We start from the raw sequence: 72,089 nt of genomic DNA, 5'->3' as shown, positions 1-72,089 counted from the left end.
TAAATGTCTATTTCTCTCTATAGACTATAACATAATTGACTAATACATATAATGAATTTTTTTCAATTGTTATACTTACCCAACAAATATGCTAATATTTTGGTTAGGATATGAAAAGTGAGTAAAATGTCTCAGGACATAAAACACCCAAAAATGTATCAGAGGAAAGGGAACTGATTACCACATTTTGTTGGGAGAGAAAGACAATGAAAGGAGACTTAATAAGTTTGAAGCTTATAATGTGTATTAGGGTTTTCTAGTCCTTGTACCATACAATCTTCTGTTATATTAATGTTCATTTCTTTCTATTCTGCTTTTAAAGATTGTGACTTGGGACTGAGGATGTTTCAAATGCTAACACAATCATCTCTTTTAAAAGTAAGTGGAAATTACACAGAAAAACATCTAATATAGTTTTTTATCACTTTACATTATTCTAATTTAAGATGAAAAAAATTCAGAATTGGTATTTTCTAAAGCAATAATTTCACCACATGTTCTGGTCTTTGAAAGGAATTTTTATTTAATTTTGAGAACCTGAGAGTATATTAAATATTAATAAATCAAAGGAATTCCTTAAGGGAATTTTACTATAAAATGTGAAAGTCATTTGTGTCAATTTGTCAACTGGTGAAAGTTTACAGAGCTTATACAAATTAGTTTTTCATTAAAAAATTTATACACATTTTGTGAAGTTACATTGGTTGCAATTCTCTTAATGTAACAGCTCTTACCTCTTACTCCCTGGGCTCCCCATTTCTATTGTCCTTTCCTGCTTTCCAGCCTCTGTTTTGGACACATGCTGCTCTTTCGGTTTCTTTAGGTTAACTCTGCTGAGAAGTATGCTATTTCTTGGTGTTTTCACTTTATAGACCTATTGCACAGCCTTAAACGATGTCTGTGTCACAGGTGTTATTTGTTTATTTATTGTGGGATTGTTGATATTCCCAGCTATCTCTGTTAACCAGTTGTTGTTATGTAGCATTGAGCTGGAAGCGACCCATAGCTAACCTGACAGGTTTTTAGAACCAGAAGAGAGGAGATTGCCCATTCCTTTCCTGCTGAGCATCTGGTGGATTTGAACCCCATGCCTTTGGCCTTGCAGCACAGCTTCTTACTATTAGGCAACTGGAGCTCCCTATTAACTATAGGCCTGGTATTTTTTATTTTTTATTTCTTTTTTTTTTAAATTTTTTTGTGAGTGTACCGTCAAATCAGATCTGACTGGTACAGGAGGAGATTGTCCCTCCTTTCCCAGCAGAGCATCTGGTGGATTCGAACCGTGAGCTTCTGGGATTGTAGTTGCAGCTCCTTGCCACTAGGCCACCAGAGCTCCCGTATTTTTTATTTTTTGAAATTCATTAAACAGTTTTCTCTCTATTTCTGTCCAGACCTTTCTCTGTGATCCCGATTAGAGTAGTTGGTAGTGATGCCTGGGCACCATCTTGTCCTGGTTTCATGGTAGTGGAGATTGTGTTTCGCATAGTCCTTTAGTTCTTGGACTGTTCCCCTGAATTTCTTTATTTTCTTCACTCTTCTCCAGAGTGGGAGACCAGAAGCAGTGTCTTAGAGGCTGCTTGCAAAATTTTTATTATTATTTTTAATTTATTATTATTAATTTTAATGAAAATTTACAGAGATTTTGGATTTCCATTCATTCATTGTTGCACTTTTCTCCATGCCCACCCCTCCCCTCTAGTTCGTTCTTCTCTTTGCAAAGTAAAATTCTTTCATTGTTATACAATCCCTCCCCGCAAGTTCACTCTACTATGCGGCCTTCCTTCTGGACTTCTGTCATGACAATAATACCTAATTACATATCCCTTTTAAACAGTTCTCTCTCTTATTTGCTCGCAAACTTTTAAGATTGCAGTTGCAAAAAAAAAAAAAAAAAAAGGATTGCGGTTGCTTTTTACCAAAGAATGATACGGAAGAACATGGTCCCTGAACACTAATTGACCTAGATATCCATCGAGACATTTTTAATCAACTTGTTTTGTAGGGTAGGGTAATCATACGTCTCCTAATCATATGTCAAAATACTTTCTGCTTATTGTTCAGTTAATGTTGAAAACATTCCCCCTCCAACCCAGGCTTAATCTATTTTAAATACCTCTCTTTCCATTATATCTAACTCAATAGCAAGTTGTAATTTTTGTTCCCAAAATATGATGCGTATCCATTTACTCCCACTAGTCTCCATTGTTTTGTTCAATTCTGACCTGTCATCCTCTCTTTCCCTGGAATCCTGCAGTAGTAGAAGCAGAATTTCTGCTTTCCATTCTTGTCCCTCTACAATCCCTTTGCATGCAGCAGCAGAGTTCACTTTGCTGAAAGACAGGTATACGTTTGAATAAAACTATTCCTTTTGAGAGCAACCAATTCTGTAAGTGAAAGTGTTACAAAATGCTCTAGAAAACAAATAAACAAAAAACCCTATAAAAAGAATTCTAGGACAACCAGTATCTTATGGTCAATCTAACAAAATTAATCTGGGTGTATCATATATTGTTCAACTCATTGCTGTCCAAACATCATGCATCTTTTATTACTTGACTCCTACATATAGAAAAGAACTATAGTGTTTAATTGCCACAAATCTGAGCTGCAATTGCCAAATAATGGGCTAATAGATTAGCTCTCAGTTATCTGCAGAAGGGGCAGTTACTATGAGTATAACCATGGAAATACTGTGCTTATGTGCTTAGGTTGCTTGACTAAGTTAATTACCAATAACCTCTACTACTACCCCACCCCACCCTCACCCCCACCTCTGGAAATGTTGTTGTTGTTATGTACCATCGAGTCACTTGTGACTCATAGCGACCCTATGTACAAGAGCTCTAAATGCTGTTCTATCCTGTGCCAACCTAGCCATCTCAAATGCACTTATTCCCACTGCTCCAGTCACAGAATCGATCCATCTCACCAAAGGTCTTCCTCTCCTTCGCCTCCCCTCCACTCTGCCAAACATGATGTCCCTCTCCAAGTACCAGTCCCTCCATGCAACATGCCCAAAATATGTCAGATGAAGCTTCAGAATCCTTGACTCCAGGGAACACTCTGGCTTCACTCTCTCCAGGACAAAACTGTTTGTTCTCCTAGCAGTCCATGGTATATTCAACACTCTTCTCCAGCACCACAGTTCAAAGGCATCAATCCTCTTTCTATCAACCCTATTCACTGTCCAACTTTCTGATGCATAGCACATAATTGCAAAGACTATAGCCTGGATCAGGCGCACCTTAGTCTCCAGCCTGACATCATTGCTCTTCAGTACTCTTGAGTGGTCCCTCAGAGCCAGCTTTCCCAATGCAATTCGTCTCCTGATTTCCTGGCTGCTGTTACCAAGAGTGTTGACTGTGGAGCCAAGTACATGGAAAATGTTAACTTTCTCAATCCCTTCACCATCCATGCTGATGCTGCCAATTGGCCCAGTGGTTAGAATCTTTGTTTTCTTGACATTTAGCTTCAGTCCATATAGGAGGCTGTAGTCCTTGATCTTCTGCAGCAAGAGCCTCAGGTACTCCTTAGTTTCAACAAGCAGGGTTGTGTCATCTGCATCATGCAGGTTGTTTAATAAGTTTGTTTAATTTTATGCTAGTTCCAGAAAAGTTGACACAGACAATGAGTGTTTCAGATCCCATGCCATATACAATATGAGAGAAAGAAATTATTCTGATGTTTTAATTTCCCTGAAAAACTGGTCCTTAAAGGCCCCAGTAAAGTAGAAGTCTGTATTTTCAATTGTTATTCCAATTCAGAGACACAGAGCAACCTAACTCTCTGCTTTCTCTAGTTTTCATAGTTTCCAGGAGGGGATGCCAGATTTGATCCAATGTTTGAATACAATGTTTCTGGAAATAATTTCCTAGTTTGGAATCAGTGGGATGTAACAGGAAGAAAGCCAAAAACACCCCACCCAGCTTACTTTAAAATTAAGAGCTTCTCCACAATAGTCTCCGTGGTTCCTATTGCCAAAGGGTCCCTTTAGTGAGAGAAGATCTTCACCCTGAAACCCACAGCGTCCCTTTTCAGCAGGAAGTTGCTAAGAGAATACGCCATCCCCTTTTCCTTATGAATCAGCGTGAAGTCTCTCTCAGGGAGGAGTGATAGGGAATGGCAAAGGACACACCGAAAAAGGAGATTAATCAGAACTGGCTTTGACAAGCACTGTGGCAACTGGACAATTAAAACAGACTTTCAAGGAGGGGAAAAAAAAGAAGAACGAACTGGGGGGGAGGGTAGAGAAAATAGTGTAACAATGAATGAATGGAAACCCAAAATCTCTGTAAATGTTCATTAAAATTAACAAAATTTAATTAAAAAAGTACATATGCAAAAAGATTTAAAAGCTGTCTTTTCTTATCATAGGGAATTCATATATATATTGTAAAATTTCTTAATTATAAAATGCACATAATTATACTTCTTCAAAAAGCTGTTACAAAGATTGTGAATAAATAATGATTGTAGAGGTACCTTGACCAGGATCTGACTAGTAAGAATTTGGGAAATAGTAATTATAATGTGTATAATGTAGTGAAGACAGTTGTGAGTAAACCTGGTAGGTTGTGCAACTGTATTGTAATTTGCAGTTTAAACACTACACCGTCTTATTATTACCTGGTTCATGAAGTGGAATCCCAAAAGGAAACTTCTCAGACAATTTCCTTTTTATTTGCTTGGAGAGAAGAGACCACCTTCTTGGCAATAACTAGAGCAGAGTGAAGAGGTGGAAATCATTGTGATGAAGGTCCTTGATTGTGTTTGCTGGAAGATGAGAGGGGTTATAAGCAAAGACTGGCAAGGGATAAGTACTGTTTTTCTTAATATTTGAAACTAATTTACTGTGTCCCTTCAAGGAAAACAGTATCAAGAGACAGAGCCTTGCTTGTTCACTTCCCTTGGGGCCTGCCTCAATTTATATTTTTATTTTTTCCTTTATAACTTGAAATAATGCATTTTTGTAAGGTCAAAGTTCTCAAAGGTGGCAAGAAATATTAAAAGTAGGTTTATTGAGACTTTGATTAATTTATTAATAAATGATTCAATTTTAAAATCCTCTACTGCAATCTCATAGTGTCTACCTATATGGCCAATGACACAGCTTACAAACCTAGAAGAGAAAAATAGTAAGCATTTGGAATTTATCTGATCTTCACAACTAGACCTTACTGTTGTCACAAGCTGGTTTAACCACAGCTAAGCATACTGTGTTGGCTTAGTGGTAAGGAATTGCACTGCCCACCGAAAGGTATGCAGTTCTAGTGCACCAGCTGCTCTGTGGGAGAAAGATGGACAGTATCCTCTTGTGAAATTTACTGCCTCTGAAAACCTGCTGGAGGGTCAGTTACAGGTTAGTTCTCACTTAACAATACATAACAAGCTTTGTTATAATTCTTTTGTATATATACTATCTCATAGAATATCAAGCTCAATCAATGTTACTCTAAGAACAAAGAACTTCCTGTTATGTATGTATGTATGTACGTACATACATATGTATTTATTTTTTTTTTTAAAGAACAGCCAAAAGCAAGGTCACCATGCTACCCATAGAAAATCAAATATCTCTCATGTTTAAAATATTAAAATGAATGACTTTTTAAAAAATGAATTCCAAATGTCTATTAAAATGAATAAAAACAAAACAGAACAAAAAAAACACAAACAAATTCCAGGTCAATACTCATTGTAAGCTGGTTTCTCTGTAGCTAGGATTGGTTGAGTTACTCAAATATAGTCATTCTCCCTTCCCATTTTGACAGCATTCCATCTGGAGCAACCTCTGCTTCCTGAGCTGCTTAGTGTCGTCCAGTGCTGTCATGGTGACTCTATTGTGCAGAGGAGACTCGTTTCATTAAATTTTCAAGGCTGTGAACTTTTAGAAGTAGATCATCAGGTCTATCTTCCGAGGCAACTCTGGATGATTTCATCTGCCACACCTTTGTCTTGAAGTCAGGTGATTAATCATTTGCATTACACAAGGACCCAGTGCTTCCCAAATCACCCAACTAAAACCCAAATCCTGTAAATAGATATCTTCTATGGTATCTTCTTACTATGTTATCTTCCTTACTCAAAACAAACTTAACACACTGCTGTCAAGTTGGAACTGACTCACCAGATCTTTTTTCAGAGGCTGTACATCCCTTGGCAGGTAATTTTGTATTATTCTACCATAGAGCAGGAGCAGGAGAATGAGGATTCAAACCTTCTGCCTTTGCAAGTGCATGTCCTTACCTTCTAGGCCTCCAGAGCTCTCCTCTTTTCACTACTAGTAAATTCAACTGACTATAGTCTTGTATTTGGCTAAAGGATATGAACGAACATGATACTAATTTTGGTGGCTGGGACAACTGAAGTTTTTCCAAGGTGACTTCACTTACTGAACTCTAAGATAAAAGTGCCCTCTGGAGATACTTCCCAGGCCCAGTGGTATTTCTAGCTAAGGTCAATAAGAGTAGACTCATTCTGTAACTTCTCTCTGACCAACTTTAAGTGGTAGGTGGTCTCCAATGTGTATTTTTCTTCAACAGAAGGACAGACCTTTGAGTACAACTCATCTTCTATTATGTGAGTCGAAAAAGACGGTCCAACAGATTGTGGAAATTATCAAACAATATCACTAATAAATTGAGAAGGGTGTATGCCAGGAATGTGTCCTATCTCCATACCCTTTCAACCTGTATGCAGAGCAGATTATCCGAGAGGCTGGGCTCTATGAGGAGAAGCGTGGCGTTAGGATTGGTGGGAGATCTATCAAAAATGTGCGTTATGCAGATGACACAACCCTGCTTACTGAAACTGAGGAGGACCTCATGCACTTGCTGCGAAGGGTCAAGGACTGCAGCCTTCAGTATGGACTGAGGCTCAATGTCAAGAAGACAAAGATTCTCACCACTGGACCAATTGGTAGCATCAGGATGGATGGCGAAGAGATTGAGATTGTTCACAGCTTCCGTTTGCTCGGCTCCGCAGTCAACACTCTTGGCACCAGCAGTCAGGGAATGAAAAAGCTTATCGGGTTGGGAAAGTCTGCTGTTTGGGACCTCTCTAAAGTACTCAAGAGCAACACTGTGTCTCTGGAGACTAAGGTGCGCCTGATACAGGCCATGGTCTTTGCAATCACTTGTTATGCATCAGAGAGTTGGACAAGGACTAGGGAGGATAGAAGGAGAATTGATGACTTTGAGGTGTGGTGCTGGAGAAGAGTAGTGAATATACCATGGACTGCCAGGAAAACAAACAGATTCATCCTGGAGAGGGTTAAACTAGGCTACTCCTTGGAGGCAAGGATTCTGGGGCTTCGTCTGACATACTTTGGACATGTTGTAAGGAGAGACAGGTCCTTGGAGAGGGACATCTTGCTTGGGAGGGTGGAGAGACAGCACAGGAGGGGAAGGCCCTCTCTGAGGTGGATTGATTCAGTGACTGGGATAATCGGGATGGGAGAGTCAGAGACAGTGCAATTGGCACAGGACAGAACAGAGTTTAGGGCTGTTGTACATAGGGTCACTATGAGTCGCAAATGACTCGACGGCACATAACAACAGCAACATCACTAATATTATATGAAAGTAAAATCTTGCTGAAGATTGTAAAAAGCAGTTAGAATAGTACATCAACAGAGACATGCCAGAAATTCAAGCTGAATTTAGAAGAGTCTGTGGCACCAGGGATATCATTGCTGATGCCAGAAGGATCTTGGCTAAAAGCAGAGAATAATACCAGGAGCATGTCTATTTTGTGTGGGTTTTTTTTTATACTATAAATACATATGACTGTGTGAGTCAAAACAAATTATGGTTAAAGTTGAGAAGAATGTGAATCCCAGAGCACTTAAGTATGCTTATTTGAAATCTATGGATGGCACAAGAAGCTATTGTCTGAACAGAGCAAGGGAACACTGCATGGTGTAACATTTTCTATACCTATTTAAGTCAGTATGCTGAGCAAATAATTTAAGAAGCCAGACTTTATGAGAAAGACTCTGGCATCAGGGTTAGAGGAAGACTCATCAAGAACCTATGTTATACAGATGACACAACTTTGCTTGCTCAAAGTGAGAAGACTTGAAGTGTTTGCTGCAGAAGATCAAAGACTATAGCATTCAATATGGATTACATCTAAACATCAAGAAAACAAAAATCATCATCACTGGGCAACATCATGATAGATGGAGAAAAGATTGACATTTTCAGTGATTTAATCTTCCTAAAATTAGCAATCAACACGCATGACAATAGCAGTCAGGAAACCATAATATGTGTTGCATTGGGAAAATCTGCTTTCAAGAATCTTTGCAAGCTGATGAGAAGCAACAATGCCAGCTTAAAGACCAAGGTGCACCTGATTCAAATAATGATTTTTTAATTTTTTAAATTTAATTTTATTTTTTAATATATTTTAATGAAAGTTTATAAAGAACTTGGATTTCCATTTATTCATTGTTGCACATTTTCCTCCCTGTCCCCTTTTCTCCCAGTTCACTTTCTTCCTGGGGAAAAAGTTCTTTCATTTCTATACAGTTCCTGCCCTCCTAGACCACTTTACCAATTACTTGTTGTGTATCTGAAAGTTGCATAATGAATAAGGATGGCAGAAGAAGAATCAACGTCTCTGAGTTGTGTTTAGAAAAGAGCAATGAATATTCCATGAACTGTTAAGCAAAAACACAAATGTCTTGGAGAAAATACAACTAGTTTACTCCTTGCAAATCAGGATGATATAACACTTTGTCTCACATATTTTAAGCATGCTTTTAGGAGAGCCAGTCTTTGGAAAAAGTCATCATGCTTGGGAAGGTTTAAGGTTAGCAATGGAAAGAAATACTCTCAACAAGATAGATTGACACCATGATTGTAACAATGGGCTATAGTTTATCAGAGAGGAGGATGACACAGAATAGGGCATTTTCAATTCATTGTCTATTGGGTTTTAATGAGTTATAGTTGACACAATGACACTTAACCATAAGATCAACGTCTCACTTTATCAACCCTTCTAATTATGGCAGATGCTTTAGTCTAAAATGACTATTAAACGCATTCTTCTATTTCAGCACCATAAATAGTCTGTCCTTTGATTTCTTGACTGCTGGTATCGATGATGTTGATTGTGGATCCAAGGAAAAGGAAATCATTGACTAACTACTTCAATCTTTTCTCCATCTATTGTGATGCTGCCTATCAGCCCACAGGTGAGGATCTGTGTGTTTTTGATGAGATGTAACCCATATTGCAAGCTTTGATCTGCAACAAATATTCCTAGCCCTCCTGGCTTTCAAGAAACAAGATTGTATCTTCTGCGTAACACAGATTTTGAAGACGAGTGCTGAGTATACCATGGACTGCTAAAAGAACAAACATATATGTCTTGGAGAAAGTGCAGTGAGGGTGCTTATTGGAGGCAAGATGATATAGCTTTATCTCATAAACTTTGGGCATATTGTTAGGAGAGGCTGTATCTTGGAAAAGGTCATCATGTTTGGAAAGGTGGAGGGTCACTTAAACAGTGGAAGACCACAACAAACTGGATTGACATAGTGTCTACAGCGATGAGGTCAAGTATATCAGAGATTATAAGGATGGTACAGCATAGGACAAGGTTCAGATCTCTTGTTCATAGGGTCTCTGTGAGTCATACTCATATTAACAGCAGTTAACTACAACAACAACAGTCTGTTATTAGCATAAAATTCAAAGTGCTGGGCCTTGCAAATGAGGTGCTCTGTAATGCAGCCTCAGTTACTTTAATGCCTTCTCTGAAAATTTCTTCCATATGCTTCTATGTCTTAGTAGCACCCAACCACTTAGGTACATAATAAGAATTAAAAAACCTATATGTTAAAGGAAATAAGAATTTAAAAACCTATATGTTAAAGGAATAATTTAATTCTTTAGAAAAGTAAGAGCTCCCACTGTGAATGGCTTGCAATGTCAATCCACTGCAAGTGAAGAAATTGACCTGTAAAAGCAAATGGTGACAGTGATAGGAAAACAGTGCTCAGGAGTATCCATACAGCTCTGCTTTTATTTCTTTTTCTGTCCTTTTTTATCCTTTCCCCATCTCTAGGACTAGCCTGAGAATGCATTTTAGAACAGGCTCATTGAGGTATAATTGTCACACAATTAAATGGTATGCATTTCAAGTGTGTATTTTGCTACTTGGGGAACTATCACTATAATCAGTTTAGTGAACATAACCTTTCTTGTGCTCATCTTTAATTCCTTCCTTCTTCCTTTTTGTTCCTACTTCCCAGAAAAACACTGATATCACTTTCAATGTATTTTCTGCTGTTTATAGAAATAGAATTGTTGTTAGGTCCCGTTGAGTTGAGTATGACTCATCATGACCCAATGAATAACGGATCTGAACCCTGTCCGAGCCTGAGCCATCCTCACACTTCCTGACATACTAGAGCCTGCAGAAGTCACCATGTCAATCCACCTAGTTGAGGGTCTTCCTCTCCTTTGCCGTCCCTCTATCTTTCCAAGCATCATGTCCCTCTCCAAGGAATAGCCCTCATAGCAACATGCTTGAAGTATGTGAGGCGAAGCCTCATCATCTTTGTCTCTAAAAAGCACGCTGGCTGCACCCTTTTCAAGACATTTGCTCTTTTGGCTGTTGCTGGGGTCTGTTCAGTGCTCTTCTCCAACACCACAGCTCAAAGGCATACATTCTTCTGTCATCCCTGTTCGTTGTTTAGCTTTCAGATGCATAGCAAATGATTGAAAAGACCATGGCCTGAATCAGATGTACTTTACTCTTCGAACTGAAATAATTACTCCTCAATTGTTTGGAGATGTTCCTAACTGCAGGCTTTCCACTTGCAATTGTCCCCTTATTTATTTCTTGACTGTGGTTACCAAAGGTGTTAATTGTGGATCCAAGCAAGATGAAGTTGTTGACAATTTCAATCTCTTCTCCAGCCATCACGATGTTGCCTATCAGTCCAGTGGTTGAGAGTGTTTGTTTTCTTAACATTGAAATGCAATCCATATTGAAGGCTGCATTCCTTGGTTTTATGCAACAAGTGCTTCAAGTCCTCCTTACTTTTAGGTTGTGTCATCTGAATAATGCAGGTTTTTGATGTATCTCCTTCCAATTCTGATGACACATTTCTCTTCACAGAGTGAAACTTCTCAAATAATTTACTCAGCATACAAATTGAATAGGCATGGAGAAAGAATACAATCTTGACACTCTCCCTTCTTAATTTTAAACTATGCAGTGTTCCCCTGCTCTGTTTGCACAACAACCTTCTGGTCTAGGTACAGGTTTTGCATTAGCACTATTAAGTGCTCTGGGTTCCAGTTCTTCTCAATGTCAGCCACATCTTGTCATGATCCACACAGTCAAATGTCTTTGCATAGTCAATAAAACACAAATAGACATTCTGGTGTTATTCTTTGTTTTCAGCCAGGATCAATCTGACAGCAGCAATGATATCCCTAGTGCCACGGCCTCTTCTAAATTCTGCTTGAACTTCTGACACTTCCCTATTTATGCACTGTTCCAGCTGTTTTTGAATGATATTCAGCAGTATTTTGCTTATATGTGATATTAATGATACTGTTTGATAATTTCTACATTCTATTGGATCACCTTTCTTGGGAATGGAAATGAATAGACCTCTTTCAATCCATTGGCCATAGAACTGTCCTCCAAATTTCCTGGCATAGACTGATGAGTGCATCCAAGCTTACATTTGTTAACTGAAATCTCTTTGATTCCTGAGACCTTATTTTTTGCCAGTGCTTTCAATGCAGCTTCCATTTCCTCCTTCATTACCTGCACATATGGTGCTTCCTGAAATTATACAGTGTCCCCCCCCCCCCCGATTTTATTTAGTGCTCAGGCTGTTCGTTCATAGGGTCGCTATGAGTCGTCTACAACTCGACGGCATTAAACAACAATAACAAAGACGACGACCAAGAGAGAGCTATGTTGGTCTAGTGGAAGGAAGCTGTGCTATCAAGCCAAAGGTGGGTGATTGTCATCTGTGGCCCTCGGCCAGGTTCAAATTGTCTTCCTGTCAAACATTCTTCTAGGTGGTATAGCACTGGTCTGTGCATTGCTTTACAGAGGTAACTCGTGGTTGCTGTGATGCTGAAGCCTGTGACAGTGATGTGCCAATCGTGGTAATGGGCACCCATGGTGGACAGTGTTGGCTGGAGCTTCCCGACTAAATCAAGCCTGGAAGCAGGAGCGGCATCCACTTCCAAAATGGCTTGCCTCCGGAAACTTTATGTACAAACAGTGCTCAGGCTGTTCGTTCATAGGGTCGCTATGAGTCGTCTATGACTCTATGGCATTAAACAACAACAACAACAAATTTTATTATTTTTTGTGTGTACAGTCAAATAGGATCTGACTGGTACAGGAGGAGATTGTCCCTCCTTTCCTAACATAGCATCTGGTGGATTTGAAACGCGCACCTTCTTGCCACTTAGCCACCAGAGCTCCCTTTAGACAGTGTTTTTCTCTCTCACTCAGCATAAATATTTAGAGGTTCATGTATGTTGTTGCATGCAGCAACAGGTTACTCCAGGTTATGGATATTCTTATGAATATTGAGCTTCATATACGTGCTTGTATGTGCTATGTAATTGTATTTATCAATATATTAGAATGTGTTTATATATTTACTTTTTAATGGATATTATGGTTGTTTGCACTTTCGATTATAATCAATAAACTTGTCATGGACATTCATGGGTAAGTTTTCACATGGTATATTTTTCTCTCTTTTGTTCTTATCTTGGAACATCTTTATTAAATTAGGTTTCATGGCGGCAGGAACTTAGTTCAGAATAAATGTTTATTGAGTTAATGAGTGAAATGTATCACTTTCAGATGCCAACAGATAAACTTATTTTTTGACTAAATAGACCAAATCAGCTGATTTAAATGTTCTTTAAAATGTTTCCCAAATAATTATGAAGTCAATAGGCTTGGGAGCTAGTTCTTTAAGTTATTATTAATAACAAGCATGTCAATGAAATATCAATTTTGACTTAATTGTTTTATCAAGCACCATAATTTCTTTTTATGTGAGGCACAGTGATGTAAATTCTTTAATCCTTCGCTAAAGGTACAGTATAGACATTAGGCCAGAATGAAAATGACCATTAGAATGCAGCATACACTTATTAGAAGTAAAACAAAAATAAGGCTCCAAAGTAGGTCAATAACCCCACATAAAAGGTGGAGAAGAATTGTTAGAAAGAGATGTAAAGTCCAGACATTAAGGTCATTTAATTCAAGATACTAACTACCAAGTCCGTGGGAGAAAGACGGAAATCTCCTAGAATGCAATTTACTGCCTCTGAAAGCCTGCTGCAGGGTCAGTGTCTGTCAATTCTGACTCAGTGGCACACAACAATAACAACAGCTACCAAGTCCTGATTTCTAGTCAATATCTGGTATGACTGGTATGCTCTTACTCATTCTCCTGTTATTGTTATGATATTAAGTGCTGTTGAATTGATTGTGCTTTTTAGTGACCCTATGAGCAATAGATCATAATTTTGTCTTATTGTTCATCGTCCTTATGATTTGTGTCATGCTCCTGTCCACTGTTACAGTCAACATGCTGATCCACCTCATTGAGGGCCTACGTTTCAGCTGGCTCTGTACTTCTTCTAAGGATTGGAACCTCCTGACATGTCCAAAGTTTGTGAGACAAAGTTTCACTATCCTGCATTCTTTTACTAGGCAGTGATTGATGACTTTGTGTATGTGGACAGTTGAAATGAATTCGTTTACCTTTTACCCAGGAAAATAGTCTAATTGTGGCTCACTCCTTTGCTTTCATTCATTTTGATAATTTTTTAATACATATCTAATTTGTTGTTGTAGCTTTCTGTATATTTAACCTGATTTAAAAGAAATTTAAGTAAAGGGAACCCATACACTCTTGAAACATTAAAACTTACAATGTAATACAAAAAAATCTCAGGTGGCAATTGGTTAGTTAAATATTAAAGACTGTAACATTAAAAGTGTTGTAAGCATTCAATTAAAACAATAAAACTCCAAATTATAAGATCATCTGTAGTTTATTTAAAGTAGCTATGTCTTCTAACTGATGCTGATTCTTATATTATTAGTGAGCTAGACCTTTAAAATCACTTGGGAAGACAGTTTTGTTGCTTGTTAATTAGCCTCCATATTTTAAAGCTGTTTTTATTTGACTTTGTTGAAAATTAATCAATAAACTAATGATCAAAGCCTAAATTAAAGGTTTGTGTTTTTTTTTTTAATTTTATGATTTTTAAAATTTTTTTAGGTTTGTGGTTTTTAATACAAAAGTATTAAGTTAGAGTTCATTTTCAGTATTATCTATACATTTTAAATATGTAAACATTATTTTGAAAGAAGCTGGGTATAAAGAGAATAACTGAGTAGATGTGAAGCTTTTCAAATATCTGAAGATCTATTTAGTTTTTCCATATTATGTGAAAACGGCTTTAAAATGTGGAGGCTAGTTAACATAGCTTAATTTTTTTCAAGGCAACCTTCATGTCTTTGTTCCGAAGACTATAGATCAGAGGGTTTATCATTGGGGTCACTGATGAATAGAACAAGGTAACAATCTTCTGTATTCCAGCAGGATTTCCAGAGGTTGGGCTGACATACATTAGCATGATGGACCCATAGAACAGGGAAACCACAACCAGCTGGGAACCACAGGTGGAGAAAGCCTTACGCCTGCCAGCTGCTGCAATACTGCTCTGAGAACCAGAGTGTAAGACCCAATGATGAAGAAGAAGCTGGCAAAGATAATAAGAGAACTCAATATAGAACAGGAAAGCTCAATTCCAGGGGCAGGGGTACAAGACAGCGCCAGAAGAGGACCTGGATCACAGACAAAGTGGTCAATGGTATTGGGACCACAAAAAGGGAGTTGGGTCATAAAATAGATAGGGATTGGGTAGCAGAGGAAGGCTGTCACCCAGCAGATGGCCACCAAGTTCATGCAGAGATGATTGGTCATGATGACTGGATAGTGGAGAGGCCTGCAGATGGCCAGGTACCGATCAAAAGCCATGAGAGGCAATAAGAAGGTCTCCGTGATTCCCATAGAGAAGAAGAAGTAGAACTGGAGAAAGCAAGCAGTGAATGAGAGGGCTTTGGTCTCGGATATGAAGTTCCCTAACATATTGGGAACAGTAGTGTTTATGTAACAAATCTCTAGGAAGGAAAAGTTGGCCAGGAGTATATACATGGGAGTGTGAAGGTGACGATCCAGTTTCACTGCACAGACAATGGCTCCATTGCCCATCAGAGTCAGGACGTAGGTCACAGAGAACAGGATGAACAGGAAGACCTGGACCTCTCTGGAGCAAGGAAAACTCAATATTATGAATTCAGTCACTGTGTTGACTTCTGACACATTCATGGCTTCTTAAGGCATAGAAAGAAAAAGAGGCAATTACTCAGATGGCCTAGTCATTCTCAAGAGTCTTTCTTGGTTTCTCCCCCTCTTTCTTCCTGCCTTTCTTCCTCCCTCTCTTTCCTCTTCTCCTTCTAAATAAATCCACACATTCCTTAGAATATATTATTTTATGAAAGAAGGAATAATCATACTCTATATGATCTGATACTTTGAATCTTTGACCTTTGACTCTGTTCTTCTTCCCCTTTCAGAGTTGTCTCAAAGTAAAAGATAGGACCTCATGCAACAAGCATCTCAGAGAAGTTAGTAACAATACTTACCCACACGTGTAAGGAAATGTGCAAATTGTTTCTAGAATAAGGTACAAAAATATTTTATGTTGATCATACAAGTTAAATTACTTGAATCTTTGGATTCAGAGGCAGCCATGCTATACAATGAGGATCCTATGGAGAAGAGTAATGAGCAAATTTATATGCATATGCATTTTGCTTTCATTTTGCAGCAATACTATTATTCTAGAGTCATCTGATATCCCATACCCGCCCCCCCCCCAAAAGCCAAATGTACTCTCTTCAATATTCATCAAACCTTGTTAATGGAGGAAATCTTTGAATATACAGAACTGAGTTGCCATGAATTGACTCCGACTCATGATGATGTCATGTGCTACAGAGCAGAGCTGTTCTGGAGGGTTTTCAAGGCTGTGACCTCTTGAAGCAGAACACCATGACTTTCTTCTCAAGGGCTAAACTTTCCATTAGTGGCCAGGAGTGCCCCACTTTGCACCCTGTAGGAACCATGTTTATGAACATTCTACATAATGGCTTTTTATTAGAGTCCAAATGCACTTGTTAATCCTTGGACCCAGCTACGACTAAGTAGTGTCTAGAATATTAAGATTTTCCTATTAAGTATCAGATTTCTAGAGAGGCACATCCTCATCTGATGTATGGGAGGGATACAGAGACTTGCAAATGTCAGGCACTCCCCAGAAGTGACTTCTGGGCACTAAGGACAAATGGCAGAACCATAAATTGTCTCTCAATGTAAGGGCTCCCCCTTCTGCTTCTCATCTCCCACTGGGCTCTCTTCTCGTTATAGGCGTGGGAGGTTGGTAGGTGGAGAAAGAACTGTGAAATCTCTGAGTTTGGAGCATATAAAATCTTCACAGACATTTTCTTTCCAGAATTAGTTTGGAACACTATCCAACTTTCATTTTTAGGAGAGAAAAACAAGGATGATGAAGGTTCCAATTGTTTAGTGTTAATATATTTCTGGATCCTCTCAGTTAATAAAGGGTAGTCTTTAATTGGCTCTACATGATCTTAAATAACATGACTGAGTGATTATCTATTTTTAGGGAAATAGAAGTCCAGAATATAGCCCCAGATACTTTTAATTATTAATTTTAAAATATTCTGGAACTTCTTCAAACTGCTAACAAAAGGACTTTTCACTTTAAAATGTGACTGACTATGTCACAAGCAATTCATTTTTTTTCAGATGCATGTTAAAGTTGAACAGTGAAAATGGAATCCAAAGAAATGATGCCTTAAAATTGTGGTGTTGGCAAAGAATTTTTAAATATATTATGGATTGCCAAAAAGGAATGGAATTTGTTTTAGAAAGAGTGCAGCTAGAGTGCTCTTCATCTCACATAACACTGTTGTCAGGAGGGACAAGCCCACAGAAAAGGACATCATGCTTGGAAAATAGAGAGTCAACAAATGTGAGGGAAATCCTCAATGAGTTAGATTGGCACACACAGTGAATGAAATGATGGGCTGAAGCATAGTGAAGACTGTGAGAATGCTACAGGGTAGATTTTGTGGTTACATACACAGGGTATCTGTGAATCACAATCAACTAGAGGACACCTAAAATGATACAATTCTATTTGAGAATATTTATTAATGTATTAGTATTAAAATATGTTACTTTCTGTGTCACATAATACCATACCTTTAAAGATGATCTTGGTTATTGCAACTGGAGACACGATAGGATGGGGAGATGCAGAATTTTTCCATATCACACTTCATTATAAGGTTCCTCTTTAGTCCATGAGTAGTCCATCTCTTGTATCACAAAGTTATGAATTTGTTCTGTGTATGAGGAATTCAGAGCACTCAAGAAGCCTGAGGCACCCTAAGGAAAGAGTGAGGAAAGCAATTAGAAATATTGATAATTAATGTGTATGAAGATTCCAATGGCTTTGCAAGCCTAGTAGAAATGAACTCAGCAATCTATCATCTTGCTGCTGTCCCATTATCTGATCTGAGGTTAAGCCAAAGATGGCTTGAGGGAATTGAGGTTCTTTACACCCCACTTCTCCAAAGGTTGCTTTTTGTGCTTTCCAGAAGACATATTGCTAATGTCTCTACTCTTCTAAAGAATGTGTTCTGGTTGGTTAAAAACTTAACATTCAGACATTTCTGAAGTTTCTTCCTCTACCTGATAGTTCATATTCTTGGGTTCCTCCTCCAAAGCGTGAGAATCCTTTCATTCATTTATATAACCTGAGGAGCTGTTGATTTTGAAGTGACATGATAGAAAGCAAAAGTGAACATTGAGCCTAAGAACTGGTTTGTACTTATATCTCTTCTGAACTTGTCTACAGTTAGCAGTTTTGTCTTGCAAACTTCTGTTTTCATTGCAACAAATGGCAGGCAGAATGGAAAGCATGGCATCTCCAGCAACCAGCAGTCAGAGAGAGAAGTGACATTGTTGGCCACACAGTATTGGACTACAAGGAAAATTGCATACTTGCTCTACAACAAAAACTTATCTATATTACTCTGAAACCTATTTCTTATGCACCCTAAGGGATACAGTCTCCTATGGATTCTAAAAGTGATACTTTATGAAGGAAGATTGTAAATCATATCCCCAAAAGTCCTTCTCCCTTAAGAGTAAATTAATTGACTCTTGAGACTCTGTTTTTCCAGTGATAACCACGTCATCTCATATTCTTTTTAGTGAGTATGTTAGAGAGGGATGGCGCAGGAGAGGAAGGCCCTCTCTGAGGTGGATTGATTCAGTGACTGGGATAATTGGGATGGGAGTGTCAGAGACAGTGCGATTGGCACAGGACAGAGCGGAGTTTAGGGCTGTTGTACATAGGGTCGCTATGAGTCGCAGGCGACTCGACGACACATAACAACAACAACAACAACAATGTTTATTATGGTTCTACTGTAGGGTTGCTGTTATGTTATAAACTTCAACAGTAACAGCTTGGTTAAAATATTGTTGTGACTACATGATGAGTCTTCCTCCAATCCTGATGTCACACTCCTCCTCATGTGTCATTGTAGAGTTTGATAATTCCCAACTGTGAATGTAGTGACTCCCAATCTTTCTTGACTATTTAAATTGTGTGTGTGACTATTTTAAAGACAGCTGTATGTAGGTTCCATACCTAATTCTTAATCATTTGATTCAGAAGCACAACTCAGGTTGAGGGAATTGCCACTAAAAAGCCCCACAATATAAGTCTATGATTATTGTATGACTTTCTGATATCTGTTGTACATCACTGCTTCTCAAAATCTCAGAAAATTTTGTTAGAAGACACATCTTGACCTAATAAATCTTGGGTGGAGCATTGACATAATAGCCTCTGAAAACCCTTCTCCTCTGCAATTCAGGACCACATACTGGCATCATTACTCCTCAATAAACTATATTTTTAAATGTGAAAGGAAGAAAGTGTGCAATGTTAAAAATGTAATTAAAAAATGTAATTAAGTTTCCATTAAAAATATAGAGGAAGGTTAGAATAAAATATGAGAAACAGTAAGTGTAGTGCATTATTTTTAACTATTTCCTAACAAATAGAAGGTAATTAATGACAAAATATCTTTAAGAATATGAACAGCCTATGGACAAAGCTTTTAAGGTAAAAAAGGAAAGGCAATGTATATTAAATACTAAAAGAAATAACCAATAAAATATTGAAGATGTAAGAGCAATAAAATAGATAATAGATAAATATGATTCCTAAAAGAGAGAAATAGTAAGGAACTTAAATACAACTTCTCTAAGGAGATGACATAGTAACACATACAGAAGATTTTTCTTTAGAAGCAAGATTGCTGGCAAAAATGCCAGTTGTTACAGGAGAATGTATAGTTTTCCTCAGTTCAAAGGCAATACAATAGAGACAACTAGAATTAGGAGACCAAAGAATTATGAGGCCAGTTATTTATTAGAATCTTGATATCTTCCATATATTGGTCATTGAATCCAAGCAAGCAAAAAACCCTGCTGGACATGTGAGGAGAGCCCCAGAGAATTTAAAGGACTGTATTTTACATTGGCGAGTCTTTGGGTGATAAAAAATTTTAAGGTTCAGCTTCAAACCAGAAATGTGATTTAACTCTATACAGCATCATTTTGGAAGAAAAAAAGATGCTATGATCTACTTTTACTATTTCTTCGTCTATGTTTAGAATTTCCATGCACACAATTAAGTATTCTAGGATTCCTGTACTCAATGTTAATTTGTTATATATGTATCTATAATGTTAATACACAGTCAAAGGCCTTGTTATTGTTAGATATGATTGAGTTGTTTAAGACTCTCAGTGAACCTGTGAACAGCTGACCTGCACCCTGTCCTACCCTATGCCATCCTCATTATCTCGGACACACTAGAGTCCATTGCTGAAGTCATCATGTCAGTTCATCTCATTGACAGTATTAGTATTTCCTTTGCTGACCCTCCATCTTTCCAAGCATGATGTCTATTTTCAAAGAATAGCCTCACCTAGCTACAGATCCACAGTATAAAAGACAAAGCTTTGTCATCTTTGCTTCCAAGGAGCACTCTGGCTACACTTTTTTCCAAGACATATCTGTTTATTCTTTTGACAATCTGTGAGATATTCAGTACTCTTCTACAACACCACAGCTCAAAGGTATAAATTCTTTTTCTGTCATCCTTATTTATTGTCCAGCTTTCTGAGGCACAACAGGTGATTGAGAAGACCACAGTCAATAAAACAAGTAAACTTTTTAAAATATTCTTTAGTTTATCCAAAATCTATCAGACATCTGCAATGATAACCCTCATGCCATAATCCCATCTGAATCCAGTTTGAATTTCTGGCAGTTTCTGACTGTGTACTGCTGCAGCATTTTTTGAATAATCTTCAGCAAGATTTTATTTGCATGTGATATTAATTGATAGTTTGCATATTATGTTGGATCAGCTTCTTTGAATAATTAGTATAAATAAGAAAGTTAGATTATTATAGAAGTAGAAGATACAGGTTATATTCTTGCATGCTTTAACATCCAAAGTAAAACATAAAACAATTTGCTTGAAACAATTGGGGAACAATATAATAATGTGTCTGGTGGGTCAGTGGTTGTACACTTGGCTGAAAACAAAAGAGTCTGTGGTTTGAACCCATCAAGCTCTTTTCAGAGAAAAGATGTGCAGACTGCTCGGCAGATTCACTTTATTGGGTCACTATGAATCAGAACCAACTCAGTGTCAGTGGGGTTTGCTTTTATTGTGTAAAATTTAATCGAGCAGAACTGAGTGCTAAATTTTGTGATATTCTTAGTGCTGAATGCTTTATCATATATTTCCCGAAGATATTGACTCTAATACAGAGTATCATATTTTCTGCTAATAGAGATCAGGTCAGGTACACATATCCCAATATATTTAGGGTTCTCTTAAGTACATTGAAGACTAAACTAATACTTAAATAACATTTTGCTCTGCAGGAATAACTTTCAGGAGTAAAACTCAAATAGAAGAATTCAAATAGAAATTTGACTAGTCAATACCTTGTTGCTAAGTGCCGTTGAGAAGTAGGCTACTCACAGCGACCATATGAACGAAAGACCTGGACACTTATATAACTTTCATCCTTTCTCCAGCTTCATAGGGTTTACTGATTTGCTTGTGTCTATTGTGTACATGGGGTAATAGGGTAGATGTGTCAGAGACAGTGAGAATCGCTCAAGATAGAACCTGATTCAGAGCTACTAAGCATAGAATCAGTATGGGTCATAGCTACTTGATGGCACATAACAACAACAATGTGTACATTGCTCTGATTTGAGTATTCAGAGAGAGGTAAAAGATATAAATTCTAGTCTTGCTCAGTGTCCCTACCAAATGGTATACATAAGTACAGATAAAGATAAGCAATTTATTAAAAAAGGAAAGTTCAAGAAGACATCAGATATTATCTCATGAAAAGAAAATGGTTTATTAAGATTTACATCAATAGTCAGGTAGAAGTGCTGATGGTAAGAGGAAGCACTATGACTAAAACATTCAGTTTAGAGTAAGTATGTTTAAGAAGAATAGGAAGGTCGATCATTGAGAATTGCAGGGTTATATACAGGATCAGTAGGGAAAAAGACTGGATTTATTGAATAGACTTGGTAAATGGAAAGTTTTTAGCCTTAGAGATGTTGTTGTTAGGTCCTGTTGAGGCTAATTTGACTCATAGTGACCCTATGAACAAAGGATCTGAACCCAGTCCTTTCCTGCACCATCTTCACACTCTCTGACATACAAGATTCCATTGCAGCAGTCACCATATAAATCCACCTGGTGGAGGGTCTTCCTCTCCTTCTCGGACTCTCCACCCTTCCCCGCATGATGTCCCTTTCCAAGGAATAGTCCCTCCTAGCAACATCTTCAAAGTATGTGAGGTGAAATCTCATCATTCTTGCCTTCAAAGAGCACACCAGCTTCACCATCTCCAAGACATATCTCTTCATTCTCTTGTCTGTGCATGGGATGTTTAGTGCTCTTCTCCAACACCAGAGCTCAAAAGCATCAATTCTTTTTTCTGTCACCTTTATTCATTGACCAGTTCTCAGATGCATAGCTAGTAATCAGAATAACTTTGGCCTGAAGCAGACACATCTTAGTCCTCAAACTCACATCAGTATTCCTCAATAATTTGGAAAGGTTCCTAACTGCATATTTTCCCAGGGCAAAGTGTCTCCTTATTTCCTGACTGGTACCAAGGGTGTTAATTGTGGACCCAAGCAAGATGAAGCCTTAGGGGTAGATAGTATGAAATATATTCTCATTTTGGTTCTAAATACAACTTCAAACAATTAAAAGTGTCAGTTACTAAGTTTTATGGTAGTCCCTTGACTCATTGTCTTTAAGAAAATTTATTTTCTGAATTTGGATTTTTCTTCCTTCTCTTGAAAAACTTCAGGAACACATGCAGTTGATTCTTTCTACCAGTCAAGATTAAAGTCAGCAATGATACATCCCAGAAAAACATATGTATACAACAAATTAGGTGACTCGATGGCATATAACAACAACAATATACAACTAATTATTTACCAATAATTATTCCATTAAATATAAATATTTGAAATGTTTCCTAGAATATATTATTACTGAACTGAACTTGAACTGTAAGGGACCATATTTTCCACTGCCATTGAGCTGGAACCAGTTTATATCGGGTACTCAGGCAAGTTTCTGAGGCTGTAAACCACATGAGAGGAGATAGTCCATCTTCCCCCCACGAAGCTGTTGGTGATTGAATCACCAGACGTGTGGCATTTGGGTTAACAAGACACCTCCCTACATACTGGGCCCACCAGAGCTCCTGTTGAAACAATTTTCCTTCTCTTTATAAGAGTTACACTAGACATGATTTACTCATACCATTCCTTGTTATAAATAACAAAGGACAGGAGTGACACATTCAGCTTTCTTTAAAATATCTCAGTTTTGCCTAGTTTTCAACCTCAGTACTTTCTTTAGGGCATCTTTCATGTCCTTATTTCGAAGACTATAGATTAGAGGATTTAATAGTGGAGTCACTGCTGAGTACACTAACGTGACAATCTTCTGCATCCCTGTTGGGTTCCCTGATGTTGGGCTCACATACACAACCATAAGGGTTCCATAAAATAGAGACACCACTGTTAGGTGGGAGCCACATGTGGAGAAAGCTTTGGTTCTCCCAGTTCCAGAAGGAACACGAAGAACAGCCCTGAGAACCAGAGTGTAAGATCCCAAAATAGAGAGGAAGGGCCCAAAGATAATCAAAGAATTAAAAGTGTAACAGGTAAGTTCAATAGAAGGTGCTGGAACACAGACAAGTGCAAATAGTGGGCCTGGGTCACACACAATGTGGTCAATGATATTGGGTCCACAGAATGGAAGTTGGGAGATGAGGACAATGGGCACTGGATAACATAGGAACCCACCCACCCAGCAGAGACAGACTAAGATCACACAGAACTTTCCAGTCATGACATTAGGGTAGTGCAGGGGGCGGCAGATGGCCAGGTACCGATCATAGGCCATGACTGATAAGAAGAAACATTCAGTTGTACCCAGTGAAAAAAAGAAGTAAAATTGGAGGAAGCAGCCAGAGAAAGAGATGGTCTTGGTGTCAGAGAGGATGTTGGCCAGCATGTTTGGGATAGTGGAGGAAACGTACCAGATCTCCAGGAAGGCGAAGTTTCCCAAGAGGATGTACATGGGTGTGTGGAGCCTCCTGTCCCATTTCACAGCACAGACAATAGCCCCATTGCCCATCAAGGTCAGGAGATAGATTATCAGGATCAGTGAGAACAAGATGTTCTGGGTTTTTCTTTGACCAGAGAAGCCCAGGAGAACAAATTCAGTCACAACATGTGTTGTTCTGTTTTTGTGTTTCAAAGCTGTTCAAGAAAAAGAGACCAAACTATAAATCATAATGAACATTTGCAGATTATGTTAGTTTTGCTTAAAAATGAACTAAGCATTTTCACATATATTATCTTATATAGTTCTTAAAATCCCTTGGGATGGACTTCATTGTCTTCTATTTGTCTTTATTATAGTATTTTCTTATTTGAGTGAAAGGTCACAAGTCATATTGATTTTTATTTAATAATTTATAAATATTTTGTTTTGTAACATTATTTTACATAATTAATTGCAATATCAAATTAACCTCTTATTGGATATTACCTTTTCCTTCTCACTTTTCCCCTCCCATCCAAACAAGGAGTTTGAACTTCAGACTGAAGTTTACTTGAATGTGCAGAGTAGAGATTTCCTAGGTATATCTGCACTTTTGGAACTTTGGAATAAATAACACTTCATTTTAAGTATTCTCATTGACTCTATGTCTCAGTTTCAGTTTTCATGCTAGAATCAGGGCCTCTTAGATATCTTAAAAGTAAACTTAGTTTTTGGACTCAGTGTTTATCATTGAAGGAAAATAGAGTATAAATCTAAAAAATTAGCTGTTAAATTGTTGCTCAGAATTTCATGTAGAGAGGTTAAATAAAAACAGATGAGAATGAAGCTTGATGGTAATCTTGACTTTTCTTGCCTTTGTCATCCCCAAATAGGTGCTTTAAAATCCTTTTTTGTTGCTACTGTTATGTATCATTGAATCAGTTCTGACTTACAGAAATTCCATGGACTACCAAGAGAGCAAACAGGTTTGTCTTGGAAAAGAGTGAAACCAAGTTGCTTCTCGGAGGCAAGGATTTTTAAGCTCCATATCATGTACTTTGGACATGTTTCCAGGAGGGACCAGTCCTTGGAGAAGAACATCATGCTTGGGAGAGCGGATGCACAGAGCAAGAGAGGAAGACCCTGGATGAGATGGGTTGACATAGTAATTGGGATGATGGGGCTAGATGTGTTGGAGACAGTGAGACTGCCTCAAGATAAGGCAGCATTCAGAGCTGTTGTGCATGGAGTCGCTATGAGTTGCAGGTCCACTGACAATGCATAACAACAACAACAACAACAACAACAACAACAACAACAACAATAACAACACACACAACCAGAGAAATTCTGCTGGACCCTTTTCCATCTTCACCTGTAAAACAGTATGTGAGCTACCAGTCCAGTTTTCTCTAGATTACATCTCTTAGGTAGCACCTGGATTTGCTAGACACTTCAGCTCATTTCGTACATGAGGAGCCCTGGTCCTCTCAAATAGTTTCCTAAGGCTGCTTTTCTCTCCATAACCTCTCCACTGTGATCCCAGTGCTTCCCTTTGAAGCTCCTCAAAATAAGTGCAATTACTTGTCCAGGTAGCTGTGGATGGAGGAAGTGGAAGATGGGAGGATGTTAAATTACTGAAGACAGCTGCTATGTTTTCCACATGTTAATTCTTTTAACACCATTTTCCCTAGAAACTGCACTAAAACAAAATCCACAGCCATGGCTCGACACCTTAGGCAACTTAGTGTTTTGCTTTTAGGTGAATTAATTTCTCTTGTGAATCTATCATGTGCTTTCTTTCTTTTTTGCCAGGAATTATCCCTAAACACAATTCATATCTCTAAACATAATTCATACATATTCATCTTCTTGCTTTCCCCTAAATTAAATAATGAATGGAAGAGACCCCTACATATGTGCAGAGACCTAAAATATTTTTCTAATGATGGATATATCTGGAGTTGAGACAAAACTAAAATCCAGGATGTTACTAACAATCTGCTTGGTACTTTTGGTCCAGGTTAGGATAGTTAACAGTTAGAATGTTGGATACATAAGCAACTGTCAATATATAGATTCAGAAATAGATTTACTTTAAAAGGATCATTTTTAATAGAATAATGAGCAATGATGTCAGTCTGGAGACTAAGGTACACCTGATCCAGGCCATGGTCTTTGCAATTACTTAATATGCATCAGAAAGGTGAACAATGACTAGGGATGATACAAAGAGAATTGATGCCTTTAAGCTGTGGTGCTGGAGAAGAGTATTGAATGTATCATGGACTGTTAGGAGAACAAACAAGTTCATCCTAGCTACTTGGAGGCAAGGATTCTGAAGTTTCGTCTGACATATTTTGGGCATGTTGCAAAGCAGGATCAGTCCTTGGAGAGGAACTTCATGCTTGGGAGGGTGGAGGGACAGCACAGGAAAGGAAGACCCTCTGTGAGGTGGATTGATTCAGTGACTGGGGTAACGGGGATGGGTGTGTCGAACACAATAAGCTTGGTGAGGGATAGAGCAGGGTTTAGGGCTGTTGCGCATAGGGTCATTATGAGTTGCAGGCAACTCGACGGCACATAACAACAGCAATGTTATTTATGGTATTATGTCTTATACTTAAGATAATTCATTATAATAAAGAGTAAGTTATTGTTTCCAGTTTGGAAGTCGTCTGCAGCAAGCTTGGAAGCGGGAATGGCATCCACTTCTGAAACAGCTTGCCTCTGGAAACTCTATTATTATTATATTTTTAAATTAATATTAAATATATGGCCATATGATTTATTCAGGTCCTTGATAAGATACTCACCAGTTTCCATCCTACATCATTTATCTCATCTGTGGAGTGCAAGAGGCAGACTTCATAGTACTTGTTCACTTGGAGAAAATCCAGAGTTTGGTGGGTGAAAGAAGAGGGTAAAGGAATTGGGGAAGATCCATTGAGGACCTGAAAAGATGAAGTAATAGTATACATATGTCAGTGATGATTAATTTTATAAAGGACAATGAATATAAATAACATATGAAACACGATGTGAATGAAAGAATGTGTAAAACACAATGTATGTGAGGGAAGCACAGTGTATAAAAATTTTCTATGTAAACCAATATAAAATAAAATGAAAAGCCTCGGAAGAAATCCAAAAGGATCAAACTTTTATTGTCAGGGTAATGTTGGATATTTGTATTAACATTATTTTTTAGAATTATGAAAAATATCTGTCTCTAACAAACATTGTTTTTATGAAAATTCAAAATTTTCCAAGAGATTTGGTTCACGGCCCTGTAATTGTGATGGCCACATGCATCAAAATTTCTAGAAGAGCTATAATCTCAAATGTATTTCCACCAGCTATATTCATATTTTTCAGAACACATGTTGTCATTGTTGGTTGAAAAAGATAGTTATTTGGCCTGTAATATTAAGCAGTTAAGACATACAGTGAAAGTGGCATGATAATAAGCTACTTTGAATAAAATGGATACACTGCTGCTACATTCACATGCTCATAGTAGAGGACTGTTTGGAGCAGAGCACATGAGACATTTATAATTGTGTGACCAATGAAGTTGGTCACAAAAAAGGTGTTTATCATTCACAGAATAAGTAAGACAGGAAAGAACAGAACAGAATGTAATATCAGCCAAGGTTACTTTAAGCTAGGTTCCCATGCTGTCCTCAGTGTTAGATTACATACAAGTATGCCTGGTCATGTTTTAGGAAGTTGTTGTTGTTATGTGCCGTCAAGTCACTTGTGACTCATAGCGACCCTATGTACAACAGCCCTAAACTCTGCTCTGTCCTGTGCCAATCACACTGTCTCTGACACTCCCATCCCGATTATCCCAGTCTCTGAATCAATCCACCTCATAGAGGGCCTTCCCCTCCTGTGCTGTCCCTCCACCTTCCCAAGCATGATGTCCTTCTCCAAGGACTGGTCTCTCCTTACAAGATATCCAAAGTATGTTAGACGGAGCCTCAGAATCTTTGCCTCTAAGGAGCCACCTGGTTTAACCCTTTCCAGGATGAATCTATTTGTTTTCCTAGCAGTCCATGGTACTCTCAATACTCATCTCCAGCACCACAGCTCAAAGGCATCAATTCTCCTTCTATCCTCCTTGGTCATTGTCCAACTCTCTGATGCATAACAAGTGATAGCAAAGACCATGGCCTTTATCAGATGCACCTTAGTCTCCAGAGAGACACCATTGCTCTTCAGTACTTTGGAGAGGTCCCTAACAGCAGACTTTCCCGTGGCAATACGTCTTAATTTCCTGGCTACTGGTGCCAAGAATGTTGACTGTGGAGCCAAGCAAACTAAAACTGTGAACAATCTCAATCTCTTCACCATCCGTCCTGATGCTGCCAATTGGTCCAGTGTGAGAATCTTTGTCTTCTTGACATTGAGCCTCAATCCATATTGAAGGCTGCAGTCCTTGACCCTCAGCAGCAGGTGCTTCAGGTCCTCCTCAGTTTCAGCAAACAGGTTGTGTCATCTGCATAATGCAGATTGTTGATAGATCTTCCACTCATCTTGACCCCACATTTCTCCTCGTAGAGCCCAGACTCCCGGATAATCTGTTCTGCATACAGGTTGAAAAGGTATGGAGATAGGACACATCCCTGGCATACGCCCTTCCCAATTTTGAACCTTGCTCTGTCCTGACAAAAGCCTCCTGGTCCAAGTATAGGTTTCGCATTAGAACGATCAAGTGTTCTTAGATTTCCATTCTTCTCAGAGTCAGTCATAGTTCGTTATGATGCACACAGAGAATCTAAATTCCCCTTCTCAAATATTAAATACTAATTGGACATCCATATTTATGTGTTAAATACAATCTACAGAGAATAAGTAGAAAAAGGAACAATAAAAGGGGTCATAAAGGCAAAAGAGGATAAAAACATGAAAAACTTCTTGTAAATGTTGTTGTTGCTGTTATGGGCTGTCGAGTTGCTTGTGACTCATAGCAACCCTATGCACAACAGACATAAACTCTGCTCTGTCCTGTGCCAATCACACTGTCTCTGACTTTCCCATCCTGATTACCCCAGTCACTGAATCAATCCACCTCATAGAGGGCCTTCCCCTCCTGCACTGTCCCTCCACCCTCCCAAGTATGATGTCCTTCTCCAAGAACTGGTCCCTCCTTACAACACGTCCAAAGCATGTTAGATGAAGCCTCAGAATCCTTGCCTCCAGGGAGCAGCCCTGTTTAACCCTTTCCAGGATGAATCTGTTGGTTTTCCTAGCAGTCCATGGTACCCTCAATACTCTTCTTCAGCACCACAGCTCAAAGGCATCAATTCTCCTTTTATCCTCCCTAGTCATTGTTCAACTCTCTGATGCATAACAAGTGATAGCAAAGACCATTGCCTGTATCAGACCTTAGTCTCTAGAGAGACACCATTGCTCTTCAGTACTTTGGAGAGTTCCCTAACAGCAGACTTTCCCATGGCAATGCGCCTTTAATAGTTGATATATTTTTTTGTCCTCCAGAGGTAGTGAGAATTACCAGTGTCTTAGTACAGTCCTTCCTCCTTTGTCCCATTATTATCAATGATATTATAAATCCCAGTTTATTCAAAGGACAAAATTTTTTCCTAGTGGCCTAGTGGTAAGGAGATGCACCGTGAATTGAAAGACATTTGGTTTGAATCTGCCAGTTGGTCTGTGGTAGAAAGATGATCAATCTCTTTCTGTTCAATTACTGCTCTGAAAACTTTCTGGGGGTCAGCTACGGGTTGGTTCAAGTTCAATCATACAGAAAAACAATAACAACAAAGCACAAACTTTATATATTAGTAGCTGGTAGGTGGCTTAGTGGTAAGAAGCTGGGCTGCAATCCTGAAGGCATAGCATTTGAATCCACCAGCTGGTCCACTGGAGAAAGATGGGCAGTCTCCTCCCATGTGAATAACTGCCTCTGAAAAACCCTCCAGAGGGTCAGATATGGGTAGGTTCTGACTGGATGGTACACAACAACAAACAAGAACAATGTCCATTAGCACATAGGGAGTTGATGAGGGGGCAATTATAATGCAACACACACCTGTGCAGCCAGCATTGGACATTTAGAGACAATAAATGGAAACTTGAGGCATGGATTAATTTACCTTACTCATAGGTCAGATAGTTTCTTGGTACCAAGAACAGAAACATCCTACTCATGGTCTCTGTTTGAGAACCATACCTCGTCAGTCTTAACTTCCAATTGATCATTTGTCTTCATGATGTCTGAGATTTTGTCAACATAGTTTGTGTTATAGAGAAATTTCAGCTAGCTGTGGAATACAGGGTCAGAAAAAATGGATAGGCTGGGAAATGAGCTTTACAAATAATATAAAATCTTACTATTTTTACTGCCTCTTGCTCCAAGCCTGTGCATTAGTAGCTTAGATGGAAAATTAAATTTGCTTCTTTCATTATCCAAGTTACCTTGAATGTTAACACAAATGAGCAGGTGCAGAGAAAAGAAACAAAGAGCCTGGGCAATCCATCCTGTATGGACCGCTCTAGAAATCAGATTATCCTAGATAACATCAATCACTTGTAAAATTCAAGCCATAGGAATAGTGAAGAACATTTACTTTCAAGATTATAAAGGAAGGAATGAAATTTGTACAGATTTCTGTTTAACTTTACATAAATCTAAAGGACAAGAACACCTACTGGGATATTCCTTAACAATTTCCACTTGCTGACAACTTGAAAAGTAAAGAGAATAAGATGCTTTTATTGCTCTTGGTGACGGTTACTCCATCAATGTAAATGGCATTGTACCAATATTAAAAACAAAGCACCACCAGATTCCCTTCGTGGTATAAGCAGCTAATGCACTTGGCTACCAATAGAAGAACTAGAGATTCAAGTCCACCCAAAGATACCCTGGAAAAAATATTCTGATGATCTATTTTCCTGAAAGGTAGACCTTGACACACATTTGTCACCATGAGTTGAATGGATTTGTATGACAATTGGTCTGGTTACCAGATTCAGACTACACTGTATTGGTAAGAGGTTTGTTATAGTACCGGGCCATTGAGTTGACTACAACTCAACAATCCTATGAACAACAGATCGGAACCTGGCACTATCCTGCATCATCATCACAATCTCCTCCACGGTCAAAGACCATTGTTATAGTCACTGTAAATTCATCTCATCAAGGGTCTTCTTTTTCCTGACCCTCTACTCTTCCCAGCATGATGTATTTTTCTAAAGACTGGTACGGCCTGATGACATAACCAAAGTTTATAAGACAGCTTTACCATTGTTGTCTCTAAAGAGCACCTTGCTTATACTTTCTCCAAGACATATTTAGACAATTACTTAATACTTGTCACAAACACCACATTTCAAAGATATAATAAAATACTCAAACAATTGAGTACCATGAGTATTCTTGTGATACCCTGTAAGCCTTAAATACAATTATCACTCTGAATACTTGGAGTTTGTTGAGAAAATAAAACTTTTGGGTCTTAAATAGACCAGAGGAACAAAGAATCAATGTCTTTACGGAAGAGCCAGCATGCTCTTAGACTCTGCCTATAATGCTGCACAGAATCAGAGACAGATAACTGATGCATGCACCATATCTTCCTGACATACCTGGTGACATTTCTGGCTCCAAGAGGAAGTTGTGTGAGAAATTTCAGCTACAAGACTCTCTTCCTTATTAACATGATCTAAAAACTTAGTCATGCATGGAGTACATTATCTGTGGCTCTAGAGACTTGCTTCCTTACAATGAAAAGAATTGTTAGTACTTTGAGCAAAATGGAGTTTATTTTTCAGGTCACTGATAGTTAAGAATTTACTAATCTCTGCTGAATAGGTCCCAACTATCCTAGTATGCTCTTTGGGAGGCAACACTCCGATCTGTACTTGGGATTATTTCCTCTAAGGATAACACAGAAGGAAGGACAAATATTTAGAGAGACCAGACAAATGTTCCTTTTTGTTTATGATAGTATCCTCTAAGGACAGGATCTACCTGGGGAATGGAAGAGAAGGTGAAGAGAGGCAAAAGTACAGAAGTAGAGAGTATGTGTGAATATGTTCTTGATTTCTTGTAAAGAGACTTACTTTATTCTTAGTGTATAACCAATAAACATATAAATTAAAAAAATTATTGCCCACAAAAAATTTAATTTTATTATATTTAATATAACTTAAAGAATCTCCTTTTCACTTTTTCATTTTTATTGGTTCTTATGCATTCACATATATTGTGCTTCATTCATTTATATTGTGTTTATTATAATCATTCATACACATTCTTTTCTTAGAAAAATTGTTTTATACTGGTTTATTTACAAAGTTTGTATACACCATTTTTCATGCAGGGTATTGCCCTATAATAATGGTCTTATACAGTATTGTCCTAATGCGACTGAGTTAATTCACTAAGTGTAAGGCTCTCCAGTCCCTCCCAAGTTAGGCAGTAATTTACAAAATCATTGGTCCTATGATTAGGGAGTGTGTTAGGGTTGTGTTCTTTCTCCATGCCTTTTTAATCTCAGTGTTGAGCAAACTGAGAAGCTTGATTCCATAAAAAGGAATGTGGGTGGCATCAGGATCAGAGGCAGACTCATCAATAATCTGTGTTATGTAGATGACACAACCTTGCTTGCTGAAAGTGAGCAGAACTTGAAGCACTTGTTGCAGAAGATCAAGGATACAGTCTTCAGTATGAACTGCATTTCAATGTCAAGGAAACAAAGATTCTTACCACTGGACAAATAGGCAAAATCATGGTGAATGGAGAAGAGATCGAAACTGTCAATAACTTCATCTTGCTTGTATCTACAGTTTATACCCTTGATACCAGCAGTCTTATAAGGAGACACATTGCACTGGGAAAATCTGCAATTAGGGACCTTTCCAAATTATTGAGGAGTAATGATGTCAGTTTGAGGACTAAGGTGAGTCTGATTCAGGTCATGGTCTTTCTGAATACTTGCTATGCATCTGAGAGCTGGACAATGAATAAGGATGATGGAAAAAGAATTGATGCCTTTGAGCTGTGATGTTGGAGAAGAGCACTGAACATCCTGTGGACTGCCAAAAGAACAAATATGTCTCAGAGAGGGTGCAGCTGGAGTGCTCTTTGGAGACAAGGATGATGAGGCTTCGCCTAACATACTTCAAGCACGTCACTATGACCTCAACTAGGTGGATTGACACTGTGACTGCTACAGTGGGCTCTAATGTATCAGGAAGTGTGAGAACAATACAGGACAGGACAGAGTTCAGATCTGTTGTTTATAGGGTCACTAGGGTTGTACTCATTGACAGCTAACAACAACCACCACTGCAATCCAGAGCTTCTGAATCAGAAACTCTGGAAGTGGATCCAGTTATCTGTGTTAACACATTTTCCAGGTGTTTGTGGGTGGTGCACATATGTTTGACTACGATTGTGGCAGAAGTTAGAATAATGGAGTCAGTACGATCAGGAGTCAATTTAATATGATTTGGAATGAGGGTTGAGAATGATATTTGAAGGGATAATATACACTTCAAGCTGAGCTGTAAGTGATATTGAAAGTAATACTTAAATCGAAGTATCTGCAAACAAGGTTGTATTTAAGCAACTGGAAGAACTTTTGAAAGAGTCTTAGCTAGGATAGGCAGAGAAAGGGTGGAGAAAAAAATTATTCAAATATTTCATGAGTGTGAGTGACGTGGGCTAAAAAGAACAAGTTTGAACCTAAAGAGGAGATGACTTTTTCTTGCATGCTGTCTAGTCAGAGTGGACCCCAAACTGACCCTCTAGCATGTTTTCAGAGGCAGTAAAATATCACAGGAGACTGGTCATCCTGTTCCCCTGGAGCAGCTGGTGGATTTGAACCACTTACCTTTAGGATTGCAGTAGAGCTTCCTACCATTAGACTGCCAACGACATGAAAATTGGGATGTAGAAAATTTGGATTAGAATCTGCGTATTGGGGGGAAAAAAAGAAGAATGAACTGGGGAGGAGGGTAGAGAAAATAGTGCAACAATGAATGAATGAAAACCCCAAATCTCTGTAAATGTTCATTAAAATTAATAAAATTTAATAATAAAAACAGCGAAACAAACAAAGAATCTGTGTACTGATCAACTTGATAACGTCCAGTTTTTTTCTTTTTTATTAAATTTTATTAGTATTAATGAACATTTACAGGGATTTGGGGTTTTCATTCCTTCATTGCTGTACCATTCCCTCTACCCTCTTCCCCCAGTTTGTTCTTCTTCCCCCGCCCTCCGAATGTCTGTTTTAATTGTCCAATTGCCACAGTGCTTGTCAAAACCAGTTCTATTTAATCTCCTTTGTCGGTGTGTCCTTTGCCATTCCCTATCACTCCTCCCTGAGAGAGACTTCACCCTGATTCATAAGGGAAAGGGGATGGCGTATTCTCTTAGCTACTTCCTGCTGAAAAGGGACGCTGTGGGTTTCAGGGTGAAGATCTTCTCTCACTACTCTAAAGGGCCCCTTTGGCAGTAGGAAACACATAGACTATTATGGAGATTTATTTTGGAATTTAGATGCACTGTTATTAATTGTGCTTAGCTGTACATGTTCATATCCTTGAAGATGTATCATGGGGGTGTTGCAACCTAGAAGACACAAATTTAACTAACAAGTTATAAGTACATGAGTCAAAAATTATGGAAAAGTAAAAGAAAAGATTCTTTCATTGTTTTACAAACCCTCCCCCAGGTCCGCTCCACCATGTAGCCCTCGCTCTAGACTCCTGTGATGACAGAAATACCTAGTCACATATCTCTTTTAAACAGTTTTCTCCCTCCTCTGTTTCAGTGTAGTATACATTATTGAACACATCTTACTCAGTCTCTCCCCAACCCCGAGGTTAGTTCCATTCTACAACAGTGGCATCATGCAATATTTGTCCTTTTGTGACCGGGATATTTCACTCAGCATAATGTTCTCCAGAGTCAACCATTTTGAATAATATTGGATGAGTTCCTTGTTTTTCAATGCAGCATAGTATTCCATTGTGCGAATATACCACAGCTTCTCTAGCCATTCGTTTGTTGATGGGCACTTAGGTTGTTTCCAACTCCTTGCTATTGTGAACAAAGCTGCAATAAACATGGGTGTGCATATATCTGCTTGGATGTCAGCTATGGTCTCTTCAGGGTATATTCCCAGTAGTGGAATTGCTGGGTCAAATGGTATCTCTATTTGCAACTTTTTGAGAAAGCGCCATACTGCTTCCCACAGGGGTTGCACCATTTTACACTCCCACCAACAGTGAATCAGGGTTCCAGTTTCTCCACAACCTCGCCAGCATTTGTTGCTTGCTGTTCTGTTAAATTTTGCTATTTTGACTGGGGTGAGATGATATCTCATAGTTGTTTTAATTTGCATCTCTCTTAGGGCTAGGGATTTTGAGCATTTCTTCATGTGTTTGTTAGCCATCTGAATGTCTTCTTTGGTGAAGTGCCTGTTCATATCCTGTGCCCATTTTTCTATTGGATTATTTACCTTTATCTTGGTGTGGTGCTCAAGTATTTCATAAATTCTGGATATAAGTCCCTTATCTGATATGTTATTACCGAATGATAACGTCCAGTTTTTTTTCAAATACAAAATTTACATTTCCTGTGTGCTCCGTAGGGTTCATATGGGATAGGGGATGAAATGAGATAATAGAGATAGAAATACTTTTTAAATTTTAATATAATAATTTTAATTAAATGTGGTTCAAGTGCCTCACTTTGTGTATCTAACTTTCTATTTTCTGTATTTGGACAGCTATAGAAACATTTCTAAATTAAAATTTCCTTTCCTGGAATTGAAGTGTTTTTATTCTTCTGGAGCTACTAATATCCTTAACTTTATTTCCCAGCACCTCTCAATTTATTCTCAAGAGCAAGGAAAGACACAAACTGCTTTACTGAGAAGAAATAACCTTTTTTTTTTTAAAAAGAGTTTTTTAAAAGGATATAATGAATTATATTTATTAATTAAACATCTGTTAGTTAATTAATAAATCTGTTAATTAAACAGATAATTTTTCCTTTTTAAATTGAATTTTAATTAAAGTTTACAGAGACTTTGGATTTCCATTCATTCATTGTTGCACTTTTTTCCCTGCCCACCTCCTCCCCCCAGTACACCCTTCTCTTCGAAAAGTAAAAGAAAAATTCTTTCATTGTTATGCAATTTCTCCCCCCAAGTCCACTCCACTGTGCAGCCTTCATTCTGGACTTCTGTCATGACAATAATACCTAATCATATATCCCTTTTAGGTTCTCTTCCTCATCTGTTCCAATGCAGTAGACATTATTTATCCCCTCTTTCTCAGAAAAATATGGAACACTTCACAAATTTGCATGTCATCCTTGCACAGGGTCCATGCGTATCTTCTCTGTATCGTTCCGATTTTATTATATGTGCTGCCAAAGTGGGACAAGAGTTCGGTTGTGTGTTGTTGGTTTTTTTTTTTTAAATTTGACAATTAGAAAGAAGAATTTTAAAATATAAATACCTAAGAGAGTCAACACATTGCTACAAAAGACTTGTAGAAAAACTTACAAAAAAAGAAAGTTCTTTCTTAATTTGTAATAGAGAAGGAGCCAGAAGAAGCAATGTAGCTGGAGGAGAGCATAAGGAAACAAAAATAGGGTGAGGTAGAGATGCTGGATAAAGAAAATGTAGCAAAGTGTTACAATTTTGCTATGTGCTCCTTCTCTCTTTTCTTTATCATTATTTATTTATTCAGGATATATAGAACAAAAGATAGAATTTCCTATTTTTGTGGTAATGCTTTTACATGCTATTCACATTAATTTTCCAACAGGAATTTTTTTTTTAAAAAGAAAACCTTAACTCCATTGTGAATTTATATCTCACCTTTATGCTTAAGAGGGAACCTGGTGCCCTATTGGATGAGGAGTTGGCCTGCTACTCACAAAGGAGGTGAATCAAATACATCTGCTTCTCTGTGGGAAAAAAGATGGAGATTATTGTCCTACGAGATTTTCAGACTCTCAAAATTTTCTGGATAGTTAGCTGTGGGGAGTTGATGGCAATAAGTTGCTGTTTGTTTTTTCATATTTAAGGAAATGCTTTTGCCTAAACTACTCAAATTGGCTTCATTGCCTGTCAGATGGTAGTTTCTTAAGCAGTAAACATAACTATGAGGAATAATTATTCAGAGTGTTAGATTTCTACATAGTGACAGTGGTTTTTTTTTTTTTTTTTTTTCTCTCAGGCAACAGCCATAGATGTCAATAATGATATCCCTCGTGCCATGGTTCTTAATCCAGTTTGAATTTTTAGCAGTTCAGTGTTGATGTACTGTTCAGCCACTTAAAAATAAACTTCAGCAAGATTTTACTTGCTTCTGCTGTTATAGTGTGATAATTTCCACATTCTATTTCATCACTTTTTTAAATAACAAGCATGAGCCTATTAGTAATAATAGTAGGAGACTATTTTAATAATAGTAGGAGACTTTTAAATATAGAAAATATGGATTTTATCCTTGCATTCTTTACCATACAAAGTGTGTTTACATAAAACAATTAAGGAAAAATAGAGATTGTGACTAGTGGAACCCAGTGATACACTCTGCTGAGAAATATAAGGTCATGTGACCATATCCCAATATAGTTATTGCTGTTAGGTGCTGTTGAGTCAAGTACAACCCATAGCAACCCTATGAACAATAGATCTAAACCCTATCCTATCCTGTGCCATCCACACAATTTCTCATAGACTTGAGCCCATTGTGGAAGTCCATTAAAAAAGAAAATTAAAACATGGTCTTGAGTCTATCCCATCTGAATTTAAAAATCATTTAAGAATATGTTTGAAACATTGAACACCAATGATTGGAGACCAAATGAGCTGTGGGATGACATCACTGATAGAATCTATGAAGAGAGCAAAAGGTCATTACAAAGACAAAGGAAAAATGGGAAAAAAAATCAAAATGAATGTCAGAAGAGACTCTAAAAATTGCACTAGAACACTGAGAAGCCAAAACAAAAAGGAAATATGTGCAAGTAAAAGAGCGGAATAGGAGATTTCTTAGGGCAGCTCTAGAAGACAGTGAAATATTATAACAGAATATGCAGAGGGCTGAAATAGGAGAATAAAAAGGGAAGAACCCACTCTACATTTCTCAAGCTGAGAGAATGGAAACACAAATTTAAATCTTGAGGCTCAGTATTGAAGGATGTTATAGGCAGTATGTTGAATGATCCAGGAAGCATCAAAAGAACATGAAGGGAACACACAGAGTTACTGTACCAAAAAGAATTTGACTGACATTGACAAATTTCAGGAAGAGCCATGCAAACAATAGTCAATGATAACAAAGGAATAATTTGAAGCTGCACTGAAAGCATTGGCAAAAAATATGAGCCCAGGAATTTATGGAATACTGATTGACGTGTTTCAACTAACACATGCAGCCCTGGATGCACTACATTCACCAGTCTATGCCAGGAAGTTTGGAAGAAAGGTGTCTAGTCAACTGTCTGGAAGAGGTCTATATTTTTTCCCATTCAAAAAAAAAAAGTGATCCAAGAACATGTGGAAATTATTGAACAATATCATCAATATCACATTCAAGGAAAATATTGCTGAAGATCATTAAAAACTGGGCAGAACAGTATGTAGATAGGAAATTGCCGAAAGTTTTAGTAGAATTTAGAAGAGACTGTGGCACCTGGGATATCATTGCTGATGTCAGATGGATACTGGCTGAAAGCAAAGACTACCAGAAGAAAGTAAATTTGTGCTTTATTGACTACAAATGCATTTGACTCTGTGGATCATAAAATATATTCATATTGAGAAGAATAGAAATCTCAATGCAGTTAGGATTCTATTATGTATATTGAAGATGAAGGGAGCTCTGGTGGCCTAGTGGCAAAAAGCTGCACTGCAATCCCTAAAACACATGGTTTGAATCCACCAGATGCTTTGCTGGAGAAGGAAGAAGGGATAATCTCTTGTGCCAGTCTGATGCGACTCATTGGTACCCAACAAGGAAAAAAAAATATATGTGAAGATAAAATCATTATTTATATAGAACTATACACAAACAGACCACTATGCACATGGACCACCTCACCTACTGAACTACACAGGAATCCGATTGACTACATCTGTGGAAAGAATCATTAACAAAGCTCAGTATCAGCTATGGAAAGCAGGCCAGGTGCTGACTGTGGGACAGACCGTCAACTACACGTGTGCAAGTTCAAACTGAAGCTAAATAGAAATAAATCCACAAAAACAAAAATAGGATTTGAATATTTCCCACCTGAATTTAAAAACCACTTCAAGAATAGGTTTAAAGTATTCAACACTAATGGTCAAAGACCGGATAAGCTGTGAGATGACATTTGCAAAGAAAGCAAAAGGTCATTTTAAAGATGAAAAAGGAAGAGAAGACCAATGTCAGGAGAGATTGAAAATTGTATTTGTAATCTATAGAGTCACTGTGCCAAAAAAGAATTGGCTGACATTGATCTATTTCAGAAAGTAGCATGTGATCAAGAACCAATGGTTTACCAACAGTAAAAAAAATTAAAAAAACATGTTTCAATGGTAAAAATCTACTATCAAGAGATACCTAAGAAATAAGAGCAATGATGTCAGTTTAAGGACTAAAGTGTGCCTGACCAAAGCCATAGTCTTATCAATTATTTGCAGTGTATCTGACAGTTGGATAGTAATGAAGGATACCAGGAAAAGAACAAATGACTTTGAGTTGTGGTGCTGGAAAAGAGTACTGTATAGTCCATGAACTTCCATGAGAACAAACTGTCTTGGAGAAGGTGATTCCGGGATGCTTCTTGGAGGTACAGGTAGCGAAATTTTGTCTCACATATTTTGCATATGTTGTAAAGAGGGATCAGTTATCGGAGAAGGACAGTATGCTTGGAAAGATGGAGGGTCAGCATAAGAAAGGTCAACAATATGGATTGACACAGTGACTGTCATAGTGGGCTCACATGTGTTGGAGTTAATGAAGGTGACACAGGATACAGAAGGGTTCAGAGCAAATATCCATGGGGTTGTTATGAGTAGTGAACTCAATAGCACATAACAACAACAACAACAATAATAGCAACATCAGACTATATGAATATCTTACAGAACTAGAAAGCCTATATAGGCATTCAGATAGACATTTTCTAGTCTTGATGGTGCATCAGTAGCTTAGGTATTTACTAATTTATGAATTTCATTTGTGTCTATTGTGCACATTGCCCTAATTCAGGTATCAAGGAGGAGAAGATATGTAAGTTTAGCCTTTCTCATAAAAAAATAGCTAAGTTAAACATCCTTGTAAAACTGCACACAATTAAATGATCAAATTCCAAATAAAACAAGTAATTTATAAAGCAAAGTTAAAAGAGGCATCAGGTATTATTTCATAAAAGGAAAAGGTTTATTAAGACTTATTTCAATAGATAGTTGGGGATAAATATTGATGATCAGAGGAAGCACTATAGTTAAAATATTAGTTTGAAGATAAATATGTTTAAGAGAAATACAGTTGATAATTATAAACTTCAGAGTTATAGAGTGGATCAACAGGCTAAAAGTTTCAGTAGATCACTCTGAATAGACATAGTAGGTGAAGAATTATATTTAATTTATTCATGTAGTAGAGATATAAAACATTCTGGTTTGGGTGTAATAGACAACTTCAAACAATGGAAGATTCCAATTAGGTGTTGGTGGTCCCTTGACCCATTGCCTTTAAGAACATTTATTTTCTGACTTTAGATTTTCTTCTCTCTCTTGAAATACTTCAAAAACATACATAGTTGATTTCTTCTACCAAGATTAAACAAAAACACATCACAGAAAAAAAATATATAACTTGCTGTTGTTATTGCTGTGTACGGTCATGTTGGAACCAACCCATGGCTGCCACTCTGGTGGGTTTTCTGAGGCAGCAAATCACACAGCAGGAGATTGCCTTGCTTCTTCTGTAGATTAGCTGGTGGATTTAAACACTGGGCCTTTGGGGATTCTAGTGTAGCTTTTTACCACCAGCTTCTTACCAACAATGCCATATAATTATTCAGTGAATTATACATATACAAAACATTTTGAATATGTCATCAAGGAACCAAACTTAAATTGTTAATGAATCATATTTTTCTATTACCATAAAATTAGAATAAATTTATATCTGAAATTTAGATAGATTTCTAAGACTGTAAAACATATGAAAAGAGATAGACCATCTTTCTCCCAGAGAGAGGGGAGTAGAACCTCTTCTAGGTATTGGCAGATTGACTCTCCAGAGATGTGGCCTTTAGTTTTACAGCACACTCCCTATATGTTGGACCACTAGGGCTCCCAGTGAAAGAGAGTTTTCTTTCGCTTATTAAGTGTGAAGCAGGACATGATTTACTGATACCATTTTATGTTGGGCCAGTGTGACAATTCAGTGTTTCTCTCAAAGATGTCTTAGTTTTGTCTTGTTCTCAATCTCAGGACTTTCTTCAGGGCATCTTTCATGTCCTTGTTTCTAAGACTATAGATGAGAGGATTTAATAGTGGAGTTACTGCGGAGTACACTAAAGTGACAACCTTTTGCATCTCTGCTGAGTTCCCTGATGTTGGGCTCACATACACAACCATAAGGGTTCCATAGAATAGAGACACAACCGTTAGATGGGAGCCACATGTGGAGAAAGCCTTAGTTCTCCCAGTTCCAGAAGGAACACGAAGAACAGCCCTGAGGACCAAAGTGTAAGATCCCAAAATAGAGAAGAAAGGCCCAAAGATAACAGTTGAGCTGAAGGTGTAACAGGTAAGCTCAATAGAAGGTGCTGGGACACAGACTAGTGCAAACAGTGGTCCTGGGTCACACACGATGTGGTCAATGATACTGGGTTCACAGAAGGGAAGTTGGGACAAAAGGATAATTGGAATTGGATACCACAGGAACCCACCCACCCAGCAGAGACAGACTAAGATCGCACAGAACTTTCCAGTCATGACAGTAGGGTAGTGCAGGGGGCGGCAGATGGCCAGGTACCGATCATAGGCCATGACTGATAAGAAGAAACACTCAGTTGTACCCAGTGAAAAAAAGAAGTAGAATTGGAGGAAGCAGCCAGAGAAAGAGATGGTCTTGGTGTCAGAGAGGATGTTGGCCAGCATGTTTGGGATAGTGGAGGAAACGTACCAGATCTCCAGGAAGGCGAAGTTTCCCAAGAGGATGTACATGGGTGTGTGGAGCCTCCTGTCCCATTTCACAGCACAGACAATAGCACCATTGCCCAGCAGGGTCAGGAGATAGACCATTAGGATTAATGAGAACAAGATGTTCTGGGTTTTTCTTTGACCAGGGAAACCCAGCAGAATAAACTCAGTCACAAGCTTCGTTGTTCTATTCTTGTGTTTCAAAGCTGTTCAAGAAACATAGCAGACCAAGTAATGACTTGTAGTAATGAACAAAGTTAATAATCGCTTGAAGATGAACTAAGTATTATTCACATAGAATATCTTATTTGACTCTGTGATTCCTTGAATGTGGAGATATTGTGCTTCTTTGTCTTCTATCTATTTTTATTATTCAAATTGGTTTGAAAATTTACAATTCACACTGATTTCTCATTCCATAGTTCACATACATTTTGTTTTAACAATTTAACAACATTAAACATTTAATAATTATTACTTAATTTATGTAATCAATGACAATATCTAACCAACCCCTTATTGTTCATCGCCTTCATCTTACCACTTTTTTTTTTAAAAAGGAACTTTAATCTCAGAGAATCTTAAGGAGTTTACTTGAAAGTGTAAAACCAATAATTCCTATCTATATCAGCACATTTTGGGATTAGTTGTAAATAAACACCACTTCATATCAAAAGTCTCATGTTCGGCTCTATTGGTAGAATCAATGGCTCTTGGATATTCTACATTCAAGTATTCTAGTATGAATCCTACCCTCAAGAACTTGGACTCGCCCTTTGACTTTGAAGCAAAGTTGTATACAAATCTAAAATAGTTAATTTATCTTGTTAGCGAGAATTTCATATGGAGAATTCCAATAATAAATGACAATGGAGCGAGGTGGCAATCTTGCGTTCCCTTGCCTTTGCCACCCCCAATGACCTACTTTAAAATCCTTTGTTGTTGCTGATGTAAGATGTCATGGAATCAGCTCACAGAAATCCTATGTCCAACTGAAGAAAACTCTGCTGGATCCTGTAACAGTATACAGACCACCAGTCCAGTCTACTCTACAAATTCCAGGTGGCAGCTGTGCCCTGATTCTCTCAAAGCACTTCCTTATGTTGCTTTCCTCCCTTATAATACGTACACACTCATCTCAGTATTCCTCTTTGTAGCTACTCAAAATAAGTCTAATTTCTACTCCATGGAGTATATTTGGTGAAGAGGTGATGGTTAAAGGGTGAAAGGGTGTTAAATTACTGAAGACAGTAGTGATGGTCCCTAGAAGTCATTACTTGAACCTGTACTAAAAAACAGTAACAAGCCATGGCAGGGCACCTGAAGCAACTTAATGTTTTGCTTCTGTGTGAATTAATTTCTGTAGTTTCTACAATCATGAGCCTTCACTTTTCTGCCAGTAATTAAACCCTACACACATATCAGTTTATGAATAAACATCATCTTGCTTTTATCACAATTAAATATTGAGTAGAGGAATCTCCTTAAAATGTGAGTTGAGACAAAATTATAAGGCCAGTTATTATGATACTAACAACTTGCTTGATCCTATTGATCCAGTTTGATTTCTATGCCCTTAATTTGGTAGTTAAAGTTTAGGTTTGTCTCAATAAATCAATTGATTATTTACAGTTTAAAAATATACTGACTTTTTGGAAAGATTATTTTATAATAGAATATTATTTATGATTCTTAATGTAGTTTATTACAATAAACAAATTATTATTCATAATGATTATATTACTATTAATAAATCATCAAAATGAAATAAAATTATTTATCCAGGTCACTGTCAAGATACCCACCAAATTCCATTCTACGTCATCTGAGGAGAGCAAGAGGAGGACTTCTTAGTACTTCATCGAACTTCGAATAAACACAAAGGATAAATGTTCACTGTCAAGGTGCTTTAAATATATGTGTAACATTAATACTCTAGAATTACAAAAAAACCTGTCTTACCAAATACGATATTTATGAAAATTTAAATTTTATTCAAGAGATTAGGTTCCCTGCAGTATAATTATGATGCTCATATGCACCAAAATGTCTAGGTGAACTGTAATTTCAAACATACTTCCCACAACTATACTTAGTACTTGCAAGATAATATGTTGTGATTTTTGGTTGGAAAATCAAGCTGGTGGGCTTGTAATAATAATAATAATAATTTAAAAGTGGTATGATGAGTTTAAATTACACTTTTAAGAAATACACTTTTATTTAAGAAATACACTTTCATTGTTATGTTACTAACATTGTCATAGGTTTTTGGATACAATAATGAACATAAATATGCTCATATTATATTCATAAAATGTTATAAAAACAATCAATGTTTCTACCTACCTTCATATGACTGTGTGAATGAAGCTTCCTGGAGTAGTGTATATCATAGCATACCCAGCTATAGGATGTGCATCTGGAAAATAATATTTTTCCCTGTTAGAAGCTATTTAAAGACATATAGTGAAAGTAACATGTTAATGGACTATTTTGCATAAAGTAGAATCAATGTCATTACATTTACATGTTCATAGTAATGATATTTGGAGAAAGCATAGACCAGGTATTTTTAATGTCATGATCCATAGGTCTTCACCACTCGCAGTATAAGCAGAATAGGGATTAGGAGAACAGCACACAACATCATCAACCTAGGTTCCTTCAAGTTAGGTGCCTCTCCTGTCCACAGGTTTAGATTACATAAAAGCATCCACTAGCTTATGTTTTGAAGAAGAGGATATCTAAGTGCCTTTCCCCCAGGATTAAATACTGATTGGACAACCATGGTTGAGTGCCAAATTGCATGCATAGACAATAGGTAGAAAAAGGGACAATAAAAGAGGAATCATAAAATGCAAAAATGTATAAAAACTCCCTGTAGACAATGGACATGTTCCCCCCCCCAGTCTAGTACACAGTGGGCTAGACTTACTGTTGTTAGAGAATAAGCTTTCTTTCTTTATCCCACTAAGTTAGCATAACAGATTTCTTGGTTTCTTTTTTGTTGCTGTTAAATGCCATCAAGTCATAGACAACTCATGGAGAAAGACCTGAACACTTGTATAGCTTTCTTAGTTTCTCTAAGTTCATAGAGTTTCCAGAGGCAAGCTATTTTGGAAGTGGATACCACTCCTATTGATAAGCCTGTTTTAATCTGGGAACTCCACCAAACACTGTCCACCATGGGTGATCATTGTCACATTTGACACATCAGTGTCACAGTGTTTAGCATTACAGGAACCATGAGTTACCTCTGTACAACAAATGGACAGACCAGTGCTATACCACTTGGAAGAATGTTGGTTCCCTTAGAGAATAATCATAATCTTTCCCTTGTGGTCTAGTGCTATGTGTTGTACTGACAATCCAAAGACATTAATTTTCAACCCACCAGCTGCCCTGTGTTAGGAAGATGGGAAATAACCTTCCTGTGTGATTTATTGCTTCTGAAAACCACCTAGAGGATCATCAATGATTTGGTCTGACATGATGTCACAGAACAACAACAGCAGCAAAACATATACTTTGCTTTATGTTCATTAATAGATATTATGCCCATTAACAGGGATTTCTGGTGTTCTATAGAGGTAAGGAGCTATGCTGCCATACCAAAGGTGTGCAGTTCAAATTCACCAGCGGCTTCATTGGAGGAAGATAGGCAATCTCCTTCTATGCAAATTGTGTTGTTATGTGCCATCGAGTTGCCTCTGACTCATAGTGACCCTATGCATTATAGTTCTGAACTCTGCTCTGTCCTGAGCAAATTTCACTGCCTCTGACACACCTACCCTCATTACCCCAGTTACTGTGTCAATTCATCTCATCTAAGTCTTTCTCACTTGCACTGTACCTCCACCCTCCCAAACATGATGTCCATTTCAAAGAACTGGTATCTCTTGGAAACATGCCTAAAGTATGGGAGACTGAATCTTAAAATCCTTTCCTCCCAGGAGCAGCTTGATTTCAGATAGAACTGGTTGTTCTCTTGGCAGTCCATGTTCAATACTCTACTCTAGCACCACAACTCAAAGGCATCAATTCCTTTGTCATTTTAGTTATTGTCCAGCTTTTTGATGAATAGCAAGTAATTATGAAGACCATGACCTTAGTCTATAGACTGACATTGTTGCTCTTCAGCACTTTAATGCAATTTGTATTTTGATTTCCTTACTACTGGTGTGGACCCAAGCAAGCAGTAATTGTTAACAATATTTTCTTAAATCTCTGTGCAATTTACAGCATCTGAAAAATCAGCTGGAGGGTCAGCTATAGTTTGGTTCCATCTTAACAGTACACAACAACAACAACAACATGCCCATTGTCAGATAAGAAGATGTTGAGGGGGCAGTTTGAATACAGCATACCTGTGCAACCAGCACTGTATATTTTAAGACAATAGCCAGAAACACAAGACATAAATTAACTTACCCTAATTATAGGTAAGGTAGCTTTTGGTACCATTACCAGAAATATCATCTCAACTCATGGTCCCTAACCTGGAGCCAGATCTCATAAATTATGAATCTTGGCTAGTCATTTGACTTCATGATGTCCAATATTTTGTCAATATGATTTGTGCTACAGTGAAATTTCAACTATCTATGGAATATAGACTCAGAAAATAAAATTATTGAGTAAACAAACTTTACAAATAATTTCACAGCTTACCAGTATCTGTTTCTGCTACCTCTAGCACATGTTTTAGAGAAGTACATCCATTAGAAGTATATCCAATTATATCTACTTGTAGCTTAAATGGAAAAGTGTATTTATTTCTTTCATTTTCCCCTATCATTTTAAATGTTAGTACAAAGGGATAGTTGAAGGGAAACACAGATCCTGGACTGTCCATCCTGTATGAACATTTCTAAGAAGCAAACCCTTCTGATAACATCAATCACTTGCTGGATTTAAGTCATTTGGATAGTGAAGAACATTTGCTTTTAAGATCATAATTGAAGAAGCCCTTTTTAAAAATATTTATGATTTTATATTTAACCTTTATACAAATCTAAAGGACAAGAGTGTCTACTAGACTATTCTTTAACAGTTCCTACTTCCCAACAACTTAAAAAGCAAACAAACCAGAATGAGCTGCTTAAGTAGTTCTTAGAGAAGGAGTTTCTATCAGTGAAAAGACATTGTGCTAATATAAAACACAAAAAAACTACCAGATTCTCTGAGTGGAACAGTTAATATAATTGGTTACTGAATGAAATACTGGTGGTTCGAGTCCACTCAAAGGTGATCTGAAAAGATATTCTGGTGATATATTTCAGAAAGGTAGCCTTAAAGAGTACAACTATACTTAACACACATGGGTTGCTGTGAGTTGAAAGGACTATATGGCAATTGGTCTGGTTACCAGATTCAGACTACATTGTGTTGGCAAGGGCTTTGTTACTGTAAGGTGCCATCAAGTTGGCTACAACTTGTAATCATCCTTTGAACAACAGTTTGGAACGTTATTTTATCCTGCATCATCATTATTATCCTTGTGCTCAGAAATCTCTGTAACATTTTTGTAGTCATTGTATTAATTAATCTCATTGAGGGTATCTCACCCCCCTCCCCCCTCTACTTATGATGCCTTTTCCTAAGGAATGGCACCTACTGACAGCATGTTCCATTTTTTTGAAACCAAGTTTCACCATTATTGCTTCTAATGGACATCTTAAAGGCACTTCATCCAAGACATATTTATTCTTTTGGCAATCCTACATATATTCAATGTCCTTCTCCAACACCACAATTTAAATGCATCAAAAAAAATATCCAAACGTTTGTGTACCATGGACATTCTAAGATACTCTTTGAGCCTTAGGTACAATTCTATCATTGAATACCCTTCAGAGTTTGTTAAAGAAGAGAACTGCGGGGCCCTAAATAGAACAAAGGAACAATAACAACAAAATCAATGAATTTATGGAAGAACAGAGGAGCAGTGATAGATAACTAATGCATGCACCACACCTTTCTAACCCACCTGGTGGCATTTTTGGCTCCGAGAGGAAGTTTGAGAAAAACTCCTGACACTATCTTCATTATTATTAGGATCTAAAATCAGAATCACAGATAGGAAACATTTTTTGTGCCTCCCGAGGCTTGCTTCTTTACAACGTAAAATGTCTTTAGTACTTTGAGCAAAATGGAGCTTCTTTTCCAGGTAATGATTATTAAGAATATATATATATGCTGAATAGGACCCAAATAACTTAGAGCCCTTTGGGAGACATCCCTCCCTTTGCATATATCTAATCTGAACTGTATTTGTGTATATTTCCCCCAAAGATTTTATTAATAAGTTACAGAGATTAGGATAAATAACCAATGAGACTTGAAAAGATTTGTTTTTGCTATCATCCTCTAAGGAAAAGGTACTTGGGGAATAGGTGGAAATTAAGAGTTAGAGAGGAAGTGTGTCAGTGAATGTTCTTGATTTTTAAAAAAATATACTTATTTATTCTTGGTGTCTAACCAATAAACATAAAATTTAAAAATTTTTACCTATGTAAAATTCAATTTTATTCTCTTCAATATAACATAAGGAATCTGCTTTTTCACTTTTAAATATAGTTTGAAAATATTTGAAAAAAATGACAGTTCTGTAGATTTATGACAGATGAATGAATAAGCTTGGTGAGCTCTAGTTCTTTCAAATATGAGAAATGCCAGATGTGCAGGCCAGATTTAGAAGAGACTATAGTACTAAGGATTTTATAGCTAATATTAGATGGATCTTGGCTGAAAGCAGAGAGTGTCAGAGGAATGTCTATCTGTGTTTCACTGATTATGCAAAGGTGTTGGACTGTGTGGATCACAACATATTGTGGCTGACCCTGAGAAGAATGGGACTCCCAGAACATTTGATTGTGCTTATGTGAAACCTATACTTGAACCAGGAGGCAGTCATCAGAACAGAGCAAGGAAACACTGCATGGTTTAAAATCAGGAAGGGTGTACACCATGGATGTATTCTGTCTTCCTACCTTTTGAATATCTATGCAGAACAGATTATCCGGTAAGCTGGGCTATATCAAGAAGAATATGGCATCAGGCTTGGAAAAAGATTTTTCAACAACTTGTGATATGCAGATGATACAACCCTGCTTACTGAAACTGGGGAGGACCTGAAATGCTTGTTGCAGAAGGTCAAGGACTGCAGCCTCCTATATGGATTGAAGCTCAAAATCAAGGGAACAAAGATTCTCACCATTCTGACAATTGGCAGCATCAGTATGGATGGTGAAGAGACTGAGATTGTTAACAGTTTTAGTTTGCTTGGGTCCACAATTAACACTCTTGGTACCAGCAGTCAGGAAATCAAGAGATGAATTGCATTGAGAAAGTCGCCTGTCAGAGTCCTCTCCAGAGTGCTGTAGAGCAACAATGTCAGTGTGGAGACTAAGGTGTGCCTGATCCATGCCATAGTCTTCACAGTTGCTTGCTGTGCATCAGAAAGTTGGAAAATGACTAGGGATTATAGAAGGAGAATTGATGCCTTTGAGCTGTGGTGCTAGGAGAACAAACAGATTCATCCTAGAGAGGGTAAAGCCGGCCTGCTCCTTGGAGGCAAGGATTCTGAAGCTTTGTCTGGCATACTTTGGGCATGTTGCAAGGAGAAACTGGTCCTTAGAGAAGGACTTCATGTTTGGAAGGGTGGAGGGATGGAGAAGGAGAGAGAGACCCTTGATGAGATGGAGTGATACAGTGACTGGGGCAATGAGGGTAGGTATGTTGGAGACAATAAAGTTGGCACAGGGTAGAGATTTCAGGGTGGTTGTACATAGGGTTGCTATGGGTCGCAAGAGACTTGATGGCACATGCCAATAACATTCCCTTTTTTTGTGTACCTATAGGGTTGAAATGGGATAGGAGACCAAATGAGAAAACAGACCTAAAAATGCTTTAAAAATTATGATAGCAATTTTGATTACATTTGGTTAAAGAGTCCTAAGAATGTTTATCTGACTTCATATTTTTGTCTTTTCAGATGGCCATGGGACTATTTTCCCTCAATTAGAATTTCTTTTTCTAGAATTGAAGTAGTTTTATTCTCCTAGGGCTAATAAGTTCCCTAATTTTTCTCTTCACTCCCAAATATATCCTCAAGAGCAGGTGAAAGATTTATATTTACATATTGCTTTAAGAAGAAGAAACAACCTTTTTTTCTTAAAAAAATTAATTTGACAATTAGAAATAAGAATTTTAAAAAGCAAATACCCAACAGGGTTGACACATTACTACAAATGACTTTTAGAAAAATTTACCAATAAAGACAGAAAGTTCTTTCTTAATTTATAATAGAAAGGGAACCAGAGACACATTGAAGCTAGAAAGCATTATGAGGAAAGAAAAAGAAGATGAAATAATATATGTTGTTCTTATTAAACACCTTTGTGTATGACTCATAGTGACCCTATGAATAATACACCCAAATCCTGTTCTATCTTGTGCCATCCACATCATCTCTGATACACTTGAGTCCATTCCTGCAGTGACCATCTTGTTGAGGGTCTTCTTTTCTTTCGCTAACCTTCCATCTTTCCAAGCATGTTGAATCCTTTCCAAGAAATAGCTTCTAGCAACATGCCCACAATATGAGAGATAAAACTTTGACATCTTCAGCTCCAAGGAACAAGCTGGCTGCCAGCACCTCGATTTTAAGAATCTTCATTATGGAAAAATTTATTCTAGATATATAATTTTTATTCTTTTAAACAAGAATAAAAAAGTTTTGTGTTTGGTATATGCATAATCCACCTTTTGCATTGTCCTCAGTTAAGCAACTTATTTTCATTTACTTTTTTTGCACTTCCCAGCAAATGTAATGGCCTTTCTTCAATCACTTATTTTCCCCCCATATTGAACTGTGAATACTAATGTGCTTTTGCAGTCATGAAATAAAAAAAACTGAATTGCATTGGGTAAATCTGTTGTCAGGGATCTCTCCAGATTGCTGAAGAGCAATGATGTCAGTCTTGAGACTAAAGTACACCTGATTCAAGCCATGGTATTTGTAATTACTTGCTATTTATCAAAGAGGTGGACAATGACTAAGGAAGAACAACAGATGACTTTGAGTATGATGCTGGAAAGGAGTATTGAACATACCATTGACTGCCATGAGAAGAAACAGGTCTGTCCTAGAGAGGGTGAAATGAGGTTACTCTCTGGAGGCAAGAATTTGAAAGCTCTGTCTCACATACTTTGGACATGTTGTCAGGAGAGACCAGTCCTTGGAGAAGGATAGCATGCTTGGAATGGTGGAGAGGCAGCCCAAGAAAGGAAGACTCTGGATGAGACGGATTGACACAGTAACTGGGTAACGGGGTAGGTATTTTGGGGACATTGAGATTGTTTCAGTATAGGGCAAGGTTCAGAGTTATTGTGCATGGGATAACTATGAGTCATAGGTGGCTTTATGGTGCATAACAACAACAACAACAAAACATAAAATTATATAATTTACCAATTTTCTGAATAATGACTCATTTGTTAATGAATAATAAGGCGAGAAAGTGTAAGGAAGTGCTAGATGAGGGATATCTGAGGTATGAGGTCCTGAGTCACCATTTCATTATAACACACCAAATTATGGTACTGGAGATATAATTTACTGTGGCTCAAATAGCATATTTGAAAGCATAAAACCCACAAAAGTCTGAAAAATTATATTTATGGCAAATGAGAATTCAGTGGTGCTACTACTGCTCATGTGTGTCTTATTAAAAAGTCAAAGCAGTCTAGGCAAGATGTAAATTACTCACCCCTCTTGACAGGACTAACTGTGAATGAAGGTTGTCTGTACCCTTACTGTCGTCTTTCAGTCTCTTCCATAGAATGACAATCCAAGGTCTGAGCCTTGAGTGTTCTCCTGATCACTAGTGCACACTTGTGTAATATTCCAAATCCTAGGAAATACAACCACTGATACCCTCTCTTCTCCTTAAGGAACTCAGACTGTTGAGCAGTGGTGATAGCCAATGGAGAGAAACTCAGTCCTAAAGCAACATTTGAAGTGTGGACCTTAGCTACTAGTGTTTTGTTTAAGATCTCAATCTCCCACAGATACCAAAATCTTTTTCTATGTGACCCAGCAGAGAAGGTTCATCAAATGATGTTCTTATATTAGTTACTTTTGTTGCAGAATTAATGGAAATACAAAAGGTATAAATGCATGAAGCAAACAAAAAGGGGTGCTGGTGAAGGAAGAGGGAAGAGTCTGTTATTGAGATTCCCAAGGGGTGAAACCAAAGATGCATCCAAGAAATTATTTTTAGGAATTTGATATGTTTTGGTGGCACACACTACTAAAATGATTTTGTAATTTTGATTGCAAGTGTATAGAAATGAAAGTAATATTTTCACTGATTTTTTTAAAAAAACATACTTTTTGTGACACTTTCTTGGGATATTATTTTCTTATATTACACACATACAATTATACAATTTTAAAGAGATATTACAATTGCACCTTTTATTATGTATATAAACATAGGCAATTTCAGTTTTATGTCTTAAATTTTTTACTAATGGAACTTAAATTTTTCTTGACTAATTGCACTTGCTATATCCTAATGAACAAATTTGAACTGAAGGGTTTATAATGAACTTCCTTGCATCTCATTCAGTGCCAAAGAGAAAAATTTTAAAATTAAATCACCAAGTGTATATATTGCTATTGTTATTAGGTGCCATTGAGTATGACTCACAGTGACTCTATGAACAGCAGACCTGAATCCTATCCTATCATGTGTCATCTTCATCATCTCTGATAGACTTGAGCCAATTGTTATAGTCATTACATCAATCCACTTTGCTGGGGGTCTTCTCTTTTGCTGATTCTCTGCCTTTCTAAGCAGTATAAACCTTTCCAAGGATTGGCCTCTCGTGGCAATAATGCCCAAAATATGTGAGTGGAAGCCTCGCCTCCTTGCCTCCAAGGTGCACTCCAGTTACAAGTTTTCTAAGATATATCTGTTCATTTTTTGGGCAGTCTATGGCATATTCACTTGCTACTTAAGAAAATACTCCTCTCCAACACCTCAGTTCAGAGACATTAATTATTTTTCTGTCGTTCATCTCTCAGATACATAACAAGTGATTGAGAAGACTATGGCCTGAGTCAAGGACATCTTAATCTTCAAACTGACATCCCTGCTCTTGAATATTTTGGAGAGATTTCTGACAGTGAACTTGCCCAAAGCAATGTGTCTCCTGATCTACTGAATGCGGATATCAAAGGTGTTGACTGTGGATCGAAGTAAGAGGAAATACTTCACAATTTCAATCCTTTTTCACCTGTTATGATGTTGCCTATTGGCCCAGTGGTAAGGACATTTGTTTTCTTGATGTTGAGATGTTATCTATATTGAAGCTGTCTTCTTTGATTTTCTGTAGCAAGCATTTGAGATCCTTCTCTCTTTAAGCAAGCAAGGTTGTGTCATATACCAGCACAGGGTGTTGATGAGTCTTCCTCCAGTCCTGATGTCACATCATTTGTCATAGAGTCCAGCTTCTTCAACGATACATACAGATTGATTAGGAATGGTGAAAGGATACAACCCTGATCTCCACTTTTCCTGATTTTAAACCATGTAATGGTCTCTTGCTTTGTTCAGACAATAGTTTCTTTATCTATGTGTAGATTTCATAATGAGCACAATTATAAATGTCTTTGTATAGTCAATGAAACACAGATAGACATTCTTCTATATTCTTTACTTTCAGCCCATGTGCCACGGCCTCTCTCAACCTAGCTTGAACTTCTGGCAGTTCTCTGTCAATGTACTGTTTTAGCCATTTTTGGGTGATCTTTAACAATATTTTCCTTATACGTAATATGGATGATATTTTTCAATAATTATCATATTATGTTGGATCACCTTTCTTAAGGATGGGAAGAAATATGGATCTCTTCCAATAAGTCAGTCAGGGAGCTATTCTCCAAATTTCCTAGCACAGGCTGATGCTCATGTCCAGAGTTGCATCTATTAGCTGAAAAATATCAGCTGGTATCCCATCTGCTCTTGGGATCTCATTTATATATTGTAATTTATTTATTTTTTAAAACTTTATCAGTTAAGAAGCTTAGTTGAGAAGTTACTATTTTATGTTCATTTAAAGAAATTTTTTAAAAACTAGAATATTTTATTATTTTATGTACCCAAACTCATGTAGATATAACCTTATATATTTAATACAGTGTAGTATCCCTGAAGGAATATTTTAAAATGGGTGACCACTAAATTTTATTAGGTATTTGCTCATATATATTGCTTATACACGTTTATATTTGTTTATGTAATTGATAAAATGGGTTGAATTTTAATGTTAAACATACACAGTTTTTGAGTATATATTTAATTTGTTCTAGATTTTTTTCAAGAGAAAGTAACAATTTATTCCAATAAACACTAGTATATAATACTTTAAACAGCATAATATAACAAAAAACTGCATGCCAAATTATAACCCCTAGTTCCAATACTAAGAATGCTAATGTTTCATCTACGTCATGTAACAATCCCATACTATGACAAGTTGGAAGCAGGAGTGGCATCCACTTCCTAAATAACAGGTCTCTAGAAACTCTATGAACTTTGATAAATGTCAATAGTTGTGAAATTTGATTTTTTTAAAAATTCTTTGTTAAATCTATGATTTAGTAGGTTGTATTAAACTAACCTTTCTGATGAAAGTAACCATAAAATATGAACAAAATACATACAAGCCACAATTTGAAAACCTTAAAGAACATACAACACAGCTAAAAGTTCAGGTACCACAATTCTGAAAAGATGATAAAGTGAGGAAATGAACTCCATATTCACTTCCCCCAGAATATCTGACAATAATAGATGAGGGGAGTGTAGCGGTGTGTACTTCTGGGGAGGAAATTGAGGGTAGATGAAGGGGATGAAGGGATAAAGTTAGTAGAAAACTATTATAGAAAGCAGTCATCTTACTGAACCAAGGAGATAGATTTCTATTTTGTATCTGTCAAAGCAGTAGGTGTTCTAGGGACAAAGTCTTAAGAGAGACCACAGAGAAATGATGTCTAAAATTTAATGAAATCCCCCCAAAAGGAATTTTGGGATTTCCAAGTTGTTTAAGGTGAGCCTGATTCAGGCCATACTCTTTCCAATTACTTGCTATACATGTGAGAGCTGGGCAATGACTAAGGATGACAGAAGAAGAATCAATACCTTTGAGTTATGGTGCTGGAGAAGAATATTGAACATACCATGACTGCCAAGAACAAAGAGGTCTGTTTTGGAGGGAGTGAAACCAACTTGCTGTTTGGAAGCAATGAATTTTGAAGCTTCATCTGACATACATTGGATATATTGCCAGGAGGGGCCAGACTTTTAGGAAAACATCATGCTTGGAAGGGTGGAGCGACAGTGCAGGAGAAGAAGACTTTGGATGAAACAGATTGACATAGTAACTGGGGTAATGGGGGTAGATATGTTGGAGACAGTGAGTTTGGCTCAGGATAGGGCAGGGTTCAAAGCTATTGTACATTGGTTGCTATGAATCACAGAGGACTTGACAGCACATAACAACAGTGACAACAACAATAACAACAATAACAACAAAGCTGTTCAGGTTCTAGCTGAGACCTAAGAAACTTAGTAGAAGTGACTATTCATATCTTCTGCCTGATTTGTGATCAGGTAGTCTTTTCTTGTTTAGGTGCTGTAGTATTCGTTAATTTTAGATATGACTGTCTTATCAGATATGTTTTTGTCAAATATTTTTTTCCCCAGCCTGTGGGCTTCTTTTTTATTCTACTGGACAAATTGTCTTATGCACACGTGTTTGATTTTTAGAAGGTCCCATTCGTCTGTTTTATTCTCTCCTGGTTGTAGGATTTTAGTTTTGTTTTAAAGTCTATTAATGTCATACATTAGGGCCTCTATCTTTGTTCCTATTTTGGTCTAATTATCTTTATAGTGTTTCGTTTTAATCCTAGGTCCTTAATCCACTTTGGATTGATTTTTTTGTATGTTATGAGCTATGGATCTTACTTACTGAAAGAAAAAGTCAGATGGTCATCAAACACATGAGGAAATGCTCAAAATCACTAGTTAATAGAAAGACACAAATTAAAAAAAAATAACGAGATACCATTTCACTTGTGTAACAATAGCAAATTTCATCAGGACAGGAAACAACAAATGCTGGTGAGGATTTGGAGAGAACAGAACTCTCAAATACTGCTGGTGGGCATATGAAATGGAACAATCACTGTGGAAGCTAGTTCTTAAGAAAGTTGAAAAAAGAAATATCATTTGGCCCACTTACACCATTACCAGGAATATACTCTAAATAAATTAGAGCTGTGACACTAACAAATATATACACATGTCTATAACACATATATAACCCCCATGTTTATTGCAGTATTATTCACAACAGTATAGAGAAGGAAGCATCCCAACTGCTCATCAATAAGTCAAATGAGTTGAGAAACTATAGTACAGTCACACAATAGAATAGGATACAGCATTGAAAAACAATGAATATAATGCAATATGGATGAGTCAGTAAGGCATTATTCCAGTTAAATATCTCAGTTATAAAAAGCCAAATACTGCATAACACCTCTGCTATAAAATAGGATTGATTACAGGGTGGAGTGGGGAATGCAGGGAAAGAATGGATAGATAACGAACACTGCACCAAAATAGATGACGGGAAGAAGGAAGGTCAATCTGAATGGAATGGGCAATGAGAAATTATGTGTCTGGAAATTAGCAGTCTGGAACAGGACATTACAAATTGAATTGTGGACTAGGGAGGAAAATATGTGTAAAGAAATGAATGAAAAAAGAAATTTCTTTGTAAACTTTTAAAATCACAATTAGAAAGAAAGAAATCTAACAGAGTGCATAAGCTCAGAGTCTAAAGAGTTGAGAGGACATACCAGGGATTAGGATTTAAGGATCAGAGAAATAGGAATTAGGGCATGATAAGCAGAAAGGGCTTTGATGAATAATCCAGACCAGCAGGTGATGTCTCAGGAAGGCTTTGGTCCTAGAGGAAGGACCACAACCCAGGAATAAGATAAAAATTAACATAGACAATCTTGACACACATAAAAAAATAACTTTACAGGTATTACAGCCATATAAATCTGTGATATTTATCTGTTGGAAGAAAATATTATGTTGGTTGAGTTATTACAACCAATGTCTCCAGAATTTTTTATGTCTTACATTAAAGAAAATGTAATGGTAAGTGTGGTAAAAAACAGGACAAAATAATCATAACACAAGAGAAGAAACAGGCTCAAAGGTGACTAAACATTTGGACTAATGCTAGTACGAACAATAATATGAATGACACAAATTTATTTTTAAACCTGAAAAGGAAGTTAAATGCAAACTTAATATTGTTCGAGCACATTTTTCATTAATACTCTTGTTACATTCCCAGACATTTTTGCAGGGCTCTTTTCATATCTTTATTCCTAAGACTGTATATTACAGGGTTAAGAAGTGGAGTCAAGACAGAATAAAACAGAGTCACAATTTTCTGCATACCAGCTTCATGTTCAGATGTTGGACTCCCATACATGACCAGTACTGAGCCATAAAAAAGTGAAACCACAGCCAGATGAGACCCACAAGTGGAGAAGGCTTTTTTTCGGCCAGCTGCTGAAGGGACTTTTAGGACGGCTCTTAGGACTAGAGTGTAGGATCCCATAATGAAGAGGAAGGGTATAACGAGAGGCAGAGGGCTTAAAGAGGAGAAGACAAGCTCAATTACAGGAGCTCTTTTGCACATGAGTGCTAGGAGAGGACCTGGGTCACATAAGAAGTGGTCAATAATCCTGGATCCACAGAAGGACATCTGGGAAATGATGATTATAGGAATCAAGAACCAGAGGAAACCAAATACCCAGCAATTGATAATAAGATTCGTGCAGAGACGTCCAGTCATAATGGTTGGGTAGTGGAGAGGCCGGCAAATTGCAAGGTATCTATCAAATGCCATAACTGCCAAGAAAAAGCATTCTGTAGAACCCAAGGAGAAGAAGAAATAGAACTGCAGGAAGCACCCAGAAAAAGAGATGACTTTTGTCTCAGAAAGGAAGTTGGCCAACATGTTGGGGACTGTAGAGGTGACATACCAGATCTCTAGGAAGGAGAAGTTGGCTAATAGGATGTACATGGGGGTGTGGAGTCTCTGATCCCAGCAAACTGCACAGATGATAGAACCATTCCCCATGAGAGTCAGAAAGTAGACAACAGAGAAGAGCACAAAGAGGAGGATCTGGCCCTCCCTGGGGCAAGGAAATCCCAGGAGGATGAAGCCAGTGATGGTGCTGGAGTTATTTGGAATATTGAAGACTTTCATGTGTCTTCGAGCTGTAAAAATAAAACAGACAACCAAATCTAATAGGAAATGAGTAACAAATATGGAGTAACAGTGTAAAGACAAAGGAGGACACAGATTTACATTTGAAGAATCTTCAGAAATAAACAGTTAGATAATAATTGTTATTTATCCTAAAATACTGATACGATTTCCTGATCCCCCCTCTCTTTTTCATTTTTACCCTAAGCTTAAGCAACTTTTGGTCAGCATTATTAAGCTCTTGGGGTAGAGTGTTATAGAAATATCTACCTATGACAATGTTGAATGTTATTGGGACTCTGTGATATTTCAGAACAGTGGTGGTTAAACACATTGCTTTTTTTCATTTGTTTTTAGGTAGATATTTTTCTGCAAATAAAATCCTTCTGTGTATGATTTAGGAAAGACTCATGGATGTTCTCTTGTTTATGTGTGACAATGTCAGAGACTTCCAAATTTATATCTTTGTATCACATGTGCTTGATTTCTTGCCATCTTGAACAATGAGAAGCAAAATACTTGTTGACAAAACTTTTCTTAAGCTTCTTCCATCTCCATTGTCTCCACTCTGGTTCAAGCAACCTTTTCCCCTTCCTAAATATTTGTGATTGGGGCTTAACTGGCTTTCTGCTTCCATTATTATCTCATGACAGACGTATCTCTGTTCCAAAGTCAGGATGACTCTTTAAATAAAAAGGTCATTCCTTTGTTTTGTACATAGATATTAACTAACCAGTTCCTTAGGAAAAAAAAACACAACAAAATCTGTTATACTGATGATATAACATAGCTTGACAAAACTGAGAAAGATGTGAAGCTTTTGCTGCAGAAAGTCAGGGACTGCAGCCTTCAATAAGGATTGCATTTCAATGTCAAGAGGATAAAGATCCTCATCATCAGGCCAAAAGACATTAGAGTAGATGGAGAGAAGATTGAGGTGGTGAACTATTTCATCTTGCTCAGATGTACAGTCAACACCTTGGCACCCAAAGTCAGGAAATTAAAAGATGAGTTGCATTGGGAAAATCTGCTGTCAAGTACATCTCCAGAGTGCTAAAGAGCAATGATATTAGTCTAGAGACTAAGGTGCACTTGATTCAGGCTATGATATTCCCAATTGCTTGCTAAGTATCTGAGAACTGGGCAATGAATAAGGATGACAGAAGGAGAATCGATACCTTTGAGATGTGGTGCTAGAAAATATTATTCAACAGACCATGGACTGCCAAGAGAACAAACAGTTCTGTCCTTGAGAAGGTGAAACCAGTTTGCTCCTTGGAGGCAAGGTTTTTGAAGCTTCATCTCACATACTTTGGGCATGTTTCCAGGAGGGGATTGTCCTTGTAGAAGGACAACATACTTGGAAGGATAGAAAGTTGATGCAGGAGAGGAAGACCCTGAATGAAATGTATTGACACAGTGAATATGGTGATGGCGTCAGGTGTGTCAGAGTCAGTGAGGTTGGCTTAGGAACCATTGCTGGTAGTTGTAGTGAACTCAATGACACGTAGCAACGACTACAAAATTCACTTACAAAAAAGAGAAAATCTCTAAACTATTGTCTTTTATTTGGTTTACCTAAAAATCTCCATAGAAAGTCAACTGTAAACATCATCATAACAAATTGTGAATAATATTGTAAAGAAATGGAAATTCCAGAATACTTAATTGTGTTCATGTGGAATCTGTACATACCAAGAAATAGTTGCTTTAACAGAATAATAGTATGCTACATGATTTAAAGTCAAGGAAGCTGTGTGTCTATATTTTACCTTCTCAGCATAACTATTTAGTCTGTGTGCTGAGCAAATAATTCAAGAAGCTAAAATATTTGAAAATGGATTTGACAGAATGATTTAAGAAAGATTCATTGACAACCTACAATATACACATGACACAACCTTGCTTCAAGAAGACTTGAAATATTCACTGAAGACAAATACCACAACATTCAGTATGGATTATACCTCAGTATAAAGAAAACAAAGATTCTTACCACTGTACCACCTAGCAGCATGAAATAAACCAAGAAAAACTGATGTCTTATGGATTTAACTTTACTTAAATCAGTGCCCATGGAAACATCTGTCAAGAAATCAAATGACATATTGCATTTGGCTATGTTGCTGCTAAGGGCCACTTTAAAATTGTAAAGAACAAGGATGTCTCTTTAAGGACTAAGGTGAGCCTGACCGATGTCATGATATGTTTTATTACCTCAAATGTATGTGAGAGTTTTATAATGAAAACAAAAATCACCGAAGAAGAATTATGCCTTTGAATCGTGGTGTTGGTGAAGAATATTGAAGATACCATGTACTGCCAAAAGAACAAATCAATTTGAATGAAGTGTAGGATGTTTCTTAAAGGCAAGAATGGCAGGATTTGTATCACATACTTTGGGAAAGCTGTTGTTGATGTTAGGTGCCAACGAGTCAAGTATGACTATAGCGACCTTATGAACAAAAGAAACCCATCTTGTCCTGCACCATCCTCACACTTCCTAACACACAAAAGCATATTGCAGCAGTCACCTTTTCATTCCACCTGGTTGAAGGTCTTCCTCTCCTTCTCTGACCCTCCAACCTTCCCAACATCACGTCCCTCTTCACGGAACAGCACTTCCCAGCAATATGTCCAAGTTATGTTAGGTGAAGCCTCATCATTCTTGCCTCCAAAGAGTACTCTGGCTGTACCCTCTCTAAAACATATCTGTTAATTTTCTTGGTCATCCTTGGGATGTTCAGTGCTCTTCTCCAACACTACAACTCAAAGGCATCAATTCTTTTTCTATCATCTTTATTCATTGTTCAGGTCTCAGATGCACAGCTAGTCATTGGAAAGACCATGGCAAATTATTAGAAAAGTCCAATCCCTGAAGAAGAAAATCAAGCTTAATAAAGTGTTGTTGTTGTTAAGTGCCATTGAGTCGAGTATGACTAATAGTGAACCCATAAAAAAAATAGATCAGAACTCTATCCTATCTTGCCCCATCCTTAGAATCATTGACACATTTGAGTCCATTGCTGCAGATACTGTATTATTCTATCTAATTGAGGGTCTTCCTATCCTTCTCTGACCCTCCACCTTTCCAAGCATGATGGCCTTTTTCAAGGAATAGTCTTTCCTAACAATATCTCCAAAACATGTAGGATGGAGCCTCACTAACTTTGCCTCCAAGGAACATCCAAGTTGCACTTTCTCCTATACATACGTGTTTGCTCTTTTGGCAGTCCATGAGATATCTGGCACTCTTCTCCAACACCACAACTCATATGCATCAATTCCTCTGCCATTATTATTCATTATTCAGCTATCAGATACAGAGAAGGTGATTGGAAAGCCTTGGCTTGAATTAATCACACCTTACTGTTTTTAAACTAACTTCAACACTTTTCAGGACTTTGGAGAGATCCCTGACAACAGACTTTCCTAATGCTATCCTTCTCCTGACCTTCTCACTGCTGGTACCAAGAGTGTTGACTGTGGATCCAAACAAGAGGAAATAATTGACAATTTTAAGCTTTTATCCATTTATCATGATGTTGTCTATTATTTCAGTGGTAAGAACTTTTATTTTCTTGATATTGACAACTGGTAGTACCATGATGGATGGAGAAGAGGTTGAGGTTGCTACTAATTACAGCTTGCTCAGATCCACAATCAACACTCTTAGCACCAGTAGCTAGGAAATAAAGAGATGAATTGCACTGGGAAAAATCTGCTGTCAAGGTCTTCTCCAGAGTATTCATAAGCAACAATGTCAGGCTAGAGATTAAGGTGAACCTGATCCAGGCCATGGTCTTCTCAGTTACTTTCTATGCATCAGAGAGCTGGACAATGACTAAGGGTGACAGAAGAAGAATCGACGCCTTTGAGTTGTAGCGGCAGAGAAGAGTCTTAAACATACCATGGACCACCAATAAAACAAACAGATTTGTTTTGGAGAGGGTAAAAACAAGTTTCTCCTTGGAGGCTAGGATTTTGAAGCTCCATCTCACATGCTTGGACATGTGGCCAGGAGAGATCAGTCCTTGGAGAAGGACATCATTCTCAGAAATGTGGAGGGACAGTGCAGGAGAGGAAGACCCCAGATGAGATGGATTGATATAGTGACTGGGACAGTTGAAGTAATTGTGTTGGAGTCAGTGAGGCTGGCTCAGGACAGGCTTCAGAGCTGTTGTACATAGGGTCACTGTGATTCACCGGTGACTCGATGGCACCTAACAACAACAATAACAACAACAACACAACAACAATGCATAATGAAAGCAAAAAAAAGAGGAAGCCTCTCAAAGAAGATTGATAGCATGACTGTAAAAATTGTTTCACACATAGCAATGCTTGAAAAGAATGAGACACGTTTGGAAAGTGTTTTACTCTGTTATGCATGATATTGCTATGAGTAAGAACTGACTTGACAGTGCCTTAACAACTGCTACAGGACACATTTCTAACCTCCTCTGATTGTTCTTTCAGTGAGATTCTTTTTCATTGTCTCTCTTACACAGAAAGATTGTGGTGAAAATGATGTAGGTACACATACTTCACTAGCATAATATTTGAAACAGAATTCACTGGAGAAAAACTAACAAGAGTAATCAGAAATACATTTTCCCCTGGGCTCTCAAGATTCCACTGAAAAATGTACACCTTTAGACTGTATTCACCAAATCTTATATTTCAGTAGAAAGAGACCTTCTTATCCCTATAATGTTCAATAAGCAGGATTTTTTCTTGGCTGTTTTAGTTTTGTGGGCATATAATCTGTCTCACAACAAGTGAATGCCATTGTTGTACTGCAAAAGTAGCCATACATAATACCTAAATATCTGAAGATAACTGTATTCTAATGAAACATTATTTATGTCCATGGATTTTTGAAGTTCATAATTTGGTATTACAAATATAAAATATTTAGTAACAGGTTATTCTCCTACTGACTTGTTTTAATTATATAAAAATGCAAAGAGAAATATCCTTAGCTTATCGATAGGCAGTTGGCTCCATTTGACTCATTAACTGTAGCTTACAGAATCCTGATGTACATATTTATAGGGACTGGAAAGCAAGCACTGTCCATTTGACTATGGAACAACGTCAGTTCTTTGGTCGAGCAAATGACCTTGTTAGCAAACAGTAACCTTTTCAGATTAGTAGCCTTAATCAACCTGCTCTACTGCTAGCTCAGAACTTTGGGTCAGTTTTTAACCTTGTTGTTGTTGTTGTTGTTACGTGCTATTGAGTTGCCTGGGACTCATAGCGACCCTATATATAATAGTTCTGAACCCTGCCCTATCCTGAGCCAATCTCACTGACTCCGACACACCTACCTCCATACCCCTAATTACTGTATCAATCCATCTTATCCAGAGTCTTCCTCTCCTGCACTGTCCCTCCACCCTCCCAAGCATGATGTCCCTCTCAAAGGACCCATCCCTCCTGGCCACATGCCCAAAGTATGTGAGACAGAGCTTCAAAATCCTCCAGGGCTAGGGTTTCACCCTCTCCAAGACATTATTTTTTTCTTGGTGGTTCATGGTATGTCCAAGACTTTTCTCCAGCACCACAAACCAAAGACATCAATTCTACTGTCATCCTTAGTAATTATCCAGCTCTCTGATGTATAACAAGTAATTGTGAAGACCATGGCCTGGATCAGGTGCAGCTTAGTCTCTAGACATTGTTGCTTATTGGTACTCTGGAAAGGTCCCCAACAGCAGATTTTCTCAATGCAATTTGTCTGTGGATTTCCTGATTGCTGGTGCCAAGCATGTTGCCTGTGGAGCTGAGCAAGTTGTGATTGTTAACAACCTCAATCTCTTCTCCATCTATCATGGTGTTGCCAATCGGCCCAGTGGTGAGAATTTCTCTTTATGATGTTGAGCTTCAATTCATATTAAAGACTACAGTCCTTGACTTTCTTCAGCAAGTGCTTCAGGGTTCTCCTTAGTTTCAGCAACCAAGGTAGGTTGTTGATGGGTCTTCCTCCAATCCTAATGCCACATTACTCCTTATAAAGCCCAGCTCCCCGAATGATCTGTTCTGCATATAGATAGGAAAGGTGTGAAGACAGAATGCATGCCTGATACACTCCTTTCCTGATTTTGAACCATGCAGTGTTTCCTTGTTCTGTTCTGAGGACTGCTTCTTGGTCCGAGTATAGGTTTTGCATGAGCATAATCAAGTGTTCCGGGATTTCCATTCTCCTTAAGGTTAGCCACAGTTTGTTGTGATCCACACAGTCAAATGTTTTTGCATAGTCAGTGAAATACTGATAGACATTCCTCTAGTACTCTTTGCTCTCTGCCAAGATTCATCTGACATTGGCGATAATTTCTCTAGTGCCATGACCTCTTATAAACTCAGCTTGTATTTCTGGTAGTTCTCTGTCAATGTGCTGTTCCAGTTATTTTTTGGATAATTTCAGTGATTTTGCTTGCATATGATATTAGTGATATTGTTCTGTAATTTCCACACACTCTCAGGTCACCTTTTATTAGAATGGGAATAAATATGAATCTCTTCCAGTCAGGTGGCTGTCTTCCAGACAACTTCTTGGCACAGCCTGGTGAGCATGTCTTGGGCCACATCTATTTCATCTATTTATTGAAATATGTCAATTGCTGTTCCAGCAATTCCTGGGGGCTTTATTTTTTTGCCACTTCCTCAGAGCAGTGTGTGCACTTCTCCTTCATCACCATTGCTTTTTTATAATATGTTGTTTCTTGAAATTCTTCTGTGTCAGCCAATTTTTTTTTCGTACAATGACTCTGTCTACTCCTTCCATCCAAAGCCATCAGGATTTACACTTACAACCCAGAGAGAGAGAGAGAGAGAGAGAGAGAGAGAGAGAGAGAGAGAGAGAGAGAGAAAGAGATCCTTACTCATAAGTTTTCCGAACAGACTTCAGTAAAACAATTTTGATCTTTCTGTTTCTAAGATATTTTAGTCCTTTCTTGATTCAGGGCCTTGCTTTCCTTCATGCTCGTTCTTCTTCCAAAAGAATTAGAGCAGGAAGATAGTTGATATTAAGTAGATATTTGTTAAATATGATTGTCTGCACATTTACAAACAAAGAATATCTGTACTCTGTGTTTAAATTGTAATGTCATAAGGAAGGAGAATATAAACTGGTAGTGATAAAGCTCTGTTCATGCACATAAGCTGTGTGTCATTTATGAGTACAGCAAAACAAAATGAACTCTACTTTTTCACATTATTATATATTAGAAAGTTTGAGATTTCTAGGAGAGTGAAGCAGATTATGCAATTTAGTAGAGGAAGAAATTTCTCTTAATTTTTGCTTTCTCCCTAAGATACAATAATTGGAAGCTTTTTGCTGAGATCTCTCTCACAATAGTGCACTTATTTTACTTGACTCAGACATTTGGTGACATCTGTTCCATTTTTCAAAAATCCTTGAAATGAAGATAAAATTTTCCATTTGTGATTAAGTTGGAGGCAGCTACAATATGATAGAGAAGCATTATTTTTGAAGTAAAGAATATAGAGTCTGAATTACAACTCATGCTTTCACAATTGTGGGAAATTTTCCAAGTTAATTACATTATTTCTCTGACAATAAAATGGACCAACAGCCCTTTAATCAAAGGACTGAAGACTCGGAATAAGATACTGTGGAAGTACCTTCTCTAGGGTCTGACAAATAGTAATGTTTAGACATTGTTACCTGTGTATTATTTAGCTCAGACAAAGTAAGTAAGAGTCTTATTTAGAGATTGGTAGTTCTTCCATCGCTATTACGGTTAAATATATTACAGTTATTATAACTCCAAGTATCACATAATCTTTCTCCTATGGGCAAGAGGGAAATGAATCCAAACCTGAAGCTTTCTCATCCATTTCTGTTCTTGGAAGGGAGATGGTGCTTCTTTTACAATAACCATTGGAGAGTAAGTAGTAGAAATAGATTTGGAATGATGCTGTCAGGTGTTTTGTGCAAGATGGATGGATTATAAGCAAAGTCCCCAGGGAGTGAGTCTTATTCCAAGAGGATCAATTTGCCACCTTTAGAAGGAGAGTAATGCTAGGGACTCTCTTGGAAATTTTCCCATCCTCAGGGATCTGCCTACTTTCTTGGGAGACTGTTGAGTTTTGTGTGTTTTTCCTTTACAAAAGCAATGATGTTTTTCATCCCCGAACTTTTCAAGGTTTACATGAGAAAATAAATCACTCTCTAAACATAATCACGATGCCTAGGAGATGTCTAAGGGAAAAGTCCATTGAAATAACATATGTTGAAATGACTGAGATGTAGGAAGCTGTTCACTGGAACTAACTAGAGTTAGTGAGTGGTTTTGTGGGAAGGACTTCCTCTGATTCTCCAGAAAGAAGATAGGAACTGGAGGTGTGATTTTTAACCTTTCATTTTGAAATAATTTTAAATTTAGAAAGACATGAAAAAAATACAAAGAATTAACAAACACATCTCACTGAGACTCCTCAAATTTTATCATCTTAAGTGGCCACAACATATTTTTTTTAAAAAAATCAGAAACTCAACATTGACAACAGAGCTAAAGACTTTCTTCAATTGTTGCCAATGGAATGACACTCAGTATTCTTTTTAATATATGTTGTTGCTGTTATTGCTGTTGAGTCGCCTGTGACTCATAACGACCCTATGCACAACAACTCTAAACTCTGCTCCATAACTTTCCAATCTTATTGTCTCCAACACATCTATGCCCATTTCCCCAGTGACTGAATAAATCCATCTCATCGAGGGTCTTTCTCTCTTATGCTGTCCCTCCACCCTCCCAAGCATGACGACCCTCTCCAAGGACTGGTGCCTTATTACAACATGTCCAAAGTATGTCAGACAAAGCTTCAGAATTCTTGCCTCCAAGGAGCAGCCTGACTTCACTCTGTCCAGGACACTCTTGTTTGTTCTCCTTGCAGTCCATGGTATATTCAACACTCTTCTCCAGCACCACAGCTCAAAGGCATCAACTCTCCTTCTATCATCCCTAGCCATTGTCTCATAGTCATTGTCCAGCTCTCTGATGCATAGCAAGTAATTGCAAAGACCCTGGCCTTTATCAGGCACGCTGACATGGTTGCTCTTCTGTACTTTGGAGAGGTCTCTGAGAGCAGACTTTCCCAATTCAATTCTTTTAATTTTCTGGCTACTGGTACCAAGAGTGTTGATTGTAGAGCCAAGCAAACTGAAGCTGTTAACAATCTCAATCTCTTCACCATCTATCATGATGCGGATAATTTGCCCAGTGGTGATAATCTTTGTTTTATTGATGTTGAGATTTAATCCATATTGAAGGCTGTAGTCCTTGAACTTCTGCAGTAAGCGCTTCAGGTCCTTCTCAGTTTCAGCAAGCAGGAATAGTTGGCGATACAAAATTAATTTCTATCACCAGTAATTCCCAACTGTTGTTGTTGTTGTTCTGTGCCATTGAATTGCTTGCAACTCATAGTGACCTTATGTATAAGAGCCTTAAACACTGTTCTATCCTTTGCCAACCTTGCCGTCTCTGACACACTCATTCCCACCACTCCACCCACAGAATTGATCCATCTCATCGAGCGTCTTCCTCTTCTGTGCCACCCCTCCACTCTCCTAAACATGATGTCCCTCTACAAGGACGAATCCCTCCTTGCAACATGCCCAAAAGTATGTCAGATGAAGCTTCAGAATCCTTGACTTCAACGGGCACTCTGGCTTCACACTCTCCAAGACAAATGTTTGTTCTCCTAGCTCTTCTCCAGCACTACAGCTCAAAGGCATCAATTCTCTTTCTATCATTTCTAGCCACTGTCCAACTCTCCGATGCATAGCACATAATTGTAAAGACTATAGCCTGGATCAGGTGCACCTTAGTGGCCAGCCTGACATCATTGCTCTTCAGTACTCTTGAGAGGTCCCTTACAGCTGACTTTCCCGATGCAATTTGTCTCTTGCAATTTGTCTCTGGCTGCTGTTACCAAGAGTGTTTACTGTGGAGCCAAGTAAACTAAAACTGTTAACTATCTCAATCTCTTCGCCATCCTTACTGATGCTGCCAATTGGCCCATGATTCCATTTTATTGAGTGGCACTAATTTCTTTTTAGGGAGTGCTGTTGGCTTACTGTAAGGAGTTGTGCTGTCAGCCCAAAGGCACATGGTTCAAATCCACCAATTTTTCTGTGGGAGAAAGATGGGTAAACTCCTTCTGGGCAAATTACTGTCTCTGAAAACACACTGGATGATCACCTATAAGTCAATTGTAACCCGATGATACACACAGAAACAATTTCCTTTAATCAGAGGCTCAAGTGTGTAAATGTTCTAATGCTTTAATGAAAATATAGTAGAGACATCAGACTAGAAAACCAAAAGAATGGACTATATGCTGATTTGAAGTAAATGCAAAAACATGAGGTCAAGGAGTATGTAAAAAAATCATGTATAAAAGATGAAGAAATTATTGGAGAAAGGTGTAAAGTCCATATATCCATATCATTTAATTAAAGATACTAGCTACCTTGTCAGGAGGGACAGGTCCAAGGAAAAGTGCATCATGTTTGGAAAAGTAGTCAGTGAAAGTGAGGAAAATCCTCAATGAGATGGATTGACACAATGGTTGCAACAATGAGCTTAAGCACTGCAAATATTAGGAGGATGGTACAGGACAGATTTTCTTGTTATACATAGGGCCTCTATAAGTCACTAATGACTAGAGCACACCTAATACAATAATAGGCACAGGGTTTGAATCCACCAGCTACTTGATGTGAGACGGAAGAACAATCTCCTCCCATGTGATTTACTGTCTCTGAAAACCCACTGGAAGGTTCCAAGTCAATGGCACACAATAACAAAAATACAATGATATTTTATCTAAGAATATTTTTTTAATGTATAATTTATAAAGTATGTTGCTTTCTGGATCATATAATACCATAATTTTAAAGATGACCTTGGCTATTGCATTTGGAGACACAGTGGGATGGAGCGATTAAGAATTTTTACCTCACTCTTCACTTTAAGACACTGTGACACGGATGTGTCAAATGCATTAATGGTTGGCTACCCAATGTGGACACAGAGTAGTGTGGAGCTCCCCGATTAAAACAAGCTTGGAAGGAGGAGTGGCATCCACCTCCGTAATAGCTTGCCTCCAGAAACCCTATGAACCTGGAGAGAGGACGAAAGACACCCAAGCGTCGAGGACTCTCCTTCATAGGGTCGCTATGAGTCAACTGCAACTCGATGGCACTTAACAACAACAAACAACACAACTTCACTTAAAGGTTCCTTTTGATTCTATGAGTAGGCTATTTCAAGTGTGGCAAAGTACTCAAGAAGTTAAAGATGCCATAAGAACAGAGTAAGAAAAGAAAGAAGAAAAATTTCAAGTCCAATGTCTTGAATGATTTGCTCCATGTGCAGATTGACTAAATAGGAAGAAAGGATACAACCTGGATGTACACCTTCCCAATCTAGGTTGAGGTTTCACCTGAGCATAATTAAGTGTTCTGGGATTCTCAATGTTAACATTCTTCTCAATGTTAGCTATAGTTTTTTATGATCCACACGATCAAATGCCTTTGCATAATCAATAACACAAAAATAGATCTTTTTCTGGCATTCACTGCTTTCATCCATGGTCCATCTGGCATCAACAATATTATCCTTGGTATCATGGCTTCTTCTAAACCATTAAGAACGTCTGGCAGCTCTTTGTCAATATACTGTTCTGTTTTTGGAAGATAGTCAGCAATATTTTACCTGCACATGATATTAATGATGTTATCTGATAATCCTCACATTCTGTTGGATCACTTTTCTTGAGAATTGGAACAATTATGGATATTTATCAGATGACCAAGCAACTGTCATTCCCAATTTCCCAACATAGACTAGTGAGCACATGCATGGCTTTATCTGTTAGTTGAAACGTGTTGGTTGGTATCTCATAGATTCCTGGGGCCTTATTTTTTGCCAATGCAGCTTACACGTCTTCGTTCATTACCATTGGCTCTTGTTCTTATGTTAGTTACTGAAGTTTTTCAGTGTCAACCAATTCTTTTTGGTACAATGATCCTGTGTATTCCTTCCATCTTCTTTCCCGCCCCACCCCCGCCCTTTAATCTTCTTTTGATCCTTACCGGATTATACAAGATGTTGCCCATGTTACTTCTCAGTGTTACCAGACAAGGTTTGAATTTCTTTTTCAATTCTTTAAACTTTAGGAATGTCATGTGAGTTCTTATCTTTCTATCCTCCAATTCTAGCTCTTTGCACATTTTGTTATAATACTTTGCTTTGTCTTCTTAAGCTGCCCTTTGAAATCTTCTATTCATTTATTTCAGCTATTATCCCCTTTGTTTTGGCTTTCTGACACTTTAGTGTAATTTTCAGAGTTTATTCTGGTATCCATTTTGGTCTCCTCCTCCTCCTCCTCTTCCTCCACTTCTTCTTCTTCTTCTTCTTCTTCTCCTTCTCCTTCTCCTCCTCCTCCTCCTCCTCCTCCTCCTGCTTCTTCTTCTTCTTCTTTCTTCTTCTACCTTTGTAATTACCTTTTGCTTTCTCCATGGATGATAATTTTAAATGTCATTCTATAGCTCAACAGGTCCTTGTTTTAGTGTTCAAACCTCAAATCTATTCTGGAGATGATTTTAAAATGCAAATGGAACAGACTCAAAGTTGGTTTGCTTTTTTTTTTCCTCTGGTGGACTAGTTTCAGTTTTCTTTACCTTTATTTAATTTGAACATTAACATGAACAATTGATGACCTATTCCACAGCTATCACCTGGCCTGGTTTTAACTGCTGATACTGAGCTTCTCCTATGATTCTTTTCACAGATGTGGTCAATCTGATTCCTATGCATTCTGTAAGGTGAAGTTCATGTATGCAGTCACCTTTTGTGGGTTTTTTTTTTAAAAAAGTGTTTGTGATAAATAAATAGTTATGCACAAAATTCAGTCATTTAATATCTAGCCTTGTATCTGTCACCAAGATCATATTTTCTAATTACCTTATTGTTTCCAACTTTTGCATTCCAGTCACCAACAATTATTAATGCATCTTGACTGCATATTTGTTCAATATTGGACTGCAAAAGCTTGTAGAATTCTTCAACGTTCTCCTCTTCATCATTAGAAGAGAAGCAGGAAGGAGTAGGAAAGAAGGATGGAATAAGACAGGAAATGGTATGAAAGAAGAATAAAGGGAAACCAGGACACTGTGGAAGTGGGAAAAGTGCCGTTACACTGATGGAATGATGGCCAATCCGGAAAAATAATGTGTAAACATTTTTTAATGAAACCTAATTTATCCCTGTAAACTTTTACCAAAACCATGATAAAAACTTCTTAGAAAAGAGTTCCTGCACACTCATGTTTATCATGGCTTTGTTCACAATAGCAAAGAGCTGGAAACAACCCAAGTGTCCATCAACAAAAAAATGGATAGAGAAGCTCTGGTATATTCACACAATGGAATACTGTGGTGCACTGAAAACCAAGGAACTCATGCAATATTATGCAAAATAGATGATCCTGGAGGACATTATGCTGAGTGAAATATTTCAGTCACAAAAGGACAAATATTGCGTAGGGCCACTGTTGTAAGAACAGGACTGACATCGGGATTGAGGGAAGA

General features: G+C 37.6%; 2 protein-coding genes and 2 pseudogenes across 2 annotated transcripts; all 4 read right to left on the bottom strand.

Annotated features, from left to right (window-relative positions):
* Nucleotides 1-14,498: 14,498 nt before the first annotated feature.
* LOC102866418 lies at nucleotides 14,499-15,412 on the bottom strand (annotated as a pseudogene).
* A 7,729-nt stretch (nucleotides 15,413-23,141) lies between these two features.
* Nucleotides 23,142-24,131, bottom strand: LOC102868318 (annotated as a pseudogene).
* A 17,213-nt stretch (nucleotides 24,132-41,344) lies between these two features.
* On the bottom strand, nucleotides 41,345-46,943 carry LOC102866017 (olfactory receptor 11H6-like). The gene is made up of 2 exons (XM_006883272.1): nucleotides 46,760-46,943; nucleotides 41,345-42,291 (listed from the first exon to the last, which is right to left on the bottom strand). The coding sequence occupies exons 1-2, from the start codon at nucleotides 46,941-46,943 to the stop codon at nucleotides 41,345-41,347; spliced, it is 1,131 nt and encodes a 376-aa protein (XP_006883334.1).
* Nucleotides 46,944-53,874: 6,931 nt separating this feature from the next.
* LOC102867911 (olfactory receptor 11G2-like) lies at nucleotides 53,875-58,462 on the bottom strand (the record flags this gene model as incomplete). Its single annotated transcript, XM_006883086.1, has 2 exons — nucleotides 57,531-58,462; nucleotides 53,875-53,884 (listed from the first exon to the last, which is right to left on the bottom strand). Coding segments are annotated over exons 1-2 (942 nt in total), but the record flags the coding sequence as incomplete, so codon positions are not given.
* Nucleotides 58,463-72,089: the final 13,627 nt, after the last annotated feature.

The sequence above is a fragment of the Elephantulus edwardii genome, unplaced genomic scaffold (assembly GCF_000299155.1).
Source record: "Elephantulus edwardii isolate Elephantulus edwardi_28Jun2011 unplaced genomic scaffold, EleEdw1.0 scaffold00026, whole genome shotgun sequence".
NCBI lineage: Eukaryota > Metazoa > Chordata > Mammalia > Macroscelidea > Macroscelididae > Elephantulus > Elephantulus edwardii.
Note: the sequence above shows the minus strand (reverse complement) of the source record. Positions and strands in the feature narration are given on the sequence as shown.

What these genes read in the sequence shown, in the direction of transcription:
- LOC102866017 (XM_006883272.1), bottom strand. Translation starts at nt 46,943, where the DNA reads ATGGACAGTCCAGGATCTGTGTTTCCCTTCAACTATCCCTTTGTACTA. An exon ending in GGTAGCAGAAACAGATACTG is followed by an intron (nt 42,292 to 46,759) that starts GTAAGCTGTGAA and finishes TTTCTTGAACAG; the next exon opens with CTTTGAAACACAAGAATAGA.